This window comes from Triticum aestivum, chromosome 1A (assembly GCF_018294505.1).
Source record: "Triticum aestivum cultivar Chinese Spring chromosome 1A, IWGSC CS RefSeq v2.1, whole genome shotgun sequence".
Classification (NCBI taxonomy): domain Eukaryota; kingdom Viridiplantae; phylum Streptophyta; class Magnoliopsida; order Poales; family Poaceae; genus Triticum; species Triticum aestivum.
The window spans coordinates 30,316,545-30,377,492 of NC_057794.1; the positions used below are offsets into that span (position 1 = coordinate 30,316,545).

At 49.3% G+C, this 60,948-nt stretch overlaps 53 non-coding genes and 6 pseudogenes across 53 annotated transcripts; all 59 read left to right on the plus strand.

Moving 5' to 3' along the window:
* Positions 1-25,080: 25,080 nt before the first annotated feature.
* On the plus strand, positions 25,081-25,199 carry LOC123072380 (5S ribosomal RNA). Its single transcript, XR_006435076.1, has one exon. It is a non-coding gene; the product is annotated as a 5S ribosomal RNA (ribosomal RNA).
* A 210-nt stretch (positions 25,200-25,409) lies between these two features.
* LOC123071587 (5S ribosomal RNA) lies at positions 25,410-25,528 on the plus strand. Its single transcript, XR_006434436.1, has one exon. It is a non-coding gene; the product is annotated as a 5S ribosomal RNA (ribosomal RNA).
* Positions 25,529-25,776: 248 nt separating this feature from the next.
* On the plus strand, positions 25,777-25,895 carry LOC123071532 (5S ribosomal RNA). Its single transcript, XR_006434383.1, has one exon. It is a non-coding gene; the product is annotated as a 5S ribosomal RNA (ribosomal RNA).
* Positions 25,896-26,104: 209 nt separating this feature from the next.
* On the plus strand, positions 26,105-26,215 carry LOC123071681 (uncharacterized; annotated as a pseudogene).
* A 274-nt stretch (positions 26,216-26,489) lies between these two features.
* On the plus strand, positions 26,490-26,608 carry LOC123072668 (5S ribosomal RNA). Its single transcript, XR_006435300.1, has one exon. It is a non-coding gene; the product is annotated as a 5S ribosomal RNA (ribosomal RNA).
* A 209-nt stretch (positions 26,609-26,817) lies between these two features.
* Positions 26,818-26,936, plus strand: LOC123072521 (5S ribosomal RNA). The gene has a single exon (XR_006435205.1). It is a non-coding gene; the product is annotated as a 5S ribosomal RNA (ribosomal RNA).
* A 209-nt stretch (positions 26,937-27,145) lies between these two features.
* On the plus strand, positions 27,146-27,264 carry LOC123072080 (5S ribosomal RNA). The gene has a single exon (XR_006434829.1). It is a non-coding gene; the product is annotated as a 5S ribosomal RNA (ribosomal RNA).
* A 246-nt stretch (positions 27,265-27,510) lies between these two features.
* LOC123074110 (5S ribosomal RNA) lies at positions 27,511-27,629 on the plus strand. Its single transcript, XR_006435862.1, has one exon. It is a non-coding gene; the product is annotated as a 5S ribosomal RNA (ribosomal RNA).
* Positions 27,630-27,941: 312 nt separating this feature from the next.
* On the plus strand, positions 27,942-28,052 carry LOC123071662 (uncharacterized; annotated as a pseudogene).
* Positions 28,053-28,261: 209 nt separating this feature from the next.
* LOC123072315 (5S ribosomal RNA) lies at positions 28,262-28,380 on the plus strand. Its single transcript, XR_006435047.1, has one exon. It is a non-coding gene; the product is annotated as a 5S ribosomal RNA (ribosomal RNA).
* A 209-nt stretch (positions 28,381-28,589) lies between these two features.
* Positions 28,590-28,708, plus strand: LOC123073066 (5S ribosomal RNA). Its single transcript, XR_006435582.1, has one exon. It is a non-coding gene; the product is annotated as a 5S ribosomal RNA (ribosomal RNA).
* A 211-nt stretch (positions 28,709-28,919) lies between these two features.
* LOC123073187 (5S ribosomal RNA) lies at positions 28,920-29,038 on the plus strand. The gene has a single exon (XR_006435642.1). It is a non-coding gene; the product is annotated as a 5S ribosomal RNA (ribosomal RNA).
* Positions 29,039-29,276: 238 nt separating this feature from the next.
* On the plus strand, positions 29,277-29,395 carry LOC123071841 (5S ribosomal RNA). Its single transcript, XR_006434548.1, has one exon. It is a non-coding gene; the product is annotated as a 5S ribosomal RNA (ribosomal RNA).
* A 237-nt stretch (positions 29,396-29,632) lies between these two features.
* LOC123071643 (uncharacterized) lies at positions 29,633-29,737 on the plus strand (annotated as a pseudogene).
* Positions 29,738-29,946: 209 nt separating this feature from the next.
* Positions 29,947-30,065, plus strand: LOC123071804 (5S ribosomal RNA). Its single transcript, XR_006434531.1, has one exon. It is a non-coding gene; the product is annotated as a 5S ribosomal RNA (ribosomal RNA).
* Positions 30,066-30,273: 208 nt separating this feature from the next.
* LOC123071711 (5S ribosomal RNA) lies at positions 30,274-30,392 on the plus strand. Its single transcript, XR_006434510.1, has one exon. It is a non-coding gene; the product is annotated as a 5S ribosomal RNA (ribosomal RNA).
* A 534-nt stretch (positions 30,393-30,926) lies between these two features.
* Positions 30,927-31,045, plus strand: LOC123074013 (5S ribosomal RNA). Its single transcript, XR_006435825.1, has one exon. It is a non-coding gene; the product is annotated as a 5S ribosomal RNA (ribosomal RNA).
* A 246-nt stretch (positions 31,046-31,291) lies between these two features.
* On the plus strand, positions 31,292-31,410 carry LOC123071785 (5S ribosomal RNA). The gene has a single exon (XR_006434523.1). It is a non-coding gene; the product is annotated as a 5S ribosomal RNA (ribosomal RNA).
* Positions 31,411-31,619: 209 nt separating this feature from the next.
* Positions 31,620-31,738, plus strand: LOC123072147 (5S ribosomal RNA). The gene has a single exon (XR_006434855.1). It is a non-coding gene; the product is annotated as a 5S ribosomal RNA (ribosomal RNA).
* A 209-nt stretch (positions 31,739-31,947) lies between these two features.
* Positions 31,948-32,066, plus strand: LOC123072201 (5S ribosomal RNA). The gene has a single exon (XR_006434914.1). It is a non-coding gene; the product is annotated as a 5S ribosomal RNA (ribosomal RNA).
* Positions 32,067-32,275: 209 nt separating this feature from the next.
* Positions 32,276-32,394, plus strand: LOC123071965 (5S ribosomal RNA). The gene has a single exon (XR_006434679.1). It is a non-coding gene; the product is annotated as a 5S ribosomal RNA (ribosomal RNA).
* A 249-nt stretch (positions 32,395-32,643) lies between these two features.
* Positions 32,644-32,761, plus strand: LOC123071500 (5S ribosomal RNA). Its single transcript, XR_006434378.1, has one exon. It is a non-coding gene; the product is annotated as a 5S ribosomal RNA (ribosomal RNA).
* Positions 32,762-32,970: 209 nt separating this feature from the next.
* On the plus strand, positions 32,971-33,089 carry LOC123074196 (5S ribosomal RNA). The gene has a single exon (XR_006435901.1). It is a non-coding gene; the product is annotated as a 5S ribosomal RNA (ribosomal RNA).
* A 208-nt stretch (positions 33,090-33,297) lies between these two features.
* LOC123071490 (5S ribosomal RNA) lies at positions 33,298-33,416 on the plus strand. Its single transcript, XR_006434362.1, has one exon. It is a non-coding gene; the product is annotated as a 5S ribosomal RNA (ribosomal RNA).
* Positions 33,417-33,626: 210 nt separating this feature from the next.
* On the plus strand, positions 33,627-33,745 carry LOC123071520 (5S ribosomal RNA). The gene has a single exon (XR_006434381.1). It is a non-coding gene; the product is annotated as a 5S ribosomal RNA (ribosomal RNA).
* Positions 33,746-33,953: 208 nt separating this feature from the next.
* Positions 33,954-34,072, plus strand: LOC123073254 (5S ribosomal RNA). The gene has a single exon (XR_006435655.1). It is a non-coding gene; the product is annotated as a 5S ribosomal RNA (ribosomal RNA).
* Positions 34,073-34,318: 246 nt separating this feature from the next.
* LOC123071798 (5S ribosomal RNA) lies at positions 34,319-34,437 on the plus strand. Its single transcript, XR_006434529.1, has one exon. It is a non-coding gene; the product is annotated as a 5S ribosomal RNA (ribosomal RNA).
* Positions 34,438-34,683: 246 nt separating this feature from the next.
* On the plus strand, positions 34,684-34,802 carry LOC123071907 (5S ribosomal RNA). The gene has a single exon (XR_006434594.1). It is a non-coding gene; the product is annotated as a 5S ribosomal RNA (ribosomal RNA).
* A 208-nt stretch (positions 34,803-35,010) lies between these two features.
* Positions 35,011-35,129, plus strand: LOC123073320 (5S ribosomal RNA). Its single transcript, XR_006435660.1, has one exon. It is a non-coding gene; the product is annotated as a 5S ribosomal RNA (ribosomal RNA).
* A 209-nt stretch (positions 35,130-35,338) lies between these two features.
* On the plus strand, positions 35,339-35,457 carry LOC123071524 (5S ribosomal RNA). The gene has a single exon (XR_006434382.1). It is a non-coding gene; the product is annotated as a 5S ribosomal RNA (ribosomal RNA).
* Positions 35,458-35,703: 246 nt separating this feature from the next.
* LOC123071930 (5S ribosomal RNA) lies at positions 35,704-35,822 on the plus strand. The gene has a single exon (XR_006434661.1). It is a non-coding gene; the product is annotated as a 5S ribosomal RNA (ribosomal RNA).
* Positions 35,823-36,002: 180 nt separating this feature from the next.
* On the plus strand, positions 36,003-36,121 carry LOC123071566 (5S ribosomal RNA). The gene has a single exon (XR_006434431.1). It is a non-coding gene; the product is annotated as a 5S ribosomal RNA (ribosomal RNA).
* Positions 36,122-36,329: 208 nt separating this feature from the next.
* On the plus strand, positions 36,330-36,448 carry LOC123074035 (5S ribosomal RNA). Its single transcript, XR_006435832.1, has one exon. It is a non-coding gene; the product is annotated as a 5S ribosomal RNA (ribosomal RNA).
* A 208-nt stretch (positions 36,449-36,656) lies between these two features.
* LOC123072496 (5S ribosomal RNA) lies at positions 36,657-36,775 on the plus strand. Its single transcript, XR_006435197.1, has one exon. It is a non-coding gene; the product is annotated as a 5S ribosomal RNA (ribosomal RNA).
* Positions 36,776-36,981: 206 nt separating this feature from the next.
* On the plus strand, positions 36,982-37,100 carry LOC123072558 (5S ribosomal RNA). Its single transcript, XR_006435220.1, has one exon. It is a non-coding gene; the product is annotated as a 5S ribosomal RNA (ribosomal RNA).
* A 206-nt stretch (positions 37,101-37,306) lies between these two features.
* LOC123071719 (uncharacterized) lies at positions 37,307-37,415 on the plus strand (annotated as a pseudogene).
* Positions 37,416-37,595: 180 nt separating this feature from the next.
* LOC123071536 (5S ribosomal RNA) lies at positions 37,596-37,714 on the plus strand. Its single transcript, XR_006434386.1, has one exon. It is a non-coding gene; the product is annotated as a 5S ribosomal RNA (ribosomal RNA).
* Positions 37,715-38,048: 334 nt separating this feature from the next.
* LOC123074005 (5S ribosomal RNA) lies at positions 38,049-38,167 on the plus strand. Its single transcript, XR_006435824.1, has one exon. It is a non-coding gene; the product is annotated as a 5S ribosomal RNA (ribosomal RNA).
* A 207-nt stretch (positions 38,168-38,374) lies between these two features.
* Positions 38,375-38,492, plus strand: LOC123071791 (5S ribosomal RNA). The gene has a single exon (XR_006434528.1). It is a non-coding gene; the product is annotated as a 5S ribosomal RNA (ribosomal RNA).
* A 207-nt stretch (positions 38,493-38,699) lies between these two features.
* Positions 38,700-38,818, plus strand: LOC123073997 (5S ribosomal RNA). The gene has a single exon (XR_006435821.1). It is a non-coding gene; the product is annotated as a 5S ribosomal RNA (ribosomal RNA).
* A 209-nt stretch (positions 38,819-39,027) lies between these two features.
* LOC123071607 (5S ribosomal RNA) lies at positions 39,028-39,146 on the plus strand. Its single transcript, XR_006434461.1, has one exon. It is a non-coding gene; the product is annotated as a 5S ribosomal RNA (ribosomal RNA).
* A 207-nt stretch (positions 39,147-39,353) lies between these two features.
* LOC123073754 (5S ribosomal RNA) lies at positions 39,354-39,472 on the plus strand. The gene has a single exon (XR_006435735.1). It is a non-coding gene; the product is annotated as a 5S ribosomal RNA (ribosomal RNA).
* A 208-nt stretch (positions 39,473-39,680) lies between these two features.
* Positions 39,681-39,799, plus strand: LOC123071549 (5S ribosomal RNA). The gene has a single exon (XR_006434399.1). It is a non-coding gene; the product is annotated as a 5S ribosomal RNA (ribosomal RNA).
* A 206-nt stretch (positions 39,800-40,005) lies between these two features.
* On the plus strand, positions 40,006-40,124 carry LOC123072610 (5S ribosomal RNA). Its single transcript, XR_006435278.1, has one exon. It is a non-coding gene; the product is annotated as a 5S ribosomal RNA (ribosomal RNA).
* A 208-nt stretch (positions 40,125-40,332) lies between these two features.
* Positions 40,333-40,451, plus strand: LOC123073549 (5S ribosomal RNA). The gene has a single exon (XR_006435685.1). It is a non-coding gene; the product is annotated as a 5S ribosomal RNA (ribosomal RNA).
* Positions 40,452-40,649: 198 nt separating this feature from the next.
* On the plus strand, positions 40,650-40,749 carry LOC123071778 (uncharacterized; annotated as a pseudogene).
* A 198-nt stretch (positions 40,750-40,947) lies between these two features.
* On the plus strand, positions 40,948-41,066 carry LOC123072255 (5S ribosomal RNA). The gene has a single exon (XR_006434968.1). It is a non-coding gene; the product is annotated as a 5S ribosomal RNA (ribosomal RNA).
* A 207-nt stretch (positions 41,067-41,273) lies between these two features.
* On the plus strand, positions 41,274-41,394 carry LOC123071689 (5S ribosomal RNA). Its single transcript, XR_006434499.1, has one exon. It is a non-coding gene; the product is annotated as a 5S ribosomal RNA (ribosomal RNA).
* Positions 41,395-41,723: 329 nt separating this feature from the next.
* LOC123071675 (5S ribosomal RNA) lies at positions 41,724-41,842 on the plus strand. Its single transcript, XR_006434495.1, has one exon. It is a non-coding gene; the product is annotated as a 5S ribosomal RNA (ribosomal RNA).
* A 328-nt stretch (positions 41,843-42,170) lies between these two features.
* On the plus strand, positions 42,171-42,288 carry LOC123073442 (5S ribosomal RNA). The gene has a single exon (XR_006435671.1). It is a non-coding gene; the product is annotated as a 5S ribosomal RNA (ribosomal RNA).
* Positions 42,289-42,702: 414 nt separating this feature from the next.
* On the plus strand, positions 42,703-42,806 carry LOC123071739 (uncharacterized; annotated as a pseudogene).
* Positions 42,807-43,126: 320 nt separating this feature from the next.
* On the plus strand, positions 43,127-43,245 carry LOC123073587 (5S ribosomal RNA). The gene has a single exon (XR_006435697.1). It is a non-coding gene; the product is annotated as a 5S ribosomal RNA (ribosomal RNA).
* Positions 43,246-43,573: 328 nt separating this feature from the next.
* On the plus strand, positions 43,574-43,692 carry LOC123073923 (5S ribosomal RNA). The gene has a single exon (XR_006435797.1). It is a non-coding gene; the product is annotated as a 5S ribosomal RNA (ribosomal RNA).
* Positions 43,693-44,085: 393 nt separating this feature from the next.
* Positions 44,086-44,204, plus strand: LOC123072877 (5S ribosomal RNA). The gene has a single exon (XR_006435461.1). It is a non-coding gene; the product is annotated as a 5S ribosomal RNA (ribosomal RNA).
* A 327-nt stretch (positions 44,205-44,531) lies between these two features.
* Positions 44,532-44,650, plus strand: LOC123071513 (5S ribosomal RNA). The gene has a single exon (XR_006434380.1). It is a non-coding gene; the product is annotated as a 5S ribosomal RNA (ribosomal RNA).
* Positions 44,651-45,043: 393 nt separating this feature from the next.
* On the plus strand, positions 45,044-45,162 carry LOC123072722 (5S ribosomal RNA). Its single transcript, XR_006435350.1, has one exon. It is a non-coding gene; the product is annotated as a 5S ribosomal RNA (ribosomal RNA).
* Positions 45,163-45,519: 357 nt separating this feature from the next.
* Positions 45,520-45,638, plus strand: LOC123072014 (5S ribosomal RNA). The gene has a single exon (XR_006434784.1). It is a non-coding gene; the product is annotated as a 5S ribosomal RNA (ribosomal RNA).
* Positions 45,639-54,679: 9,041 nt separating this feature from the next.
* Positions 54,680-54,800, plus strand: LOC123071624 (5S ribosomal RNA). The gene has a single exon (XR_006434470.1). It is a non-coding gene; the product is annotated as a 5S ribosomal RNA (ribosomal RNA).
* Positions 54,801-55,128: 328 nt separating this feature from the next.
* Positions 55,129-55,247, plus strand: LOC123071649 (5S ribosomal RNA). The gene has a single exon (XR_006434481.1). It is a non-coding gene; the product is annotated as a 5S ribosomal RNA (ribosomal RNA).
* Positions 55,248-60,948: the final 5,701 nt, after the last annotated feature.

Consider the following 60,948-nt stretch of genomic DNA (forward strand, 5'->3'; position numbering starts at 1 on the left):
ATGCCCTTCTCGGAGGAAGTAATAGCCCTACATCTCGGAGCCCGGAGGCGGTCGACTGGATTATGTGTGTATGAATTACAGGGGTGCGAACCCTTTACACCGAGGGGAGGGTGGCTTATATAGAGTTCGCCAGACCCCTTCGGCCCTCAGTTATGCAGGGTTTCAAATACATTAAGGTCGGGCGTTACTGGTAACGCCTCTAATAAAGTGCTATGATGACCATAAAAGCTACTTAATGACCGACCGTTAGCGTGCGGAGTGACTTTAGGTCTCCTGGCCGTCGAGTGGTTGGATCTTGGTCGAGTGATTGCTTCTTGGTCGAGTGTCTTCGAGTCTGTCGAGTGGAACACCTCCAAGTCGATTGAAAGGTGATTTCTTCTAGAGATGTCCTTGGGTAGGGCAGTTAGGACAGGTCCATGACCCTACCCTAGGTACATAGCTTCATCATTAGCCCCCGAATGGATCGAGGTTTGAGTGGGGAAGGAGTTGAGAACTTCTCCGACTCATTTTTCATGCCATGAGCATATCTTGTTTCGGATCAATGAACCTGAGTGATGATAGCAACTTCCTTTTCAGTCGCCTTGATCCATTCTTCGTTTTTTTGTCGAGTGAGTTTCTTTACTTGAAAAGCTCTGAGTGACGGTGTGGAGGAGATCTTCCATCTGACAAGTTGCTCTGCTGCCCGCAAATTTTGCGGGATTCGAATTTTGGGAAGCGCGCGGGACGGGGGAGGCCGCAGTAATCGGATGGGATAGGGCGGAGCCGCCTCGATCTCCGCGCCACCTTTTTCGCCACGTATCACGCGCACGATTATTACGGGATTTGACAGGATAGTCCGGGCCTACCAGTCACCCACTCGGAAGCTACCTCATATATGGCGTCGGACCGGGGTTTCTCGAATGGTGTGCTCTCATTTCCTCTTCTCCTCTTCAGACTTCTTCGTCGCGCTCGCTCTCGCCCCAGCGCCGCCGCTCCGTACACGTCTTGCCGGTGACGATGGGGAAGGAGAAGACGGCGGCTCTGGAGCGGGCGAAGAAGGCAACGGCAAAGGCGAAGGGGAAGGCGACCAGTCGGGGTGGATCTTCCTCACGAGCCGGCCTGCCGAAGGGCTGGATCCAGGGCGACTGGATCTGCTCGGCGATCCGCCAAGAATACCTCGACGACCTAGCCGACGGAGGACTGATCCCCCATGGATCGGCGCGGCTTCGGGGGAAGGAATCCGAGCCGCAACCTCGGGAGGGTGAGCGCGTCCTCCTTGCTACCCACGTCGACCGTGGATTTTCCTTGCCTCCTCACCCTTTCTACCGGGGATTTCTGAATTTCTTTGGGGCACAACTCCACCACTTCACTCCCAACACAATCGTGTATATCGCTGCTTTCATGTCTTTGTGCAAGAATTTCTTGGGTTGTCGGCCTCACTGGGGTCTTTTCAAGCACATTTTCACCTGTCGTTCTCAGACGGTGAAAAAGGCCAATCCGAGTGATGAGAGAACACAAGTGATTCAGATGTGTGGGGGTCTTGGTGTTCAGATGAGAGGGAAAAGTTCCTTTCCAGCCATGATTCTTCCCGACTCGGTCCGCGGATGGCAGTCGAGCTGGTTTTACTGCAAAGACCAGCCGACGCTAGGGCAGTCGACTGGCCTCCCTCCTTTTACCATGGACCGAGTGAGGAAACCCTCCTCTTTGAAGGTGCTCCCGGAGGAGAAGGCGCAGGTTAGGGTGCTGGTCGAACGAGTGGTCCAGCTTATCCGTGACGGGGTCACCGGTATGGATCTCTTGGAGGTTTTCCTTCGGCGGCGCATCCAGCCTCTTCAAGCCCGAGACCATCCGATGTGGATGTATTCGGGTCTTGACGACACCACTCGGATTCACCCGGAGGAGGTCGATGACGACACACTGGAGGGTGGCTGTCGGGCATCACCGGAAACAAGGACAACCCCAGGGGAGCCAGGAGAGTTCCTCCATTCGACCAGTCCCACGAACCAGAAAAGGTCCGATTCTGAGCTTTTGATTATAATCTGAATTCACTCGCGCAGCTGTCTATACTGCGTCGACTGACTTTATTCTTCCTGCTTTCTTTCAGGCCCTTATCGAAATGTACTCAGTGCCCAACGGAGAGCAAGAGCAAGATCTGGAAGGAGAGGCGAGCGGCGGCGACAGTGGCGAATGGCATTCTGACGGAGAAGAGGACGAAGAAAGCGACGACTCAAGTGACGAAGAAGAAGTCGAGTCGCCTCCTCGCAGGGAGAGGCGATCCAAGCTTGACCAAGAACGACCGAGCGCCCGTGAGAAGGCGATTGCTCAGACTGGTCAGTCTTCAAAGCGTCCTCGGACATCTTCACCAACCCCAACTGAAAAAGTGTTGAAGCATCTCAAAGTTGCAGAGCAGAAGCCTCGGAAGGCGTTGCCGAAGATTAAGATCGACATCCCCATCGCTTCTGCGTGAGTGTCTCCCTTTGTATTCACTCGACGCTCTGTGTTGTTTATTTTTTCTTTATTTAACCAGACGAACTTTGGAACTGGCAGCGCTGCTACTTCCGGGACCTCAGCTTACAGAGATGAGGATGAGGTAATGGAGGATGCGGTCACTTCCAATCTGGGTATGATTTCTGTCATTCTGTCTTTATTTGGTCGACTCAACTGCAATGTGTACCATTGGGTGATGTGATTTTGGCGATTGATCCTTGAACAACTCCTAACATTATTGACCTCCCTGATGATGATGATGAAGAGCCTGAGAGGCCTTTGACGAGGAAAAATAGGAAAGCTCCTGCAAGCAAGGTGCCACAGTCGACGCCGATGGCGGAACCAGTCGTTCAGGACGATGGTGATGCCAATCGGGGTTCTATTACCTTCGCCATGCCATTGTCGAGTGCCTTGCCTTCTTCGTCGACTGCTCAAGCTCCTGCCGACCCACCTTCAATTTTTGCGATCCATCGTGTCCCAGAGGACGAAGTGAATGCTACCAAGGAAGCCATACGCCAGGCGGGCATTATGATGGAGAAGGTGAAGATGGTGCGGGACGCCAGTCAGGCCGCCTATGACGCCAGCTCGGCTCTCCAAAGCAATGTTTAGGTTAGTTGGTCGCCGCTTGTTTTGTTAGGATATGCTATCTGAAGACTCTCTTTCCGAAAATCTTTCCATCTGTACACCCACTGGGTGCGTCGATTGAATTTTTGGACTAGTGGGGGCACGCTGAGTGCACCCACTGGGTGTAGTCCCCGAGACTACGGTGTACTGCTGGCAGTCGACTGTAGTCTGTGTATTTTGATTATTCGCTCGATCTGGTCTGGCCGTGTCGAGTGTAAACTGGTAGTTTCGCTCTTCCACTCGGTCTGGGCGAGTGGGATCAGAACCGGTGGGGGCACGCCAAGTGCACCCACTAGGTGTAGTCCCCGAGACCGCGGTCGACTGCTGGCAGTTGGCTGGGGTCTGAACGGATTTTTTCTTCCATCTCTCTCTCTATTTTGTTTTACTCCCTGCATTCGACTCCGGTGAGCTGGTCGAGTGGGATCCGAACCGGTGGGGGCACGCAAAGTGCACCCACTGGGTGTAGTCCCTGAGACTATGGTGGACTGCGGGCAGTCTACCGTAGTCTTAGTATTGATTGTCTTTGTCGTTTTTCGCTGTAAAATAACTTCCCCTTCCTGTTTACAGAAATCTTGCGATCTTGGAGCTCGCTTTGCTGACTTGGAGAAATAGCAGATCCATCTAAACCTTGACTTGGAATTGGCCAAGACAGAGCTGCAAAAGGCCAAGGACGACGCCAACGGTAAGACGAGCTTGTCGACTGGTTTGTCTTAGGCTTGAGTACCCTTCTGCTCTTTCTGAATCAAGCACCATTTCTTTGCAGAAAAACTGAACGAAGCTCTGGCGAAGAAGGATCAGGATTTGGCTGCTGCTCAAAAGAAAGCTGGCGACAGAACCGCTCTGGCTGAACAGAAACTAGCTTCAGTCGGCCAATTGGAAGAAGAGAACGCCAAGATGAAATCTGCCCTGAACGAAGCCAACAAGGAGTGCACGCGCTTGAAGAAGGACAATCTTAACCTGTACGAGAAGATGGAGGGCATCGCTCGCAGGAGGGACGATCTGGAGAGCTATCTGAGGAGCCTTGCCAAGAAGTTGTTCATCAAGCTTGAAGGTATACATTTTGTTCTGACTAATGTTGTTTTTTTTGACGACTCAGCATATGGAAATTGACTTATCCTCGGATCGTGAATGCAGAGCTTTGCCAGAACTTCGAGGAGGAGACTGGGCGGATTGAGCCAGGTTTGGACCCCATCAACTCTCCCGTGAAAGATGAAACTGCCATGAATCTGCTCCGACTGGAATCCCGCATCGACGGTGTTGTGGACTACTTGGATCGACTGAAGATCGCCACGTCACGGATCGACACGGCACTTTGGCCAGGGGCCACGCTCCAGAATGATCTCGAGTCCCTGATGACTCGACTTAACGAGATCCCTGGTCGAGTGCAGGAGTGGAAGAAATCTTCTGCCCGGTGTGGTGCTGATGTGGCTCTGTCTTTGGTTCGTGTCCACTGCAAGGAGGTGCGACAAGATAAGCTGGCAGCAATCAAGGTCGCCAACACCCAGAGGCATGACTTCCGATCTTTTATGGAGACTTTTCTTGCTGCAGCCACTCGGATCGCCGACGGCGTCGACCTGGACGAGTTCGTCGAGCCTGCCAGTCCTCCTCCTGTGGAGTGAACAAACTTTAATGCCCCACCTTAAATTTTCCTCGGAATGTCGAGTGTTTTTTGTAACCGTTAAACTCTTTCGGGCTGAATGCCCGAGCACTTCGATCTGCGGTCTGGAACCTTTAGGATTTATCTGAACTTCGTTTATCATTGAATATCTCCATGAATTCTCCGTCGAGTGGAACTCGTTCTTCACTCGAGACAACTTTTATATTTGTGGCACAGCTCCGAAGGAGAAGGTAGCAGTCGACCTGTACCTCGTCGTCCTTGCGGGTCGGGATGGATTGCATGTTATATTTGTGGCGAAGCTCCCAAGGGGAAGGTGGCAGTCGACCTGCACCTCGTCGTCCTTGCGGATTGGGATGGAGCGCATGTTGTATTTGTGGCGAAGCTCCGAAGGAGAAGGTGGCAGTCGACCTGCACCTCGTCGTCCTTGTGGATTGCACGTTGTATTTGTGGCGAAGCTCCGAAGGAGAAGGTGGCAGTCGACCTACACCTCGTCGTCCTTGCGGATTGAGACGGAGCGCACGTTGTATTTGTGGCGAAGCTCCGAAGGAGAAGGTGGCAGTCGACCTGCACCTCGTCGTCCTTGCGGCTTGGGATGTGTTTCGTACTTAGGCGAGTACTGGACTGCAGCTAAGCCCCCGAGTTTGAGGGTCGCTCCCCACTCGGTAGGATTTTTCAAACTTAGGCGAGTACGGGACTGCAGCTAAGCCCCCGAGTGGGAGGGTCACTCTCCACTCGGTAGGATTTTTCAAACTTAGGCGAGTACGGGACTACAGCTAAGCCCCCGAGTGGGTGGGTTGCTCTCCACTCAGTAGGATTTTTCAAACTTAGGCGAGTACTGGACTGTAGCTAAGCCCCCCGAGTGGGAGGGTCGCTCTCCACTCGGTAGGATTTTTCAAATACTTAGGCGAGTACTGGACTGCAGCTAAGCCCCTGAGTGGGAGGGTCGCTCTCCACTCGGTAGGATTTTTTAAACTTAGGCGAGTACTGGACTGCAGCTAAGCCTCCGAGTGGGAGGGTCGCTCTCCACTCGGTAGGATTTTTCAAACTTAGGCGAGTACTGGACTGCAGCTAAGCCCCTAAGTGGGAGGGTCGCTCTCCACTCGGTAGGATTTTCAAATACTTAGGCAAAACGGGTTCGCAGCTAAGCCCCTGAGTGGAGGATGGCTCTCCACTCGGTAGGATTTTCAAATACTTAGGCGAAACGGGTTCGCAGCTAAGCCCCCGAGTGGGAGGTTTGCTCTCCACTAGGTAGGATTTCTTCAAACTTAGGCGAGTACTGGACTGCAGCTAAGCCCCCGAGTGGGAGGTTTGCTCTCCACTTGGTAGGATTTTTCAAATACTTAGGCGAGTACTAGACTGCAGCTAAGCCCCCGAGTGGGAGGGTCGCTCTCCACTCGGTAGGATTTTCAAATACTTAGGCGAGTACTGGACTGCAGCTAAGCCCCCGAGTGGGAGGGTCACTCTCCACTCGGTAGGATTTTCAAATACTTAGGCGAAATGGGTTCACAGCTAAGCCCCCGAGTGGAGGCTGGCTCTCCACTCGGTAGGATTTTCAAATACTTAGGCGAAACGGGTTCGCAGCTAAGCCCCCGAGTGGGAGGCTGGCTCACCACTCGGTAGGAAATTATTTTTACAAACTTAGGCGAAACGGATTCGCAGCTAAGCCACCCACTGGGGGATTTCTCACGCAAACAAAAACAATAACAATCACTGGGAAAATTATAACGCTCTTGTCTTTGATAAATAAACTACAGAAGTTTTTCTTATTACATCTCATCCGAGTGAGAATTCAAGTATAAAAGGGGCGGAGAAGCTCCGCATTCCAGGCTCGTGGCTCATCAATCTGGCGATTGACATTATAAAGGCGGTACGCTCCATTGTGGAGGACTCTGGTGACTATGAAGGGACCTTCCCAAGTAGGGGCGAGTTTGTGTGGTTTCTGTTGATCCACTCGGAGGACCAAGTCTCCTTCTTGGAAGGCTCGACTCTTCACATTTCTGGCATGGAATCGACGCAAGTCTTGCTGATAGATGGTCAATCGGATCATGGCCATTTCTCTTTCTTCTCCAGGAGGTCAGCTGCGTCCTGCCGAGCTTGTTCTGCTTCATCTTCAGAGTAGAGCTCGACTCGGGGTGCGTTGTGAAGCAGGTCACTCGGCAAAACTGCTTCGGCTCCGTAGACCAGAAAGAATGGGGCTCTTCCAGTCGATCGGTTCGGGGTTGTCCTTAATCCCCAAAGAACTGATGGAAGCTCATCGACCCATGCGCCTGCTGCGTGTTTGAGATCGCGCATCAGTCGGGGTTTCAGTCCTTTGAGAATTAAGTTGTTTGCTCTTTCCGCTTGTCCATTCGACTGGGGGTGAGCGACCGAAGCGTAGTCGACTCGTGTGCCCTGAGAGGCGCAAAAGGCTCTGAATTTGTCGGAATCGAAGTTTGACCCATTGTCAGTGATGATGCTATGCGGAACTCCACATCTGAATATCAACTCTCTGATGAAACTGATAGCAGTGCAAGCATCAAGATTCTTGGTAGGCTTAGCTTCAATCCATTTGGTGAAATTGTCGACTGCTACTAGCACATGAGTGAAGCCGCTCCTGCCCGTTCTCAGTGGTCCAACCATGTCCAGTCCCCAAACAGCGAAGGGCCAGACGAGTGGAATGGTTTTTAGGGCTGACGCGGGCTTGTGCGACATATTGGAGTAAAACTGACATCCTTCACATTTGTCGACTATCACTTTCGCCATTTCATTCGCTCTCGGCCAGTAGAATCCCGCTTGGTATGCTTTAGCCACAATGGTCTGAGAGGATGCATGATGACCACAGGTTCCCGAGTGGATATCATCAAGGATTATCTGACCTTCTTCTGGTGTTATACACTTCTGACTGACTCCAGTCGCGCTTTCTCTATACAACTGTCCCTTTATGACTGTAAAGGCCTTGGATCGACGGACGATCTGTCGAGCCTCTTCTTCGTCCTCTGGGAGTTCTTTCCTTAGGATGTACGCGATGTACGGTACCGTCCAGTCGGGAGTGATGACCAAAACTTCCATGATCAGATCGACCACAGCTGGGACTTCAACTTCAATCGGATCCGTGGCACTTTTTGGCTGCGGGGCTTCTTCAGTGAAGGGATCCTCCTGAACTGATGGTGTGTGGATGTGTTCCAAAAACACATTGCTGGGAATGGCTTCTCTTTTGGAACCTATTTTCGCCAAATCATCAGCTGCTTGATTTTTCAGTCGGGGTATGTGATGAAGTTCTAACCCCTCGAATTTCTTCTCCAGCTTTCTCACTGCATTGCAATAACCAGTCATGGCCGGACTTCTGACGTCCCACTCCTTCATCACTTGATTAACCACCAAATCTGAGTCGCCATAGACCATGAGGCGACGGACGCCGAGTGAAATGGCCATGCGCAACCCATATAAAAGTGCTTCATATTCTGCTTCGTTATTGGAGGAATCAAAGTGGATTTGAAGAACATATCTGAGCTTATCTCCTCGGGGGGAGACCAATACTACCCCGGCACCGGAACCATTCAGCATTTTGGAACCGTCGAAGAACATGGTCCAATGCTCCGAGTGAACCTGAGTCCGTAGTTGTTGTTCAATCCACTCGGCGACGAAATCTGCTATTGCTTGGGACTTGATAGCTTTCTTTGCCTCAAACTTGATATCTAGAGGAAGGAGTTCAATCGCCCATTTTGCCACTCGACCAGTTGCATCTCTGTTGTGCAGGATCTCTGACAATGGAGCGTCGCTGACGACTATAATGGAATGATCAGAGAAGTAGTGAGCAACCTTCTTTGTGGTCATATAAATCCCATATACAAGCTTCTGATAATGAGGATATCTTTGCTTCGACGGGGTCAAAACTTCAGAAATATAATATACTGGGCGCTGAACTTTGAAGGCTTTTCCTTCTTCTTCCCTCTCGACCGTAAGTACCATACTGACGACTTGTCCCGTGGCTGCGATGTAAAGCAGCAAAGGCTCTTTGCTGATTGGGGCAGCAAGCACCGGCTGGGTGGAGAGCAGAGCTTTGAGCTCTGCAAACGCTGCATCAGCTTCAGGAGTCCACTCGAACTTGTCTGACTTCTTCATCAATCGGTAAAGAGGCAATGCCTTTTCACCGAGACGAGAGATGAATCGACTTAAAGCGGCCAAGCAACCAGTAAGCTTCTGGACGTCGTGCACTCGCACATGGACTTTTCATTCGGAGTATAGTACCGACTTTTTCTGGATTGGCGTCGATTCCCCGTTCGGAAACGAGAAAACCGAGTAACTTTCCGCCAGGAACTCCGAATGTGCACTTTGATGGATTAAGCTTGATATCATACCTCCTGAGGTTGGCAAAGGTTTCAGCAAGGTCAGTCAGCAGGTCGGAACCCTTCCGTGACTTGACCACAATATCATCCATGTATGCTTCCACATTCCGACTGATTTGAGTGAGCAAACACTTCTGAATCATCCTCATGAATGTGGCTCCGGCATTCTTGAGGCCGAATGGCATGGTAACATAACAGAAGCACCCGAATGGAGTGATGAAAGCTGTTTTGATCTCGTCAGGTCCATACAGATGGATCTAATGGTACCCGGAATAGGCGTCTAAAAAAGACAGTCGCTCACATCCCGCAGTCGAGTCGACTATCTGGTCGATGCGGGGGAGAGGAAAATGATCTTTCGGGCAGGCCCGATTGATATGTTTAAAGTCAATGCACATGCGAAGTGACTTGTCCTTCTTGGGGACCATGACAACGTTGGCGAGCCACTCGGAGCGGTAGATCTCTCGGATGAACTCCGCTGCTAAGAGCCGAGCCACCTCCTCACCAATAGCCTTTCTCTTCTGGACGGCGGACCGTCGGAGATGTTCTTTGACAGGTTTCACTTTTGAGTCGACTTGTAGGCGGTGCTCAGCCAGCCCCCTGGGAACACCTAGCATGTCAGAAGGCTTCCATGCAAAAATGTCCTAGTTCTCATGGAGGAACTGGATGAGCGCTTCTTCCTATTTGGAGTCGAGTGTTGTTGAGATATGAGTCGGAGCAGCACTGGGATCGGTCGGGTGAATGTGAGCCGGCTTCGTTTCGCCAGACGACTGAAAAGCTGATTCTGTAGCGGGCTTCTTGGCTCGCAACAAATCACTCGGGTCTGCAGTCTTCTGGTATTCCTCCAGCTCCACCACTGCCATCTGAACATCAGCAATCTTTGAACCTTTCTGAAAACACTCTTCTGCTTTCTTCCGATTGCCCGTAACAGTGATCACACCTTTGGGACCAGGCATCTTCAATTTGAGATACACATAACATGGTCGAGCCATGAAGCGTGCATAAGCTGGCCTGCCCAAAATAGCGTGATAAGCACTCTGGAAATCCACAACTTCGAACGTCAACTTTTCTTTGCGGTAATTCTTGGAATCACCGAAAACCACATCAAGAGCAATCTGGCCGAGTGACTCAGCCTTCTTCCCAGGAATGACTCCATGGAAACTCATGTTGCTGGTACTGAGTCTGGACATCGGAATGCCCATCCCTTCCGACGTCTCAGCATACAGTATGTTCAAACAACTGCCACCGTCCATCAAGACTTTGGTCAGTCAAGTGCCTTCAACAGCTGGGTCGACCACCAAAGCTTGCCTCCCAGGGATGGCAATGTGCGTTGGGTGATCGGACTGGTCGAATGTGATGGCAGTCTGAGACCACTTCAGATAACTGGGTGTCGCCGGAGCAACCATATTCACCTCACAGTTGATAACTTTCAGTCGACTTTTGCTTTCAACATCAGCAAAAATCATCAGGGTGGAATTGACCTGGGGGTATCCATCATCACTGTCTTCCTTGTCCTCAACTTTGTCCGACTCCTTTTCCTTATCTTTGGGCTGTTTGCCCTGGAACTGCTGGATCAAGAGCGGACACTGTCGAGTGGTATGTTTCGGGTAAATGAACTTACCCTCTTCATCTTTCTTGGTGTGGATGTGACATGGCAAATCCAACACATCATTTCCGTCTTGGTCTTTAACTTTCTTGGGGTTCCAAAGCCCTTTGGGTTTCCCCTTAAACTTTCCTTGAGTTACGGCCAAGGCTTCCCCAAGAGCAGCTGGCTCGGCTTTCTTCTTCTGTTTCCGATTGGAATTTCCTCCTCCGGTTTCTTGGGCGACTAACTTGTGCTTGCCACTCCGGAGTCGATCCTCATCTTCACCATTAGCGTACTTGGTGGCAATCTCCATCATCCGATTCAGAGACATGTCTCCGGTTCGACCAAATTTTAGATTCAGTTCTCTGTACTTGACGCCTTCTTTGAAGGCACAGACTGCTTGGTGGTCAGGCACATTCTCTACAGTGTGATGTAACATGATCCATCTCTGGATGTAATCCCTCAAAGTTTCATTCGGCTTCTGCACGCAAGACCGCAGTTCCGTCAGCCCTGCCGGTCGCTTGCATGTTCCTTCAAATGTGGTGACAAACACTCGGGCGAGATCTTCCCAAGTGTAAATGCTGCTGGGTGCTAACTGATTCAGCCACGCCCTGGCCGAGCCCTCCAACATGAGAGGCAGGTGCTTCATGGCCACTTCATCATTGCCACCGCCAATCTGGACGGCCACTCGGTAGTCTTCAAGCCAAGTATCGGGCTTGGACTCACCAGTGAACTTACTGACTCCAGTCGCCAACCTGAAGTTGGGAGGAATCACAGCGGCCCTGATGGCTCTACTAAAGCACTCTGGCCCCGAAACATGTACTCTGCTGCTGGTAGGTGCATCTCTGTCGTGACCTTCTCGGTGAGCTCTGTTCCTGTCGACCAAACCTTGAACGAGAATGGATGTCGCATCAAAGCCTGGTTCCCTGGGGTCGACTGAAATCCTTCGCCCAACACTACGAGGGCGCATGTCATCCTGGTGTCGAGGCACATACGATCCACTCCTCGGGGGAGGGGTGGGCACTCGACGTCGATCGTCACGATCGAATCGGTGATCATACTGCTCACGGTTCCCGTACTGATCACGCCGGTCCCCACGTCCCTCGTGCCTCGGGGGCGATCTTGTGCTATGAGCCGACTGGACTGTGTCTGCAGCAATGGATCTGCTATGAATCCCATTCCACGACTGAGAAACAGCAGAATTATGGTCTCCTGCTGCCCGGAGTAACGCCCTGATCTGCAGCAAGCCTCTGCCAGCCTCCGACTGGGAAGGCTGAATCGACTCTGCTATACGGGCTGCAGCTGCTAAATTCTGAATCGGAGTTCGATATACCTGCGGGGGCGGAAAGAGCTGACGTCGACTGGATTCTGGAACCCGTTGTCGCGCACGTTCGTCGAGTGCTCGCTGGAGGTTCTCCAGTCGAGTGCCTCAGCCAAGTTTGCCAGGCGCGCGTCCTCCAAAGCACGAGCCTCGGGAGTTTCTCCAACGATAGGAGTGTGCAGTGCATCCATGTTCCGGTGACGAAGTTCTTCTCTCTGCAGCGACGTGAGAGGCTCGGGGAGATATTCCTCATGGGGACGCGACAGGTCGCCTCCACCTGCGCCTCCGTCGATGCGGGGAAAACCGGGAGGACTGGGCGGTCCATCAACCATCAAAACCTCCTCCACCGGATCACTGCTGTCGCACTCGGATGCGGCCTCTGGAGAGCCAGTCGACAGATCGAACAGGCCATAGAGGGATTCGTCGGCCTCGATCGCCACGACTTGAGGGGTGGCCGACTGGCGTGCCGCCGTGTGTCTCACCCACCGCTGAAGTCTCGACCGACCGGAGCGCTTGCGCCGGTTGGAAACAGGGAGGGAGGACAACATAGGGGCCGACCGATAATGGGTCGACAGTTGCCGCAAGAGGACTCCGCGGACACACGCGCGAAAGTGCATTGCTCCGCAGACAGGGAGTGCGTCCACATCGAGCGGAGCCTCCTGGAGCCAAGCGGAGTCGTCGGCGATGAACGTGAGCGCGCCGAGACGGATCTGGCGGCCCTCCACCAAAACTCCGCCAGAAACCATGATGATTTGGATCGGAAAAGATCGCAACTCCTCCAACAAATCGCTAAAACACCGGCCCCATGGTGGGCGCCAACTGTCGTGGTTCTAAGTCTGACAGTAATTTAGGGGGTGAGTATGGAGAGGCAAGATCTTAGCTATGAAGTAGTTGTAAGCACACAAGGTTTACGAGTTCAGGCCCTTCTCGGAGGAAGTAATAGCCCTACGTCTCGGAGCCCAGAGGCGGTCAACTGGATTATGTTTGTATGAATTATAGGGGTGCGAACCCTTTACACCGAGGGGGAGGGTGGCTTATATAGAGTTCGCCAGACCCCTCCGGCCCTCAGTTATGCAGGGTTTCAAATACATTAAGGTCGGGTGTTACTGGTAATGCCTCTAATAAAGTGCTATGATGACCATAAAAGCTACTTAATGACCGACCGTTAGCGTGCGAAGTGACTTTAGGTCTCCTAGCCGTCGAGTGGTTGGATCTTGGTCGAGTGATTGCTTCTTGGTCAAGTGTCTTTGAGTCTGTCGAGTGGAACACCTCCAAGTCGATTGAAAGGTGGTTTCTTCTAGAGATGTCCTTGGGTAGGGCAGTTAGGACAGGTCCATGACCCTACCCTATGTACATAGCTTCATCACGCGCCCCTTGCCTCGTGGGCCCCTCGAAGCTCCACCGACGTACTTCTTCCTCCTATATATATCCACGTACCCCCAAACGATCGGGGACAGAGCCAAAAACCTAATTCCACCACCGCAACTTTCTGTATCCACGAGATCCCATCTTGGGGCCTGTTCTGGAGCTCCACCGGAGGAGGCATCGATCACGGAGGGCTTCTACATCATCATCCAAGCCCCTTCGATGAAGTGTGAGTAGTTTACTTCAGACCTACGGGTCCATAGCTAGTAGCTAGATGGCTTCTTCTCTCTTTTTGGATATCAATACAATGTTCTCCCCCTCTCTTGTGGAGATCTATTCGATGTAATCTTCTTTTTGCGGTGTGTTTGTTGAGATCAATGAATTGTGGGTTTATGATCAAGTCCATCTATGAATAATATTTGAATCTTCTCTGAATTCTTTTATGTATGATTGGTTATCTTTGCAAGTCTCTTCGAATTATCAGTTTGGTTTGGCCTACTAGGTTGGTTGTTCTTGCCATGGGAGAAGTGCTTAGCTTTGGGTTCAATCTTGCGGTGTCCTTTCCCAGTGACAGAAGAGGAAGCAAGGCACGTATTGTATCGTTGCCATCGAGGATAACAAGATGGGGTTTTTATCATATTGCATGAAACTATCCCTCTACATCATGTCATCTTGCTTAAGGCGTTACTCTGTTTTTAACTTAATACTCTAGTTGCATGATGGATAGCGGTCAATGAGTGGAGTAATAGTAGTAGATGCAGAATCGTTTCAGTCTACTTGTCTTGGACGTGATGCCTATATACATGATCTTGCCTATATATTCTCATAACTATGCTAAATTCTGTCAATTGCTCAACAGTAATTTGTTCACCCACCGTAGAATACTTATGCTCTTGAGAGAAGCCACCAGTGAAACCTATGGCCCCGGGGTCTCTTTCTCATCATATCAATCTCCATCACTTTATTATTGCTTTGCTTTTACTTTATTTGTTTTGCATCTCTATACCAAAAATACCAAAAATATTATTTATCATCTCTATCAGATCTCACTTTCGTAAGTGACCGTGAAGGGATTGACAACCCCTAAGCGCGTTGGTTGCGTGGAGCTATTGTTTTTGTGTAGGTACGAGGGACTCGAGCGTAGCCTCCTACTGCATTGATACCTTGGTTCTCAAAAACTGAGGGAAATACTTACGCTACTTTGCTGCATCATCCCTTCCTCTTCGGGGAAATTCAACACAGTGCTCAAGAGGTAGCAATCTCCACCGTCGACTGCCTCCACGGGCTACTGTTCATCCACCGTTGACCTCCTCCAGCCTCCACCTACGACTGTTCATCCACGGGCTCCTGTTCATCCAGCCTCCACCGCGTGCTCCTCCACTGGCTACTGTTCAACCATCCCTCTCCACGGGGGTCCTGTTCAACCACCCCTCCACGGGCTACTATTCATCCAGCCCTCCACTGGCTACTGTTCAACCAGCCCTCCACCGGCTACTATTCAACCAGCCCCCATGGGGTCCTATCCAACCAGCCCTCCACGGGGTCCTGTTCATACACCGGCTCGATCGATCGGGGTCTGTTCATCCAACGGCAACGGCCTCCACTACCATGGTTTCCTGTTCATCCAACCCCCACCGAGAACTGTTCATCCAAGCCCCGATCGATAACTAGACCGGTAATCATTATTCAATTTTATATGAGGGAGAGGCATAAGCTAACATCATTATTTATGAGCTTAGAAAGGATAGAGTGGCTATCCAAAGCATTAAAACTCTGGAGAAAACCCTTAGCCCTTTTAGAGTCGTCCATAGCGATAGAAAGGTGAACTTAAGTAAACACGAGGACAGCGAGAGGAAAGGAAAATCTTTTCAAAAATCGTTTTAGAAGTGGCGGAGAGGCAAATGAGAGGCGAATGGCGAATAATGTAATGAAAGAGATGAGAGTTTATGATGGGTACTTGGTATGTCTTGACTTGGCGTAGATCTCCCGACAATGGCGCCAGAAATTCTTCCTACTAGTTCTTGAGCTTGTGTTGGTTTTTCCCTTGAAGAGGAAAGGGTGATGCAGCAAAGTAGAGATAAGTATTTCCCTTAGTTTGAGAACGAAGGTATCAATCCAGTAGGAGACAACGCACAAATCACTGATTAGCTACACAAACAATCAAGAGCGTGCGAGACACAACATTCTTTGGTTAAGGAATATGCAGTTATCCTGAAAAAAGAAAAAGCCATTCTTCATGCTTCCGCATGCACGAGAATTTGGTTCTGCTCGCAATATGGATGATAGCTGGAGGATGAAGTTGAACCTAGAGGCATGCTAGCACGGGAGACGTATTTCCGCTATGCAGTACTACTCCATATGTTCCTACTACTAGTAGTACAACTGTGGTACACTTGATGGTCAAAATATTATTCATCCGGTCCTATTAGTGAAGTGACAAGACCCTGCGCCCAAGGTGACACTGGTCCAGGTGGCGTGTTCGGGTTACCAAAGTCAGCCTCACCTTGTGCACTGTGCAGTCACCGCCGCTATATAGCATGGCTCGCCTCGTCTCCCTCTTCCCTAGCACCACTCCATCTTGAGGTCACTCTTCATCATCTCAGTGTGCCCCCGCGTACCCTCGCCTCGCTTGCCTCCCCCAGTACCATATTCCCTTGCTAGCCGCTCCAGCACCGAGAGCCTTGTCCCCCGTAAATCAAGCCCCAAAAACCCCACCATCCAAACTCCACCATGGCCGAATGCGAACCGTGCAGCATCCACATGAGTTATGATTGGAGCAATCTCCCCAGTGACATCCTCGACCTTTGTTGTTCGTGTATGGATATGTTGAGCGTTGTACGACTGGTTGCATGCTCGAGGGACATGCACACAGCCATCATTGAAGCAAGGCCTAAGCTTTTCAATACACCCTGTTTGCTGCTGAGGGAGTCCTGGATTAGGGGGTCTCCGGACAGCCGGACTATATCCTTTGGCCGGACTATTGGACTATGAAGATACAAGATTGAAGACTTCGTCCCGTGTCCGGATGGGACTTTCCTTGGTGTGGAAGGCAAGCTTGGCAATACGGATATGTAGATCTCCTCCCTTGTAACCGACTTTGTGTAACCCTAGCCCCCTCCGGTGTCTATATAAATCGGAGGGTTTAGTCCGTAGGACAATAACAATCATACCATAGGCTAGCTTCTAGGGTTTTAGCCTCTATGATCTCGTGGTAGATCAACTCTTGTAATACTCATATCATCAAGAACAATCAAGCAGGACGTAGGGTATTACCTCCATCAAGAGGGCCCGAACCTGAGTAAACACCGTGTCCCCTGCCTCTTGTTACCATCCACCTTAGATGCATAGTTCGGGACCCCCTACCCGAGATCCGCCGGTTTTGACACTGACATTGGTGCTTTCATTGAGAGTTCCATTGTGCCGTCACCGTAAGGCTCGATGGCCCCTTCGATCATCGGTAATGATATGGTCCAGGGTGAGGTTTTCCTCCCTGGACAGATCTTCGTATTCGGTGGCTTCGCACTGCGGGCCAATTCGCTTGGCCATCTGGAGCAGATCGAGAGCTACGCCCCTGGCCATCAGGTCAGGTTCGGAAACCTAAACTACAATGCCGACATCCGCGGAGACTTGATCTTCGACGGATTCGAGCCCACGTCAGGTGCACCGCACAATCACGGCGAGCATGACGTAACTCTGACGCCGGACAGTGTTCGGGAGATCGCATCTGCAACTACTCCGGCCTTCAATCCGGAGAAAATTGTGCCATCCGAGGACGGAGGGATAGACCCCGCCATGGTGGCCGCACTCTCAGTGGCGATGGAGCCGGATACTGACTTCACCCCTCACGAGAGTCGTGTAGTCAAACTACGGGATCGTCTCCGTCCACGGACTCCGAGCCACCTGCATCCGTGCCTATCGAATCCGATTGGGCACCGACCATGGAATTCACCTCCACGGATATCTTTCAGCGCTCGCCTTTTGGCGATGTGCTAAATTCATTAAGGTCTCTCTCCTTGTCAAGAGAACCTTGGCCGAACTATGTCCGGCTAGAATGGGATGCGGACAACGAAGAAATTCGCTGCCCACCCACCACCCACTTAGTAGCCTATGTCGACGATTTAACCGACATGCTCAATTTTGACTCCGCAGACATCAACGGCATGGATGACGATGCAGGAGAGGAACAGGAACTAGTGCCCACAGGGCACTGGACAGCCACTTCATCACATGACATATACATGGTGGACACACCCAAAGAAAACGATGACAAGGAACGGGAGGAGACAGCGGAGGATGACCCCTCCAAGAAGCAAACAAAGCGTTGGCGTAGGCACCGCTCCAAATCCCGCCTCGGCAAAAACAGAGATAACAGCGCAAGAGAAAATAACACTCCAGTCGACTCCAGAGGAAACGGCGACCACATTGCCCCGGCGGCAGAGCACGATGAAGCTGCAAATGGCGAACATAGTACGGATCCGACGTCCGAACACGGCGACGCTGAGGATAAACCTAATCGAACCCCCTCTGGGGAGGAAAACAGTCCGGACGAAGATGCACACATCATCCCGGAAAAGCACTTGGAGCAAGAGAGCCTCTGCAGAAGGCTCATTGCCACAGCGAGGAGTCTGAAGAAGCAGAAGCAAAGGCTTAAGGCCGCACAAAACACGCTCAATAGCAGGTGGAACAAAGTGCTCGACAACGAATAAAAGTATGGTGGAAGTTACCACACAAAGAGCTATCCAGAGCACAAGCTATTAACCGAATTCGACGACAAGGCCTTAGAGCCCATACAGCCGAAAAATAACACGACCAATAGGCCGGATCAACCACCTTGTGACCGCGATAAAGCGGCTACCAAAGTTGGACATAAGTCAACACACGATCTACGTGAGGACTTGCACCAAAAATCCAGTATGACCAGATCCATCTATGGATGTAGGAAGCGTGCTCCGTCACAAAATCAAAACCAAATACTACAACCGTCCGAACACCATGATACACCCAAATACAGGGGTTCCGCACACCCCCTATGTTTCACCGATGAGGTGCTTGACCATACATTCCCAGAAGGATTCAAAGCAGTGAACATAGAGGCGTACGACGGGACCACAGACCCTGGGGTCTGGATTGAGGATTTTATCCTCCATATCCATATGGCTCGTGGAGACGATCTCCATGCCATTAAGTACTTGCCCCTCAGGCTTAAAGGACCAACGCGGCACTGGATGAAAAGCCTCCCCGAAAACTCAATTGCAAGTTGGGAGGAGCTCGAGGACGCTTTTTGGGCTAATTTTCAAGGGACCTATGTCTGACCTCCGGATGCAGACGATTTAAGTCATATAATTCAACAGCCCGCAGAGTCAGCCTGAAAGCTTTGGAACAGGTTTCTCACTAAGAAGAACCAAATCGTCGATTGTCCGGACGCCGAAGCCTTAGCAGCTTTCAAACACAGCGTCCAAGACGAATGGCTCGCCAGACACCTCGGCCAAGAAAAACTGAGAACAATGGCAGCCCTGACAAGCCTCATGACCCGCTTTTGTGTGGGCGAAGATAGATGGTTATCCCGCAGTAGCACCAGCGACCCAAGCACATCCGAAGTCAGGGATGGCAATGGAAAACCATGACGCAATAAAAACAAGCGTCGAAATAAAGAAGATAGCCCGGATAATATGGCGGTAAACGCCGGATTCAGGGGCTCTCGACGAGGTTAGCGGAAAAAGCCTTCCAAAGACAGCAGAGATGGACCGTCTGGCCTAAACAGGATTCTCGACAAACTATGTCAGATTCATGGCACCCCCGATAAACCTGCAAATTACACCCACAGAGAATGCTGGGTCTTCAAGCATGCCGGTAAGCTAAACGCCGAACACAAGGGGGGAGACACCAAGCGAAGACGAGGACGAACCTCGCCAGCAAAGCACTGGAGGACAGAAAAAATTCCCACCATAGGTTAAAACGGTAAACATGATCCATGTGACGAAGAGGAGAAGCAAACATGCACTCCGAAACACACGCACCATAGAGCCCGTCACCCCTAAATTTGAACCCTGGTTGGCCTGCCCGATCACCTTTGATCACAGGGATCATGCGACAAGCCTCCGGCATGAAGGATTGGCCGCCTTGGTGTTAGACCCAATAATAAATGGATACCACCTCGCACGAGTCCTTATGGACGGCGACAGTGGTCTAAATCTGATATATCAGGACACAGTCCGCAAAATGGGGATATACCCGACAAAAATCAGCCGCAGCAATACTACCTTCAAGGGAGTAATACTAGGCAAGTGCCATCCGCGCACCCTCTATACACGCCGACCTCTTCATAGCGTCGATGTGAGGCACAACACCAAGGAATTGTTGCACCAAACTAAAGTAACTATTCGGCCTAGGCCCTTCCGGCCACAGATGATCCACAACAAACCTCATGGCAAGTCCGGACAACCTATGGAGCTCGGCCCACTCGGCCATTCGCTCATTCAGCAGCAGCGGACACACTGGAGCATGGAATTGTGACCAGAACAGCTTTCCCACTTCACGATATTTTTGATCCTTGAAGAACTCGGCCGCATCAGTAGCACTTGCTGCCAAATCCACGTATGCATCTAGAGAACTCCATAGTTGATCAAGAGGAGCATACTTCGGATATCCGAACTTAGTCCGCAACAAAAAGGGCTTCCCAGCCGCGATATCTGCAGCTTGACGCAGCTCCTCCTTCGTCGCTCTGATTTTGGAGCGGACTTCCTTGGCTGCTACCATGGCCTTCTCCAGGTCCGTCGCCTTCGCTCGGCTTTCTTTTTCAAGAAGCTGGTAATGGTCAGCGGCTTCTTTCAACTCAAAGGCCATCTTGGCTATTCTTTCCTTACTCTGGCAATGCACGGCCTGTTCGGCCCTCAGCTCTTCGACCGCCTTTAGAGCGGCTGCATCTCTATTCCTTGCTTGTCCCTTGGCTCTTGCAAGTTCCGCCCGAAGGGTCTCCACGGTGGCAGCTCCATCTGCAGTCACAACATATTAAAGATACTGGCATAATGCTCCTCTTACTATTTGTTTATCACCGAAGAAATCACTTACCATGTGCCTCGTCAAGCGGCTTGTTGACAAGAACGATGTTGGCATGTGCCACATCAAGCTGCCGATTTAGCTCGGCAAACTCATCAGTCCGGCTAGCCACCGGACCTTCAGCCACCTGCACATAAAGGCAGTCTGGTTATTACCTGGGAATATGATCCTCTGTTTGCTGCTGTTTACGACGGCAACCAGAGTCTCAAGGGCTACTATCTGCATAGGGCACACCCAACGTGTGCGGTACTATCAAAAACATACACTATTTCACATACCTCAAAGCCTTTCAGTAGACTCATAAAAGCTTCATGCAACCCGCTTTCGGCGGATGAAATCCTTTCAATCACCATACCCATTAACGTACGATGCGCTTCTGAGATGGCCGCTTGCTCCAGAAGATCCTTTAGTGCGTACGACCACACACTGTATGGTTCCGGACTCTTTCTGTTGCTCTCTTTAGGAGCCGAATAGTGAGGACTTCGGGTGGCCAAAGGATTACCCTCTGGCCTTGGCGGATCAGGAGAAACCCTCTGCGACGACACTTCAAGGTCGCCCGCCTCATGAGGCGGAGTGACAGGGGGAGGTTTTTCGCTCTCCATCATCTCTGGAAGAAGATCCCCCGAAGACAAACTCTATCGAGAAGGGCTACGATCCGAACTGCAAGATATATGCTTCGGTTATTATCTTCAGAAGTAATGTAAGATATTTTTACTATTAAGTACCTTCTCACTTACAGCTCGGTAGAGGGCTAACCCCCTTGCGGACACTGTGCGGCAAGGATACCCTCTGAGGTAGGACCCTCTGGCGAAGATTTCTTCCCCTGCTTGGAAACCTTCATTTTCGGGTCTTCAGAGGTGGTCCTCTTCCTTCCTTGGGGAGAGGGGATTTCAGATTCTTCTCCCTGGTTGTCCTCCTTCGTGGAGGCGCTAATTCCCCCGGTTCGGATGAATGATGAGTGAGGCCTACTTTCAGCCTCTTTATCCCCCCTCCCCTTCATCTTCCCCTGAGGGCGCCTGACAAGGCGCCGGCTCAAGCATTCTGTCTAGTACTGGATTGGCCAAGCCTTCGGGAAGGGGGGCCGAACACCTGATCATCTTCGCCTTTGTTATCTAGTCCTGGTCAAAGAGCGACTTTTCATAATGATTTTATGATAAATAGAAAGACAGCGTGTTCGGCCATGGGATTACTTACTTGGGTATCGGGGCGATTACACCTCAGACCCGCATCCTCGGTGGTGTCCAGACACTCTATTTGGGGTTCGAAGAACAATTTGTACATCTCTTCGAGCGTCATGCCGAGGAAGTGTTGAATAGTTTGCGGTCCTTCCGGGTTGACTTCCCACATACGGAGGGTCGACGTTTGCAAGGCTGGATTCGACGAACTAGCATGACTTGCATTACCTTGACCAAGCTGACATCTCTCTCAAGGAGATCTCGGATGCGACTCTGCAATATCGGCACATCATTTACTGGCCCCCAGTTCAGCCCCTTGTTGATCCATGATGTCAGTTGTGGTGGAGGGCCCCAGCGAAAGGCAGGGGCGGCTACCCACTTGGCACTTCGGGGAGTTGTGATATAAAACCACTCTCGTTGCCATAAACTGGACGCCTCTAGGAAGGAGCCCTCTAACCACGGAACATCAGCACTTTTGCTTATTGCGGCACCTCCGCACTCTGCGTGACGCCCCTTGATCATCTTCGGCTTCACATTGAAAGTCTTGAGCCACAAGCCGAAGTGTGGGGTAATGTGAAGGAAGACCTCACACACAACGAAGAACGACGAGATGTGAAGGAGGGAATCCGGGGCCAGATCATGGAAATCCAATCCATAATAGAACATGAGCCCCCTAACAAAGGGATCCAGAGCAAGGCCTAGCCCTCGGAGGAAGTGAGAGATGAACAGAACACTCTCGTTGGGTTCGGGAGTGGGGATGACCTGCCCTCGGGCAGGCAGCCTGTGCGAGATTTCAGCGGTCAGGTATCTGGCCTCTCTCAGCTTCTTGATGTCCTCCTCTGTGATAGAGGAAGGCATCCACCGACCTTGGAGGTTGGATCCGGACATGGTTGAAGGTCCGAAGCGCGTGACCTGAGCCTTGGGTGTTGGAACTCGAGGCAGTGGAAGGATTCGATTGAGCACGAGGGGAAAAAGGATAGACCTAGGACTCTTTATAAAGAAGGTGAATATGAACTGTCCTCCTCGTGGCCGTTTGGGACTTGCCTAAAATCGAGGAGTCATACCAACAGGCACGATTGGGTTACCCACGTCTGTATTGATGAGAATCCCATAATAAGGGGGACACGATCTCTGCTTTGGCGAGACGTGTCAGGAAAACCGCCTCGCGATATGTGCAGCGCTGGTTGGGAAAAACGGTTCGAATAATGACCGAGCCATGACATGGTGTCATGCTGTCAAAACGTGTCAACAATTTAGATTTGTGGAAATATTATTCTCTCTATGGTGGTATGTGGAACTTATTTTGCAGAGTCGGACACTATCCTTGTGTTCAAAATCTTCCATGGAGTATTCGGAAGAGGAACCCGCCTTGCAATGCCGAAGACAAAACTGCGTGCTAGACTCATCGTCATTGAAGCCTGGTTCAGGGGCTACTGAGGGAGTCCTGGATTAGGGGGTCTCCGGGCAGGCGGACTATATCCTTTGTCCGGACTGTTGGACTATGAAGATACAAGATTGAAGACTTCATCCCGTGTTCGGATGGGACTTTCCTTGGCGTGGAAGGCAAGCTTGGCAATACGGATATGTACATCTCCTCCCTTGTAACCGACTTTGTGTAACCCTAGCCCCCTCCGGTGTCTATATAAACCGGAGGGTTTAGTCCATAGGACAACAACAATCATACCATAGGCTAGCTTCTAGGGTTTTAGCCTCTACGATCTTGTGGTAGATCAACTCTTGTAATACTCAATATCATCAAGAACAATCAAGCAGGACATAGGGTATTACCTCCATCAAGAGGGCCCGAACCTGGGTAAACACCGTGTCCCCTGCCTCCTGTTACCATCCGCCTTAGACGCACAGTTCGGGACCCCCTACCCGAGATCCGCCGGTTTTGACACCGACAGCTGCTATCTGGTCTTGCGAGATTTTCTCACCATGATACGGAGGCGTACATGATGCCCCTCGACTTCAATCTGACCTCCATTAGTCGAAACTTCTTTGCATGTATGTAGTGGGTCGCCATACATCATTTCACTGGACTTCGATCTGATCACCATCGCCGGAAACTTCGTGGCAGGTATGTACTGGGTCGGCATGAAGTCCCACTGGATGGTTGCCGTTAGAGAAAACGGGAAAAAGTTGGTGCTCATGAACTTCCAGACCTCCCATGAGATTATCCTTCCTCCGTCGGATTATATAGGGTTATACCATCGCGGTCCAAGTTATCTAGATTACCACGTCAGTTGGACGGACCTTATTTTGTAGAAGATTGTAATCTGCCAAGTGCCCACACGACATGAGGATTACGCAGAGTTCAAGCTAATTGCCTTGTTCAACCGCGGACTCGCATATCTTTACGTCGGTGCCTTTTTTAGCTGGAGACAACTCAGCTCGCAGTGGATCGTCAAAGCTGATACACACTTCTGTGATGCTATTGAACACAATGGCATCATCTACGTGATCGACAAAGCAGATGGCACCACGTATTGCTGGAACAGCGCGTGTAAGTTGTTTTCATTATGGGCCAGTTTCACCTCGGGCCATTAAATGGCCCAGAGTTAGAAAGGGATACATATGGGACGAAAGACATCAAGGGTCATACATGGGCCAAAACTTACAATGGGCTAGAATTATATTAGACGGCCCAAATGACATTGTTGGGGCGATTTCGGAAATGTCATAAGAGGCCGTGATTTAGCATGTTGTAAATGGGTTATATGCAAACATGCCATTAACAGGCAGGTAATATATTGTGCTAGTAAGCATGGGAGAGTGGTAAGCATAGTAACCATGGGAAAGTGGTAAGCATGGTGAAGTGGCAAAGTAACTAGGGGTAAATTGGCAAGTGTGGGAAAGTAGTAAGCGCGAAGAAGTGTCAGAGTAAGTAGTATAGTGTCATAGATAGTATGTGCCACCAGGGGTAAAATGGTAAGTGTGCTAAGAGGGGTAGAGTTGCAGAGTAAGAATGCCTTGGTATAGTGGGAAGCGTGCTAAAAGGGAGAAATAAGTTGAGTACGTAGTAGCCAACGTTTGCCAATGGTGGAAAATTGGGATATGCGGGAAAGTGGGAATGGTTGTAATAGTGATAAGAGGTGGAATATACATGAACTAGCAAGGGTGGGAAAGTGGTAAGCATAGAGAATTGGCAGATTAAGTCATAGTTGGTATTAGCCAGTGATGGAAAAGTGGCAATGGCCGGAATAGTAAAAAGGTGGTGGAGTAAGTACTATATTTCAATATGTGGCAATGGTGTAAAAGTGGCAAAGACAGTAATACTGCAAAAGAATTATGTGTGGCAAACTCGTAGAGTAAGTAATATATTTTCATGTGCCCTTTTTATATTTTATATATACTAAGTGGCAAGGATTGTAACGGTGGAATAGTGGCAAAGATGGTAGGAGTTAAGGTTCGGTCCATGTATATAATAAGTTTTAGCTCGTTGGTCATTATTCACGCGTGTAGCGGCGGGCAAATTAAAGTACAATCGTCTTTGTAGTGGAGCTGGGAGGGGCAAGCATAAGGGACGAAGACGGGGGTAACATGTCAGATGCGATCATACCAGCACTAAAGCACCGGATCCCATCAGAACTCCGAAGTTAAGCGTGCTTGGGCGAGAGTAGTACTAGGATGGATGACCTCCTGGGAAGTCCTCATGTTGCATTCCCTTTTTAATTATTTTTTTGCGCGGCGTGCAAAACAAAACTCACGGCCGCGACATATATTTACCACGTTTTATTATTTTGCACGTTTGCGGTAAGTTTTAGCTCGTTGGTCATTATTCACGCGTGTAGCGGTGGGCAAATCAAAGTACAATTGTCTTTGTAGTGGAGCTGGGAGGGGCAAGCATAAGGGACGAAGACGGGGGTAACATGTCGGATGCGATCATACCAGCACTAAAGCACCGGATCCCATCAGAACTCCGAAGTTAAGCGTGCTTGGGCGAGAGTAGTACTAGGATGGGTGACCTCCTGGGAAGTCCTCATGTTGCATTCCATTTTTAATTTTTTCTTTGCGCGGCGTGCAAAAGATTCCATTTTTAAATTTTTTTTGCGCAGCGTGCAAAAGATAACTCACGGCCGCGACATATATTTACCATGTTTTATTATTTTGAACGTTTGCGGTAAGGTTTAGCTCGTTGGTCATTATTCACGCGTGTAGCGCCGGGCAAAGCAAAGTACAATCGTCTTTGTAGTGGAGCTGGGAGGGGCAAGCATAAGGGACGAAGACGGGGGTAACATGTCGGATACGATCATACCAGCACTAAAGCACCGGATCCCATCAAAACTCCGAAGTTAAGCGTGCTTGGGAGAGAGTAGTACTAGGATGGGTGACCTCCTGGGAAGTCCTTGTGTTGCATTCCGTTTTTAATTTTTTTTTGCGCGGTGTGCAAAAGAAAACTCACGGCCGCGACATATATTTACCACGTTTTATTATTTTGCACGTTTGCGGTAAGTTTTAGCTCGTTGGTCATTATTCACGCGTGTAGCGGCGGGCAAAGCAAAGTACAATCGTCTTTGTAGTGGAGCTGGGAGGGGCAAGCATAAGGGACGAAGACGGGGGTAACATGTCGGATGCGATCATACCAGCACTGGATCCCATCAGAACTCCGAAGTTAAGCGTACTTGGGCGAGCGTAGTACTAGGATGGGTGACCTCCTGGGAAGTCCTCGTGTTGCATTCCATTTTTAATTTTTCTTGCGCGGCGTGCAAAAGAAAACTCACGGCCGCGACATATATTTACCATGTTTTATTATTTTGCACGTTTACGGTAAGTTTTAGCTCGTTGGTCATTATTCACGCGTGTAGCGGTGGGCAAAGCAAAGTACAATCGTCTTTAAGTTTTAGCTCGTTGGTCATTATTCATGCGTGTAGCGGTGGGCAAAGCAAAGTACAATCGTCTTTGTAGTGGAGCTGGGAGGGGCAAGCATAAGGGACGAAGACGGGGGTAACATGTCGGATGCGATCATACCGGCACTAAAGCACCGGATCCCATCAGAACTTTGAAGTTAAACTTGCTTGGGCGAGAGTAGTACTAGGATGGGTGACCTCCTGGGAAGTCCTCGTGTTGCATTCCCTTTTTAATTATTTTTTGCGCGGCGTGCAAAAGAAAACTCACGGCCACTACATATATTTACCACGTTTTATTATTTTGCACGTTTGCGGTAAGTTTTAGCTCGTTGGTCATTATTCACGCGTGTAGCGGCGGGCAAAGCAATGTACAATCGTCTTTGTAGTGGAGCTGGGAGGGCCAAGCATACGGGACGAAGACGGGGGTAACATGTTGGATGCGATCATACCAGCACTAAAGCACCGGATCCCATCAGAACTCCGAAGTTAAGCGTGCTTGGGCGAGAGTAGTACTAGGATGGGTGACCTCCTCGGAAGTCCTCGTGTTGCATTCCATTTTTAATTTTTTTTTGCGCGGCGTGCAAAAGAAAACTCACGGTCGTGACATATATTTATCACGTTTTATTATTTTGCACGTTTGCGGTAAGTTTTAGCTCGTTGGTCATTATTCACGCGTGTAGCGGCGGGCAAAGCAAAGTACAATCGTCTTTGTAGTGGAGCTGGGAGGTGCAAGCATAAGGGACGAAGACGGGGGTAACATGTCGGATGCGATCATACCAGCACTAAAGCACCGGATCCCATGAGAACTCCGAAGTTAAGCGTGCTTGGGCGAGAGTAGTACTAGGATCGGTGACCTCCTGGGAAGTCCTCGTGTTGCATTCCATTTTTAATTTTATTTTGCGCGGCGTGCAAAAGATTCCATTTTTAAATTTTTTTGCGTGGCGTGCAAAAGAAAACTCACGGCCGCGACATATATTTACCATGTTTTATTATTTTGAACGTTTGCGGTAAGGTTTAGCTCGTTGGTCATTATTCACGCGTGTAGCGGCGGGCAAAGCAAAGTACAATCGTCTTTGTAGTGGAGCTGGGAGGGGCAAGCATAAGGGACGAATATGGGGGTAACATGTCGGATGGGATCATACCAGCACTAAAGCACCGGATCCAATCAGAACTCTGAATTTAAGCGTGCTTGGGCGAGAGTAGTACTAGGATGGGTGACCTCCTGGGAAGTCCTCGTGTTGCATTCCCTTTTTAATTTTTTTTTGCGCGGTGTGCAAAAGAAAACTCGTGTTGCATTCCCTTTTTAATTTTTTTTTGCGCGGTGTGCAAAAAAAACTCGTGTTGCATTCCCTTTTTAAATTTTTTTTGCGCGGTGTGCAAAAGACAACTCACGGCCGCGACATATATTTACCGCGTTTTATTATTTTGCACGTTTGCGGTAAGTTTTAGCTCGTTGGTCATTATTCACGCGTGTAGCGGCGGGCAAAGCAAAGTACAATCGTCTTTGTAGTGGAGCTGGGAGGGGCAAGGATAAGGGACGAAGACGGGGATAACATGTCGGATGCGATCATACCAGCACTGGATCCCATCAGAACTCCGAAGTTAAGCGTGCTTGGGCGAGAGTAGTACTAGGATGGGTGACCTCCTGGGAAGTCCTCGTGTTGCATTCCATTTCTAATTTTTTTTTGCGCGGCGTGCAAAAGAAAACTCACGGCCGCGACATATATTTACCACGTTTTATTATTTTGCACGTTTCCGGTAAGTTTTAGCTCGTTGGTCATTATTCACGCGTGTAGCGACGGGCAAAGCAAAGTACAATCGTCTTTGTAGTGGAGCTGGGAGGGGCAAGCATAAGGGACGAAGACGGGGGTAACATGTCGGATGCGATCATACCAGCACTAAAGCACCGGATCCCATCAGAACTTCGAAGTTAAGTTTGCTTGGGCGAGAGTAGTACTTGGATGGGTGACCTCCTGGGAAGTCCTCGTGTTGCATTCCCTTTTTAATTTTTTTTTTGCGCGGCGTGCAAAAGAAAACTCACGGCCGCGACATATATTTACCACGTTTATTATTTTGCACGTTTGCGGTAAGTTTCAGCTCGTTGGTCATTATTCACGCGTGTAGCGGCGGGCAAAGCAAAGTACAATCGTCTTTGTAGTGGAGCTGAGAGGGGCAAGCATAAGGGACGAAGACGGGGGTAACATGTCGGATGCGATCATAACAGCACTAAAGCACCGGATCCCATCAGAACTTCGAAGTTAAGCGTGCTTGGGTGAGAGCAGTACTAGGATGGGTGACCTCCTGGGAAGTCCTCGTGTTGCATTCCATTTTTAATTATTTTTTTTGCGCGGCGTGCAAAAGAAAACTCACGGCCGCGACATATATTTACCACGTTTTATTATTTTGCACGTTTGCGGTAAGTTTTAGCTCGTTGGTCATTATTCACGCGTGTAGCGGCGGGCAAAGCAAAATACAATCGTCTTTGTAGTGGAGCTGGGAGGGACAAGCATAAGGGACGAAGACAGGGGTAACATGTCGGATGCATTCATACCAGAACTAAAGCACCGGATCCTATCAGAACTTCGAAGTTAAGCGTGCTTGGGCGAGAGTAGTACTAGGATGGGTGACCTCCTGGGAAGTCCTCGTGTTGCATTCCATTTTTATTTTTATTTTGCGCGGCGTGCAAAAGAATTTTTATTTTGTGCGGCGTGCAAAAGAAAACTCACGGCCGCGACATATATTTACCACGTTTTATTATTTTGCACGTTTGCGGTAAGTTTTAGCTCGTTGGTCATTATTCACGCGTGTAGCGGCGGGGCAAAGCAATGTACAATCGTCTTTGTAGTGGAGCTGGGAGGGGCAAGCATAAGGGACGAAGACGGGGGTAACATGTCGGATGCGATCATACCAGCACTAAAGCACCGGATCCTATCAGAACTTCGAAGTTAAGTGTGCTTGGGCGAGAGTAGTACTAGGATGGGTGACCTCCTGGGAAGTCCTCGTGTTGCATTCCATTTTTATTTTTATTTTGCGCGGCGTGCAAAAGAATTTTTATTTTGCGCGGCGTGCAAAAGAAAACTCACGGCCACGACATATATTTACCACGTTTTATTATTTTGCACGTTTGCGGTAAGTTTTAGCTCGTTGGTCATTATTCACGCGTGTAGCGGCGGGCAAAGCAAAGTACAATCGTCTTTGTAGTGGAGCTGGGAGGGGCAAGAATAAGGGACGAAGACGGGGGTAACATGTCGGATGCGATCATACCAGCACTAAAGCACCGGATCCCATCAGAACTCCGAAGTTAAGCGTGCTTGGGCGAGAGTAGTACTAGTGGGAAGTCCTCGTGTTGCATTCCCTTTTTAATTTTTTTTTGCGCGGCGTGCAAAAGAAAACTCACGGCCGCGACATATATTTACCATCTTTTATTATTTTGCACGTTTGCGGTAAGTTTTAGCTCGTTGGTCATTATTCACGCGTGTAGCGGCGGGCAAAGCAAAGTACAATCGTCTTTGTAGTGGAGCTGAGAGGGGCAAGCATAAGGGACGAAGACGGGGGTAACATGTCGGATGCGAGCATACCAGCACTAAAGCACCGGATCCCATCAGAACTCCGAAGTTAAGTGTGCTTGGGTGAGAGTAGTACTAGGATGGGTGACCTCCTGGGAAGTCCTCGTGTTGCATTCCATTTTTAATTTTTTTTGCGCGGCGTGCAAAAGAAAACTCACGGCCGTGACATATATTTACCATGTTTTATTATTTTGCACGTTTGCGGTAAGTTTTAGCTCGTTGGTCATTATTCACGCGTGTAGCGGCGGGCAAAGTAAAGTACAATCGTCTTTGTAGTGGAGCTGGGAGGGGCAAGCATAAGGGACGAAGACGGGGGTAACATGTCGGATGCGATCATACCAGCACTAAAGCACCGGATCCCATGAGCACTCCGAAGTTAAGCGTGCTTGGGCGAGAGTAGTACTAGGATGGGTGACCTCCTGGGAAGTCCTCGTGTTGCATTCCATTTTTAATTTTTTTTTTGCGCGGCGTGCAAAAGATTCCATTTTTAATTTTTTTTTGCGCGGCGTGCAAAAGAAAACTCACGGCCGCGACATATATCTACCACGTTTTATTATTTTGCACGTTTGCGGTAAGTTTTAGCTCGTTGGTCATTATTCACGCGTGTAGCGGCGGGCAAAGCAAAGTATAATCGTTTTTGTAGTGGAGCTGAGAGGGGCAAGCATAAGGGACGAGGACGGGGGTAACATGTCGGATGCGATCATAGCAGCACTAAAGCACTGGATCCCATTAGAACTCCGAAGTTAAGCGGAAGTCCTCATGTTGCACTCCATTTTTAATTTTTTTGCGCGGCGTGCAAAAGAAAACTCACGGCCGCGACATATATTTACCATGTTTTATTATTTTGCACGTTTGCGGTAAGTTTTAGCTCGTTGGTCATTATTCACGCGTGTAGCGGCGGGCAAAGCAAAGTACAATCGTCTTTGTAGTGGAGCTGGAAGGGGCAAGCATAAGGGATGAAGACGGGGGTAACATGTCGGATGTGATCATACCAGCACTAAAGCACCGGATCCCATGAGAACTCCGAAGTTAAGCGTGCTTGGGCGAGAGTAGTACTAGGATGGGTGACCTCCTGGGAAGTCCTCGTGTTGCATTCCATTTTTAATTTTTTTTTGCGCGGCGTGCAAAAGATTCCATTTTTAATTTTTTTTGCGCAGCATGCAAAAGAAAACTCACGGCCACGATATATATTTACGACGTTTTATTATTTTGCACGTTTGCGGTAAGGTTTAGCTAGTTGGTCATTATTCACGCGTGTAGCGGCGGGCAAAGCAAAGTACAATCGTCTTTGTAGTGGAGCTGGGAGGGGCAAGCATAAGGGACGAAGACGGGGGTAACATGTCGGATGCGATCATACCAGCACTAAAGCACCGGATCCCATCAGAACTCCGAAGTTAAGCGTGCTTGGGCGACAGTAGTACTAGGATGGGTGACCTCCTGGGAAGTCCTCGTGTTGCATTCCCTTTTTAATTTTTTTTTGCGCGGTGTGCAAAAGAAAACTCACGGACGCGACATATATTTACCACGTTTTATTATTTTGCACGTTTGCGGTAAGTTTTAGCTCGTTGGTCATTATTCACGCGTGTAGCGGCGGGCAAAGCAAAGTACAATCGTCTTTGTAGTGGAGCTGGGAGGGGCAAGCATAAGGGACGAAGACGGGGGTAACATGCCGGATGCGGTCATACCAGCACTAAAGCACCGGATCCCATCAGAACTCCGTAGTTAAGCGTGCTTGGGCGAGAGTAGTACTAGGATGGGTGACCTCCTGGGAAGTCCTCGTGTTCCATTCCATTTTTAATTTTTTTTTGCGCGGCGTGCAAAAGAAAACTCACGGCCGTGACATATATTTATCACGTTTTATTATTTTGCACGTTTGCGGTAAGTTTTAGCTCGTTGGTCATTATTCACGCGTGTAGCGACGGGCAAAGCAAAGTACAATCGTCTTTGTAGTGGAGCCGGGAGGGGCAAGCATAAGGGACGAAGACGGGGGTAACATGCCGGATGCGGTCATACCAGCACTAAAGCACCGGATCCCATCAGAACTCCGTAGTTAAGCGTGCTTGGGCGAGAGTAGTACTAGGATGGGTGACCTCCTGGGAAGTCCTCGTGTTCCATTCCATTTTTAATTTTTTTTTGCGCGGCGTGCAAAAGAAAACTCACGGCCGTGACATATATTTATCACGTTTTATTATTTTGCACGTTTGCGGTAAGTTTTAGCTTGTTGGTCATTATTCACGCGTGTAGCGACGGGCAAAGCAAAGTACAATCGTCTTTGTAGTGGAGCTGGGAGGGCCAAGCATAAGGGACGAAGACGGGGGTAACATATCGGATGCGATCATACCAGCACTAAAGCACCGGATCCCAGCAGAACTCCGAAGTTAAGCGTGCTTGGGCGAGAGTAGTACTATGATGGGTGACCTCCTGGAAAGTCCTCGTGTTGCATTCCATTTTTAATTTTTTTTTGCGCGGCGTGCAAAAGATTCCATTTTTAATTTTTTTTTGTGCAGCGTGCAAAAGAAAACTCACGGCCGCGACATATATTTACCATGTTTTATTATTTTGCACGTTTGCGGTAAGGTTTAGCTCGTTGGTCATTATTCACGCGTGTGTAGCGGTGGGCAAAGCAAAGTACAATCGTCTTTGTAGTGGAGCTGGGAGGGGCAAGCATAAGGGACGAAGACGGGGGTAACATGTCGGATGCGATCATACCAGCACTGAAGCACCAGATCCAATCAGAACTCTGAAGTTAAGCATGCTTGGGCGAGAGTAGTACTAGGATGGTGACCTCCTGGGAAGTCCTCGTGTTGCATTCCCTTTTTAAAAATTTTTTGCGCGGTGTGCAAAAGAAAACTCACGGCCGCGACATATATTTACCACGTTTTATTATTTTGCACGTTTGCGGTAAGTTTTAGCTCGTTGGTCATTATTCACGCGTTGTAGCGGCGGGCAAAGCAAAGTACAATCGTCTTTGTAGTGGAGCTGGGAGGGGCAAGAATAAGGGACGAAGACGGGGTAACATGTCGGATGCGATCATACCAGCACTAAAGCACCGGATCCCATCAGAACTCCGAAGTTAAGCATGCTTGGGCAAGAGTAGTACTAGGATGGTTGACCTCCTGGGAAGTCCTCGTGTTCCATTCCATTTTTAATTTTTTTTGCGCGGCGTGCAAAAGAAAACTCACAGCCGTGACATATATTTATCACGTTTTATTATTTTGCACGTTTGCGGTAAGTTTTAGCTCGTTGGTCATTATTCACGCGTGTAGCGACGGGCAAAGCAAAGTACAATCGTCTTTGTAGTGGAGATGGGAGGGGCAAGCATAAGGGACGAAGACGGGGGTAACATGTCGGATGCGATCATACCAGCACTAAAGCACCGGATCCCATAAGAACTCCGAAGTTAAGCGTGCTTGGGCGAGAGTAGTACTATGATGGGTGACCTCCTGGGAAGTCCTCGTGTTGCATTCCATTTTTAATTTTTTTTTGCGCGGCGTGCAAAAGAAAACTCACGGCCGCGACATATATTTACCATGTTTTATTATTTTGAACGTTTGCGGTAAGGTTTAGCTCGTTGGTCATTATTCACGCGTTGTAGCGGCGGGCAAAGCAAAGTACAATCGTCTTTGTAGTGGAGCTGGGAGGGGCAAGCATAAGGGACGAAGACGGGGGTAACATGTCAGATGCGATCATACCAGCACTAAAGCATCGGATCCCATCAGAACTCCGAAGTTAAGCGTGCTTGGGAGAGAGTATTACTAGGATGGGTGACCTCCTGGGAACTCCTCGTGTTGCATTCCATTTTTAAATTTTTTTTGCGCGACGTTTAAAAGAAACTCACGGCCGTGACATATATTTACCACGTTTTATTATTTTGCACGTTTGCGGTAAGTTTTAGCTCGTTGGTCATTATTCACGCGTGTAGCGGCAGGCAAAGCAAAGTACAATCGTCTTTGTAGTGGAGCTGGGAGGGGCAAGCATAAGGGATGAAGACGGGGGTAACATGTCGGATGCGATCATACCAGCACTAAAGCACCGGATCCCATGAGAACTCCGAAGTTAAGCGTGCTTGGGCGAGAGTAGTACTAGGATGGGTGACCTCCTGGGAAGTCCGCGTGTTGCATTCCATTTTTAATTTTTTTTGCGCGGCGTGCAAAAGATTCCATTTTTAATTTTTTTTTGCGCGGCGTGCAAAAGAAAACTCACGGCCGCGACATATATTTACCACGTTTTATTATTTTGCACGTTTGCGGTAAGGTTTAGCTCGTTGGTCATTATTCACGCGTGTAGCGGCGGGCAAATCAAAGTATCATCGTCTTTGTAATGGAGCTGGGAGGGGCAAGCATAAGGGACGAAGACGGGGGTAACATGTCGGATGCGATCATACCAGCACTAAAGCACCGGATCCCATCAGAACTCCGAAGTTAAGCATGCTTGGGTGAGAGTAGTACTAGGATGGGTGACCTCCTGGGAAGTCCTCGTGTTGCATTCCCTTTTTAATTTTTTTTGCGCGGCGTGCAAAAGATTCCATTTTTAATCTTTTTTTGCGCGGCGTGCAAAAGAAAACTCACGGCCGCGACATATATTTACCACGTTTTATTATTTTGCACGTTTGCGGTAAGGTTTAGCTCGTTGGTCATTATTCACGCGTGTAGCGGCGGGCAAAGCAAAGTACAATCGTCTTTGTAGTGGAGCTGGGTGGGCCAAGCATAAGGGACGAAGACGGGGGTAACATGTCGGATGCGATCATACCAGCACTAAAGCCCCGGATCCCATCAGAACTCCGAAGTTAAGCGTGCTTGGGAGAGAGTAGTACTAGGATGGGTGACCTCCTGGGAAGTCCTCGTGTTGCATTCCCTTTTTAATTTTTTTTGCGCGGTGTGCAAAAGAAAACTCACGGCCGCGACATATATTTACCACGTTTTATTATTTTGCACGTTTGCGGTAAGTTTTAGCTCATTGGTCATTATTCACGCGTGTAGAGGCGGGCAAAACAAAGTACAATCGTCTTTGTAGTGGAGCTGGGAGGGGCAAGCATAAGGGACGAAGACGGGGGTAACATGTCGTTTGCGATCATACCAGCACTAAAGCACCGGATCCCATCAGAACTCCGAAGTTAAGCGTGCTTGGGTGAGAGTAGTACTAGGATGGGTCACCTCCTGGGAAGTCCTGGTGTTGCATTCCCTTTTTAAATTTTTTTTGCGCGGCGTGCAAAAGAAAACTCACGGTCGCGACATATATTTACCACGTTTTATTATTTTGCACGTTTGCGGTAAGTTTTAGCTCGTTGGTCATTATTCACGCGTGTAGCGGCGGGCAAAGCAAAGTACAATCGTCTTTGCAGTGGAGCTGGGAGGGGCAAGCATAAGGGACGAAGACGGGGGTAACATGTCGGATGCGATAATACCAGCACTAAAGCACCGGATCCCATGAGAACTCCGAAGTTAAGCGTGCTTGGGCGAGAGTAGTACTAGGATGGGTGACCTCCTGGGAAGTCCTCGTGTTGCATTCCATTTTTAATTTTTTTCTGCGCGGCGTGCAAAAGATTCCATTTTTAATTTTTTTTGCGCGGCGTGCAAAAGAAAACTCACGACCGCGACATATATTTACCACGTTTTATTATTTTGCACGTTTGTGATAAGTTTTAGCTTGTTGGTCATTATTCACGCGTGGAGCGGCGGGCAAAGCAAAGTACAATCGTCTTTGTAGTGGAGCTGGGAGGGGCAAGCATAAGGGACGAAGACGGGAGGAACATGTCGGATGCAATCATACCAGCACTAAAGCACCGGATCCCATCAGAACTCCGAAGCTAAGCGTGCTTGGGCGAGAGCAGTACTAGGATGGGTGACCTCCTGGGAAGTCCTCGTGTTGCATTCCCTTTTTAATTTTTTTATGCGACATATATTTACCATGTTTTATTATTTTACAGGTTTGCGATAAGTTTTAGCTCGTTGGTTATTATTCACACGTGTAGCGTCGGGCAAAGCAAAGTCCAATCGTCTTTGTAGTGGAGCTGGGAGGGGCAAGCATAACAGACGAAGACGGGGGTAACATGTCCAATGCGATCCTACCAGCACTAAAGCACCGGATCCCATCAGAACTCTGAAGTTAAGCGTGCTTGGGCGAGAGTATTATTAGAATGGGTGACCTCCTAGGAAGTCCTCGTGTTGCATTCCCTTTTTAATTTTTCTTGCGCGACGTGCAAAAGAAAACGCATGGCGGCGACATATATTTACTACGTTTTATTATTTTGCACGTTTGCGGTAAGTTTTAGCTCGTTGGTCATTATTCACGCGTGTAGCGGCGGGCAAAGCAAAGTACAATCGTCTTTGTAGTGGAGCTGTGAGGGGCAAGCATAAGGGACGAAGACTCAGGTAACATATCGGATGCGATCATACCAGCACTAAAGCACCGGATCCTCTCAGAACTCCGAAGTTAAGCGTGCTTGGGCGAGAGTATTACTAGGATGGGTGACCTCCTGGGAAGTCCTTGTGTTGCATTTCTTTTTTAATTTTTTTGTCGCGACGTGCAAAAGAAAACGCACGGGCGCGGCATATATTTACCATGTTTTATTATTTTGCACGTTTACGGTAAGTTTTACCTCATTGGTCATTATTCACGCGTGTAGCGGCGGGCAAAGCAAAGTATAATCGTCTTTGTAGTGGAGCTGGGAGGGGCAAGCACAAAGGACGAAGACGGGGGTAACATGTCAGATGCGATCATACCAGCACTAAAGCATCGGATCCCATCAGAACTCCGAAGTTAAGCGTGCTTGGGCGAGAGTAGTACTAGGATGGGTGACGTCCTGGGAAGTCCTCGTGTTGCATTCCCTTTTTAATTTTTTTGTGCGACGTGCAAAAGAAAACGCACGGGCGCGCATATATTTACCATGTTTAATTATTTTGCACGTTTGCGGTAAGTTTTACCTCATTGGTCATTATTCACGCGTGTAGCGGCGGGCAAAGCAAAGTATAATCGTCTTTGTAGTGGAGCTGGGAGGGGCAAGCACAAAGGACGAAGACGGGGGTAACATGTCAGATGCGATCATACCAGCACTAAAGCATCGGATCCCATCAGAACTCCGAAGTTAAGCGTGCTTGGGCGAGAGTAGTACTAGGATGGGTGACGTCCTGGGAAGTCCTCGTGTTGCATTCCCTTTTTAATTTTTTTGTGCGACGTGCAAAAGAAAACGCACGGGCGCGCATATATTTACCATGTTTAATTATTTTGCACGTTTGCGGTAAGTTTTAGCTTGTTGGTCATTATTCACGCGTGTAGCGGCGGGCAAAGCAAAGTACATTCGTCTTTGTAGTGGAGCTGGGAGGGGCAAGCATAAGGGACGAAGACGGGGGTAACATGTCGGATGCGATCATTCCAGCACTAAAGCATTGGATCCCATCAGAACTCCGAAGTTAAGCGTGCTTGGGCGAGAGTAGTACTAGGATGGGAGATGTCCTCGTGTTGCATTCCCTTTTTAATTTTTTTTGCGCGACATATATTTACCACGTTTTATTATTTTGCACGTTTGCAATAAGTTTTAGCTCGTTGGTCATTATTCACGCGTGTAGCGGCCGGCAAAGCAAAGTACAATCGTTATTGTAGTGGAGCTGGAAGGGTAAGTATAAGGGACGAAGACGGGGGTAACATGTCGGATGCGATCATACCAGCACTAAAGAGCCGGATCCCATCAGAACTTCGAAGTTATGCGTGCTTGGGCGAGAGTAGTACTACGATGGGTGACCTCCTGGGAAGTCCTCGTGTTGTATTCCCTTTTTAATATTTTATTGCGCGACGTGCAAATGAAAACGCATGGGCGCGGCATATATTTACCACGTTTTATCATTTTGCACGTTTGCGGTAAGTTTTAGCTCGTTGGTCATTATTCACGTTTGTAGCGGTGGGCAAAGCAAAGTACAATCGTCTTTGTAGTGAAGCTGGGCGCGGCATATATTTACCACGTTTTATCATTTTGCACGTTTGCGGTAAGTTTTAGCTCATTGGTCATTATTCACGTGTGTAGCGGCAGGCAAAGCAAAGTACAATCGTCTTTGTAGTGAAGCTTTGAGGGGCAAGCATAAGGGACGAAGATGGGGGTAACATGTCGCATGCGATCATACCAGCACTAAAGCACCGGATCCCATCAGAACGCCGAAGTTAAGCATGCTTGGGCGAGAGTAGTACTAGGATGGGTGACCTCCTGGCAAGTCCTCGTGTCGCATTCCCTTTTTAATTTTTTTGCGCGACGTGCAAAAGAAAATGCACGGGCACGACATATATTTACCATGTTTTATTATTTTGCAAGTTTGCGGTAAGTTTTAGCTCGTTGGTCATTATTCACGCTTCTAGCGGCGGGCAAAGCAAAGTACAATTGTCTTTGTAGTGGAGCTGGGAGGGGCAAGCATAAGGGACGAAGACGGGGGTAACATGTTGGATGCGATCATACCAGCACTAAAGCACCGGATCCCATCAGAACTCCGAAGTTAAGCGTGCTTGGGCGAGAGTAGTACTAGGATGGTGACCTCCTGGGAAGTCCTCGTGTTGCATTCCCTTTTTAATTTTTTTTGCGCGACGTGCAAATGAAAACGCACGGGTGCGACATATATTTACCACGTTTTATTATTTTGCACGTTTGCGGTAAGTTTTACCTCGTTGGTCATTATTCACGCGTGTAGCGGCCGGGAAAGCAAAGTACAATCATCTTTGTAGTGGAGCTGGGAGGGGCAAGCATAAGTGACAAGACGGGGGTAACATGTCGGATGTGATCATACCAGTACTAAACCACTGGATCCCATCAGAACTCCGAAGTTAAGCGTGCTTGGGTGAGACTAGTACTAGGATGGGTGACCTCCTGCGAAGTCCTCGTGTTGCATTCCTTTTTTAATATTTTTTTGCGCGATGTGCAAAAGAAAACGCACAGGCGCGACATATATTTACCACGATTTATTATTTTGCACGTTTGCGGTAAGTTTTAGCTTGTTGGTCATTGTTCACGTGTGTAGCGGTGGTCAAAGCAAAGTGCAATCGTCTTTGTAGTGGAGCTGGGAGTGGCAAGCATAAGGAACGAAGACGGGGGTAACATGTCGAATGCGATCATACCAGCACTAAAGCGGCGGATCCCATCAGAACTCCGAAGTTAAGCATGCTTGGGAGAGAGTAGTACTAGGATCGGTGACCTCCTGGGAAGTCCTCGTGTTGCATTTCCTTTTTAAATTTTTTTCGCGACGTGCAAAATAAAACGCACGGGCGCGACATATATTTACCACGTTTTATCATTTTGCACGTTTGCGGTAAGTTTTAGCTTGTTGGTCATTATTCACGCGTCTAGCGGCGGGCAAAGCAAAGTACAATCGTCTTTGTAGTGGAGCTGGGAGGGGCAAGCATAAGGGATGAAGACGGGGGTAACATGTCGGATGCGACCATACCAGGACTAAAGCACCAGATCCCATCAGAACTCCGAAGTTAAGCGTGCTTGGGTGAGAATAGTATTAGGATGGGTGACCTCTTGAGAAGTCCTCGTGTTGCATTCCCTTTTTACTTTTTTTTTGCGCGACGTGCAAAAGAAAACGCATGTTCGCGGCATATATTTACCACGTTTTATAATTTTGCACGTTTGCGGTAAGTTTTAGCTCGTTGGTCATTATTCAAGCGCGTAGCGGCAGGCAAAGCAAAGTACAATCGTCTTTGTAGTGGAGCTGTGAGGGCAAGCATGAGGGACGAAGACGGAGGTAACGTGTCGGATGTGATCATACCAGCGCTAAAGTAGCGGATCCCATCAGAACTCCGAACTTAAGCATGCTTGGGCGAGAGTAGTACTAGGATGGGCGACCTCTTGGGAAGTCCTCGTGTTGCATTCCCTTTTTAATTTTTTTGCGCGTCATGCAAAACAAAACACACATGCGCACATATATTTACCACATTTTATTATTTTGCACGTTTGCGGTAAGTTTTAGCTCGTTGGTCATTATTCACGCGTCTAGCGGCGGGCAAAGCAAAGTAGAATCGTCTTTGTAGTGGAGCTGGAAGGGGCAAGCATAAGGGACGAAGACGGGGGTAACATGTCGGATGCGATCATAGCAGCACTAAAGCACCGGATCCCATCAGAACTCTGAAGTTAAGTGTGCTTGGGCGGGAGTAGTACTAAGATGGGTGACCTCTTGAGAAGTCCTCGTGTCGCATTCCCTTTTTAATTTTTTTTGCACGACGTGCAAAACAAAATGCACGTGCGCGGCATATATTTACCACGTTTTATTATTTTGCACGTTTGCGGTAAGTTTTATCTCATTGGTCATTATTCACGCGTCTAGCGGCGGGCAAAGCAAAGTACAACCGTGTTTGTAGTGGAGCTGGGAGGGGCAAGCATAAGGCACGAAGACGGGGGTAAGATGTCGGATGCGATCATACCAGCACTAAAGCAGCGGATCCCATGAAAACTCCGAAGTTAAGCGTGCTAGGGCGAGAGTAGTACTAGGATGGGTGACCTCCTGGGAAGTCCTTGTGTTGCATTCCCTTTTTAATTTTTTATTCCGCGACGTGCAAAACAAAACGCACGGGCGTGACACGTTTTATTATTTTGCATGTTCGCGCTAAGTTTTAGCTCGTCGGCCATTATTCACGCGTGTAGCGGCGGGCAAAGCAAAGTATAATCGTCTTTGTAGTGGAGGTGGGAGGGGCAAGCATAAGGGACGAAGACGGGGGTAATATGTCGGATGTGATCATACCAGCACTAAAGCACTGGATCCCATCAGAACTCCGAAGTTAAGCGGGCTTGGGCGAGAGTAGTACTAGGATGGGTGTGTTGCATTCCCTTTTTAATTTTTTATTCCGCGACGTGCAAAACAAAACGCACGGGCGCGACACATTTTATTATTTTGCACGTTCGCGCTAAGTTTTAGCTTGTCGGTCATTATTCACGCGTGTAGCGGCGGGCAAAGCAAAGTATAATCGTCTTTGTAGTGGAGGTGGGAGGGGCAACCATAAGGGACGAAGATGGGGGTAATATGTCGGATGTGATCATACCAGCACTAAAGCACCGGATCCCATCAGAACTCCAAAGTTAAGCGGGCTTGGGCGAGAGTAGTACTAGGATGGGTGACCTTCTGGGAAGTCCTCGTGTTGCATTCCCTTTTTACATTTTTTTGCGCGACGTGCAAAACAAAACACACGTGCGTGCATATATTTTCCACGTTTTATTATTTTGCACGTTTGCGGTAAGTTTTAGCTCGTTGGTCATTATTCACGCGTCCAGCGGCGGGCAAAACAAAGTACAATCGTCTTTGTAGTGGAGCTGGGAGGGGCAAGCATAAGGGACGCAGACGGGGGTAACATGTCGGATGCGATCATACCAGCACTAAAGTAGTGAATCCCATCAGAACTCCGAAGTTAAGCGTCCTTGGGCGAGAGTAGTACTAGGATGGGTGACCCCTCCTAGGAAGTCCTCGTGTTGCGTTCCCTTTTTAATTTTTTCTGCGCGACGTGCAAAACAAAACGCACATGCGCGACATATATTTACCATGTTTTATTATTTTCCACGTTTGCGGTAAGTCTTAGCTCGTTGCTCATTATTCACGCGTCTAGCGGCGGCGTTGTGGCGTGGGAAGCGCGTTTAGGAAGGGGTCGGAACCTTGGTAAATAGGCGCTGGTGCGGCTGAGATGGAGGGGTGAAAACTGTGGTAAACTTGTCTTCATGGTTGAGTGGCAGCGGCCAAAGTAAAGTACAATCGTCTTTGTAGTGGAGCTGGGAGGGGCAAGCATAAGGGACGAAGATGGGGATAACATATTGGATGTAATCATTCCAGTAGTAAACCAACGGAGCCCATCAGAACTCCAAAGTTAAGTGTGCTTGGGCGAGAGTAGTACTAGGATGGGTGACCTCCTGGGAAGTCCTTGTGTTGCATTCCCTTTTTAATTTTTTTTGCGCGACGTGCAAAACAAAACGCACGTGCGCGACATATATTTACCACGTTTAATATTTTACATGTTTGCGATAAGTTTTAGCTCGTTGCTCATTATTCACGCGTCTAGCAGCGGCGTTGTAGCACGGGAAGCGCGTTCGAGAAGGGGTCGGAACCTTGGTAAATAGGCGTTGGCGCGTTTGAGATGCAGGGGTGGAAACCGTGGTAAACTTTTCTCCGTGGTTGAGCGGCAGCGGCCAAAGCAAAGTACGATCGTCTTTGTAGTGGAGTTGGGAGGGGCAAGCATAAGGGATGAAGACAGGGGTGACATGTCGGATGCGATCATACCAGCACTAAAGCACCGGATCCCATCAGAACTCTGAAGTTAAGCATGCTTGGGCGAGAGTAGTACTAGGATGGTGACCTCTTGGGAAGTCCTCGTGTTGCATTCCCTTTTTAAATTTTTTTGCGCGACGTGTAAAAGAAAGCACATGCGCGGCATATATTTACCACGTTTTAAGTCCTCATGTTGCATTCCCTTTTTAACTTTTTTGCGCGACATGCAAAAAAAAACTCACGTGCGTGGCATATATTTTCCACGTTTTATAATTTTGCACATTTGCGGTAAGTCTTAGCTCGTTGCTCATTATTCACGGGTCTAGCGGCGGTGTTGTGGCGGAGGAAGCGCGTTCGGAAAGGGGTCGGAACCTTGGTAAATAGGCGCTGGTGCTGTTGAGATGGAGGTGTGGAAACCATGGTAAAGTTGTCTCCGTGCTTGAGCGGCAGCGGCCAAAGTAAAGTACAATCGTCTTTCTAGTGTAGCTGGGAGGGGCAAGCATAAGGGACGAAGACGGGGGTAATATGTCGGAAGCGATCATACCAGCACTAAAGCACCAGATCCCATTAGAACTCCGAAGTTAAGTGTGCTTGGGCGAGAGTAGTACTAGGATGGGTCCTCGTGTTGCATTCCTTTTTTTGTGTGACGTGCAAAACAAAATGCATGTGCGCGGCATATATTTACTACATTTTATTATTTTGCATGTTTGCGGTAAGTTTTAGCTTGTTGCTCATTATTCATCCGTCTAGCGGCGGCGTTGTGACGCGGGAAGTGCGTTCGGAAAGGGGTCGGAACCTTGGTAAATAGGCGCTGGTGTGGTTGAGATGTAGGGGTGGAAACCGTGGTAAACTTGTCTCCGTGGTTGAGCGGCAGCGGCCAAAGCAAAGTACAATTGTCTTTGTAGTGGAGCAGGGAGGGGCAAACATAAGGGATGAAGATGGGGGTAACATGTTGGATGCGATCATACCAGCACTAAAGCACCGGATCCCATCAGAACACCGATGTTAAGCGTGCTTGGGTGAGAGTAGTACTATGATGGGTGACCTCCTGGGAAGTCCTCTTGTTGCATTCCCTTTTTAATTTGTTTTGCGCGACGTGCAAAACAAAACGCACGTGCGCGGCATAGAGTTACCACGTTTTATTATTTTGCACATTTGCGGTAAGTTTTAGCCCGTTGCTCATTATTCACGCGTCTAGTGGCGCCGTTGTGGCGCGGGAAGCGCGTTCGGGAAGGGGTCGGAACCTTGGTAAATAGGCGCTGGTGCGGTTGAGATGGAGGGGTGGAAACCGTGGTAAACTTGTCTCCGTGGTTGAGCGGCAACGGCCAAAGCAAAGTACAATTGTCTTTGTAGTGGAGCTGGGAGGGACATCCATAAGGGGCGAAGACGGGGGAACATGTTGGATGCGATCATACCAGCACTAAAGTACCGGATCCCATCAGAACTCTGAAGTTAAGCGTGCTTGGGTGAGAGTAGTACTAGGATTGGTGACCTCTTGGGAAGTCCTCGTGTTGCATTCCCTTTTTAATTTTTTTGCGTGACATGCAAAACAAAACGCACACGCACGACATATATTTACCATGTTTTATTATTTTGCACGTTTGCGGTATGTTTTAGCTCGTACGTGCGCGGGGGTATATTTACCACATTTTATTATTTTGCACGTTTGCGGTAAGTTTTAGCTCGTTGCTCATTATTCACGCGTCTAGGGGCGGCGTTCTGGCGCGGGAAGCGCGTTCGGGAAGGGGTCAGAACCTTGGTAAATAGGCGCTAGTGCGGTTGAGATGGAGGGATGGAAACCGTGGCAAACTTGTCTCCGTGGTTGAGCGGCAGCGGCCAAAGCAAAGTACACTCGTCTTTGTAGTGGAGCTGGGAGGGGCAAGCATAAGGGACAAAGACGGGGGTAACATGTTGGATGCGATCATACCAGCACTAAAGCATCGGATCCCATCAGAACTCCAAAGTTAAGCGTGCTTGGGCGAGAGTAGTACTAGGATGGGTGACCTCCTGGTAAGTCCTTGTGTTGCATTCCCTTTTTAAATTTTTTGCGCGACGTGCAAAACAAAACGCACGTGTGTGGCATATATTTACCATGTTTAATATTTTGCACGTTTGCGGTAAGTTTTAGCTCGTTGCTCATTATTCACGCGTCTAGCGGCGGCGTTGTGGCACGGGAAGCGTGTTCGAGAAGGGATCGGAACCTTGGTAAATAGGCACTGGTGCAGTTGAGATGGAGGGGTGGAAACTGTGGTAAACTTATCTCCTTGGTTGAGCGGCAGCAGCCAAAGCAAAGTACAATTGTCTTTGTAGTGGAGCTGGGAGGGGCATCCATAAGGAGCGAAGACGGGGGTAACATGTGGGATGCGATCATACCAGCACTAAAGTATCGGATCCCATCAGAACTCTGAAGTTAATCATGCTTGGGCGAGAGTAGTACTAGGATGGGTGACCTCTTGGGAAGTCCTTGTGTTGCATTCCCTTTTTAATTTTTTTTGCGCGACGTGCAAAACAAAACGCACGTGCACGGCATATATTTACCATGTTTTCTTATTTTGCACGTTTGTGGTAAGTTTTAGCTCGTATGTGCGCGTCATATATGTACCACATTTTATTATTTTGCACGTTTGCGGTAAGTTTTAGCTCGTTGCTCATTATTCACGCGTCTAGCAGCGGCGTTGTGGTGTGGGAAGCGCGTTCGAGAAGAGGTCGGAACCTTGGTAAATAGGCGCTGGTGCGGTTGAGATGGAGGGGTGGAAACCGTGGTAAACTTGTCTCCGTGGTTGAGCGGTAGCGGACAAAGCAAAGTACAATCGTCTTTGTAGTGGAGCTGGGAGGGGCAAGCATAAGGGACGAAGACGGGGGTAACATGTCGGATGCGATCAAACCAGCACTAAAGCAGTGGATCCCACCAGAACTCCAAAGTTAAGCGTGCTTGGGCGAGGGTAGTACTAGGATGGGTGACCTCCTGGGAAGTCCTTGTGTTGCATCCCCTTTTTAATTTTTTTTGCGCGTCATCCCCTTTTTAATTTTTTTTGCGCAATGTGCAAAACAAAACGCACGTGCGCGACATATATTTACCACATTTTATTATTTTTCACGTTTGCGGTAAGTTTTAGCTCGTTGCTCATTATTCACGCGTCTAGCGGCGGCGTTGTGGCGCGGGAAGCGCGGTTCGGAAGGGGTCGGAACCATGGTAAATAGGCGCTGGTGTGGTTGAGATGGAGGGGTGGAAACCGTGGTAAATTTGTCTTAGTGGTTGAGCGGCAGCGGCCAAAGCAAAGTACAATCGTCTTTGTAGTGGAGCTGGGAGGGGCAAGCATAAGGGACGAAGACGGGGGTAACATGTCTGATGCGATCATACCAGCACTAAAGCACCGGATCCCATCAGAACTCTGAAGTTAAGCGTGCTTGGGTGAGATTAGTACTAGGATGGGTGACCTCCTGGGAAGTCCTCGTGTTGCATTCCCCTTTTAATTTTTTTTGCGCGACGTGCAAAACAAAACGCACGTGCGCGGTATATAGTTACCACGTTTTATTATGTTGCACGTTTACGGTGAGTTTTAGCTCGTTGCTCATTATTCACGCGTCTAGCGGCGGCGTTGTGGCGCGGGAAGCGTGTTCGGGAAAGGGTCAGAACCTTGGTAAATAGGCGCTGGTGCGGTTGAGATGGAGGGGTGGAAACGATGGTAAACTTGTCTCCGCGGTTGAGCGGCAGCGGCCAAAGCAAAGTACAATCGTCTTTGTAGTGGATCTAGGACAGGCAAGCATAAGGGACGAAGACGGGTGTGGGAGTCCTGGATTAGGGGGTCTCCGGATAGCCGGACTATCTCCATTGGCCGGACTGTTAGACTACGAAGATACAAGATTGAAGACTTCGTCTCGTGTCCGGATGGGACTCTACTTGGCGTGGAAGGCAAGCTAGGAAATACGTATATGGATATCTCCTCCTTTGTAACCGACCTTGTGTAACCCTAACCCTCTCCGGTGTCTATATAAACCGAAGGGTTTTAATCCGTAGAACAACAATCACAACATACAATCATACCATAGGCTAGCTTCTAGGGTTTAGCCTCTCTGATCTCGTGGTAGATCTACTCTTGTAACACCCATATCATCAATATTAATCAAGCAGGATGTAGGGTTTTACCTCCATCAAGAGGGCCCGAACCTAGGTAAAACTTCGTGTCCCCTGCCTCATGTTACCATCCGGCCTAGACGCACAGTTCGGGACCCCCTACCCGAGAGCCGCCAGTTTTGACACCGACATTGGTGCTTTCATTGAGAGTTCCTCTGTGTCGTCGCCGTTAGGCTTGATGGCTCCTACTATCATCGATAGCGATGTGGTCCAGGGCGAGACTTTTCTCCCCGGACAGATCTTCGTATTCGGCGGCTTTGCACTGCGGGCTAATTCGCTTGGCCATCTGGAGCAGACAGAAATCTACGCACCTGGCAAGCAGGTCAGATTTGGAAGTTTGAACTACACGGCCAGCATCCGCGGAGACTTGATCTTTGACGGATTCGAGCCACAGACGGGCGCGCTGCACTGTCGCGATGGGTATGACCTAGCTCTGCCGCCGAACAGTACCCTAGAAGCCGCGCCCGCATCAGCTCCGACCCTTAGTTCGGGGCCAACTGCGCCAATCGAGGACGGGTGGTTAGACACCGCCTCAGGGGTTGCAGTTTCAACGACGATCGAGCTGAACACTAGCATAATCCTCTGCGTAGCCCATGACTCCAAGGTGCCGGACTCTTTTTCTGACTCCAAACCGCCCGCGCCCCTGCCAATCGAATCTGATTGGGCGCCGATCATGGAATTCATTGCCGCGGATATCTTTCAGCACTCACCCTTCGACGACATTCTGAATTCACTAAGGTCTCTCTCTTTGTCAGGAGAGCCCTGGCCGGATTATGGCCAACATGATTGGGATTCGGACGACGAAGAAATTCGACGCCCACCCACCACCCACTTAATAGCCACTGTCGATAACTCAACCGACATGCTCGATTTCGGCTCCGAAGACATCGACGGTATGGACGACGATGCGGGAGCCGAAGAGGAACCACCGCCCACAAGGCGCTGGATGTCCACTTCATCATATGACGTATGCATGGTGGACACACCAAACGAAGACGATGACGAGGAACGGAAGGACGCACCGAAGGCTTGTTCTCTCGAGAAGCAGTCAAAGCGGCGGCGCAAGCGCCACCCCAAATCCCGCCTCGGCAGAAATAACGATCACACAGACCTAGCGTTGGAGCAGGGCGAACCACTGCCGGACCACGGCAATCCGGGGAATCAAACCGAACAAACCAATTCTGTAAAAGATAATAGTCCGGACGACATAACACCGGACAGGCACCCGGAGCAGCAGAATGCCCGTCAAAGGCTTGTGGCCACCACGAGGAGTCTGAAAAAGCAGCAGCAAAGGCTCAAGGCTGCGCAAGACACACTCCAAATCAGATGGAGTAATGTACTCAATACAACAGCGAGGTACGGCGACAATCGGCCCACCAAGAGCTACCCAAAGCAGAAGTTGCTACCTAAATTCGATGAGGAGGCCTCAGACCCCCCACAACCAAATATCAACGCAGCCACCTGGCCGGATAGATGACCTCACGGCCAGCATCAAGCGACAAACAAACCAATACGCGATCCACGCGAGGGCTCGCACCAAAAGGACGGCGCAACCAGATCCATCTATGGACCACGTAAGCGCGCCCCTGCATACAATGCAACACAACAAACATCCGAACAACGCGGTACACCCAGATACAGGGGTGCCGCACACCCCCTATGTTTCACCGATGAGGTGCTGGACCATGAATTTCCAGAGGGATTAAAACCCGTAAACATAGAGGCATACGACGGAACAACAGACCCTGGGGTCTGGATTGAGGATTATATCCTCCATATACATATGGCTCGAGGAGATGATCTCCACGCCATCAAGTATTTGCCCTTCAAGCTCAAAGGGCCAGCTTGTCATTGGCTTAAAGGCCTCCCCGAAAACTCCATTGGAAGCTGGGAAGAGCTCGAAGACACTTTTCGGGCAAATTTTCAAGTGACTTATGTCCGACCTCCGGACGCGGATGATTTGAGTCATATAACTCAACAACCCGGAGAGTCAGCCCGAAAAATTTGGAACAGGTTTCTCACTAAAAAGAACCAAATCGTCGACTGTCCAGACGCCGAAGCCTTGGCAGCTTTTAAGCATAGCGTCCGTGACGAATAGCTCGCCAGACACCTCGGCCAAGAAAAGCCGAGAACGATGGCAGCATTAACAAGCCTCATGACCCACTTTTGCGCGGGTGAGGACAGCTGGCTAGCCAGATGCAGCACCAGCGACCCCAGTACATCTGAAGCTAGAGATGGAAATGGGAAATCACGGCACAATAGCAGTAACAAATGCCAGAACAAAGAAGACAACACGAAGAGCATGGCAGTAAACGCCAGATTCAAAAGCTCTCGGCCAGGTCAGCAAAAGCTGCCCTCTAAAGGCGCCAGAGATGAACTATCCAGCCTAAACACAATTCTGGACCAAATATGTCAGATCCATAGCACCCCTGGTAAACCTGCTAATCATACCCACGAAGAATGTTGGGTCTTCAAGTAGTCCGGTAAGCTCAACGCCGCATACAAGGGGGAGGATACACCAAGCGAAGACGAGGATGAGACTCTCAAGAAAGACACTGGGGAACAAAAGAAATTTCCACCAGAAGTCAAAACAGTAAACGTGTTACACGTGATCAAGGGAAGAAACAAAACGGCACTCCCAGAACAATATGCCCAAGGGCCTATCACCGCGGAGTCCTGCCACTGGTCGTCTCAACCGATTACTTTCGACCATCATGATTACTCAGCAAGTATCCGGCGTGCAGGATGGGCTGCCCTGGTATTAGACCCAATAATTGACGGATATCACTTCACACGAGTCCTGATGGATGGTGGCAGCAGTCTAAACCTGATATATCAGGATACAATCCGCGAAATGGGGATAGACCCAACAAAAATTTGCCATAGCAATACTACCTTTAAAGGAGTAACGTCAGAGTAACATCGGGCGCAGGGGCTCATTGTATGGGCTCCCTGCTACTACAAGTTATATTTGGCTCCCCCGATAACTTCCGTAGCAAACATTTAACCTTCCACATCGCTCCGTTCCAAAGCGGCTATCAAGCACTACTCGGACACGAAGCTTTCGCTCGCTTTAATGCAATACTGCACTACGCTTCCCTCACACTCAAGATTCCCGGACCACATGGCATCATTACAGTAAATGGAAGTATTAAGCGATCTTTGCGCGCCGAAGAGAGTGCGGCTGCCTTGGCAGCCGCACACCAAAAAAGGCCTCACCAACTAAAGAATTTAACAGGTCGTCAAGACCTCGGACACGGTTAGACAAGTCCAGTACAGGTATATGTAATTCATACCGGATCAATGGTCACACCCCTATACAAGGGGCTCAACGCGCGCACACAAGCGGCAATTTTTACTCATCCTGAATTATACTTGGTTCCTTTAAAAACTATCCTTTTGCACAACAACTTTTTCATCTAAGTTCCTCTCTTTTACAGATGATCATCGTGCTACACCCGCCCAGGATATGGCACAACGGAGACACAGGCGCAGACGTGCAGTAGGGACCCGTCCCAAGGATTCTTTTTAGATTAAGACCCTGCGTAAACCTTTTTTACTGTCTCTTGTTGATATATATCCACTGAATTCTCAGCGCAGTTGAGAAGGATGGTGGCGTCTTGGCATGTGGCCACGTCAGAATAATGCACGTACCTGGACACAAGGGGCTTCTTACGAAGGGCACTATTTAGGCCCGGTTTATACCATAAAGACCGAATACCTTAGGGAGTGTTCGGCGTCGCGAGTTTGGCCTTATATGCATCAGCTCCGAATCATTGTCTTTGGTCAAATGTTGGGTTTGCTCGGCTCCTATGTTTTGGTGCCTTACGTTCCGCTTTACCGGCTAAGGTAGCACCAGGAGAACTACTGCGATTGTGCCCTGGTTCATCCGGACGAGCACCTCAGTAGAGAAAGCCGAAAACTGACTGTCATGATATAGCGTGAGACTGGTCAACCACTCGGTGACCTATCAGAATGTTAGAATTCCTCCGCCTTAACGAAGGGCCATTTTCCGGCCAGGCATATACGCACCCCGCGATCGGGAGAGTGCGGAGCCACCAGGGGCTATCTAGTAGCCCCACTGTCAAACTCCTATGGCTAAGTGAAAGTGTTAAAGCATTATAGTCCGTTGCCTCGCTCGCTACGCTATCACCTCCTTCATAGGACCAAGACGTTGGGTTAAGTGTGAACACACGTTTTTTGCGAGCACCCCCGCATTTTATGCGTGGGGGTTGAAGCCGACGGCTGCAATCTTTCAGGTTATACACAGGTATACATAAACGGCCGCACAGGAGGCATCATACTACTTTCAGGCAAAAGTATAAAAATAACCTTATAAAAAATTCATAAAAGCATTGTGCTTACAATGCAAATACATATCACTCAAACCTAATATTTTTCGAGCAGTGGGCCTCTATCAAACGAGCACCCTCAAGAACCTCCTCGAAATAGTGCTCGGCAGCCACCCGGCCTATAGCTGAACCCTGCGCCGTAACAGTGGTAGCGTCCATCTCCGCCCAGTATGCTTTAACACGGGCAAGGGCCATTCGCGAGCCTTCTATGCACGCCGACCTCTTCATCGCATTTATGCGCGGCACCGCATCAAGGAACTGCTGCACTAAGCTGACATAGCTGTTCGGTTTTGGCCTTTCTGACCATAGCTGATCCACAACAGACCTCATAGCGAGTCCGAACAACCTATTCAGTTCGGCCCATTCGGCTAGCTGGTCAGTCAATGAAAGCGGACGCTCTGGAACGTGGAATTACGTCTAGAATAGCTTGTCCACTTCACGATCTGTCTGACCTTGGAAGTACTTGGCAGCATCGGCAGCGCTCGCCGCCAAATCCATATACGCATCTGCCGAACTCCACAGCCGATCCAGAGGGGCATACCATGGGTCTCCGAACTTCATGCGTAACATGAAGGATTTCCCAGCCGCAATATCACCGGCTTCCCGCAGCTCCTCCTTCTTCGCTCTCATAGCAGAACGGGTGTCTTTGTCCGCCGCCGCGGCCTTCTCAAGGTCCGCGGCCTTCGCTCAGTTTTCTTTCTCAAGGACCCGGCAATGGTCGGTAGTGTCTTTTCATTCTACGGCCATCTTGGCCATCTTCTCCTGGCTCTCGTAATGTGCGGCCTTCTCGGCTTTCAACTCTTTGGCCGCCTTCAAAGCAGCCGCATTACTAATCCTCGCTTGTTCCTTGGCTCGGGCAAGTTCCGCCCGCAAGGCTTCCATGGTGGCAGCTCCATCTGCAGTCACAACATATTACAGATACTGGCATTACGCTGCTCTTACTATGTGGCGTTCACCGGATAATAACACTTACCCTGTGCCTCGTCAAGCCTCTTGTTAACAAGCTCGATGTCGGCGTCTGCTGCATCCAGTTGTCGTTTTAATTTGGCAAACTCACTAGTCCGGCTAGCCACCGGAGCTTCCACCACCTGCACATAGGGGCAGTCTGGCTATTGCCTGGGAATATGATCCTTTGTTCGCCGCCGTTCTCACGACAACCAAAGTCTCAGGGGCTACTATCTACACAGGGCACACTTAATATGTGCAGTACTATCACATATTATCTCACGTACCTCAAAGCCCGTCAGTAGACTTGTAAAGGCTTCATGTAATCCGCTTTCGGTGGACGACATCCTCTCCATCACCGTACCCATCAGCATACGGTGTTCTTCTGAGATGGCCACTCGCCCCACCAACTCCCTCAGAACGTCTGACCGCACACCAGACGGTGCCGGACTCTTTTGTATGCTCTCTTCGGGAGCCGGACACTGTGGACTTCGGGGGCCTACGGGATTATGTTCTGGCCCCACTGGATCCGGAGAGGCCCTCCGTGACGACACTTCGGGGTCGCCCGCTTCTGGAGCGAAGGAGTCCGGGGGGGTGCGTTTTGCTCTCCATCATCTCTGGAAGAAGATCCCCCGAAGACGAGCTCATTTGAGAGGGGCTAAGGCCCGAACTGCAAGATACATGCGGTGGTTATTTTCTCAGAGAAAAAAGATAGCATACCTTTACTATTAAAATATTTTGGATCACTTACGACTTGTTGGAGGGCTGATCCCCCCGCGGACTTTGTGCGGCAAAAGCACCCCCCGAGGCAAGACCCTCTTTGGGAGACTTCTTCTCCTATTTGGAGGCTTCGGCTTCCGGATCCTCGGAAGCAGTCCTTTTTATCCCCCGGTCGTCCTCCTTCGTGGAGACGCTCGTTCCCTCGGTTGGAACATGCAGCGATGGGGGCCCACGTCCGCCCGTATTATCCCCCCCCCGGTATCTTCCTTCAAGGGCTCCGGGCAAGGTGCGACCTCGAGCATCTTTTCCAATACCGGATTTTCCAAACCCTTAGGGAGGGGGCCAAACACCGAATCATCTTCGCCTTTGTTAGCCAGTCCTGGTCAAAAAGCGAACTCTCAGAAATAACTTCGAATAAAAGACAGTGTGTTCGGCTAGAGGATTTCTTACTTGTTCGGCGGCGCGGTTACTGCTCAGGCCCACGTCCTTGGTAATATCTGGACATTCTACTTGAGGTCCGAAGAATGACTTGTACATCTCCTCGTGCGTCAGGCCGAGGACACTTTGAATGGCACGTGGTCCCTCTGGGTTGAACTCCCATAAGCGAAGGGGCCGGCGTTTGCAAGGCTGGACTTGACGAACCAGCATAACTTGTATTACCGCAACCAAACTAAAATCTCCCTCGAAGAGATCTTGGATGCGGCTTTGCAGTATAGGCACGTCCTTGGCTGGAACCCAGCTCAGACCCCTGCTAATCCATGACATCAGTTGTCGTGGGGGGCCCGAGCGGAAAGCGGGGGCAGCCGCCCACTTGGCACTTCTGGGAGTCGTAACGTAAAACCACTCCCGTTGCCATAATTCGGACACCTCTGGAAAGGAACCTTTCGGCCACGGAGCTCCTGCCATCTTGCATATTGATGCACCTCCGCACGCTGCATGTTAACCCTCGATCATCTTCGGCTTTACTTCAAAAGTCTTGAGCCACAGGCCGAAGTGAGGGGTAATGCGGAGGAAGGCCTCACACACAACAATAAATGTCGTGATGTGGAGAAAGGAGTCCGAAGCTAGATCATGGAAATCTAGCCCGTAATAAAATATCAAGCCCCTGACGAAAGGATCCAGAGTGAGGCCTAGACCTCGGAGGAAGTGTGAGACGAACACAATGTTCTCGTTGGGTTCGGGAGTAGGGACGATCTGCCCTCGAGCAGGCAGCCGATGTGAAACCTCGGCGGTCAGGTATCTGGCGTCCCTCAACTTCTTAATGTCCTCTTCCGTAACGGAGGAGGGCGTCCATCAGACTTGAAGGCTGGATCCGGACATGGTTGAAGATCCGGAGCACCTAACCTGGGCTTTGGGTGTTAGAACTCGAGGAGGGGGAAGGGTTCGATTGAGCACGAGAGGGAAAAAGCGAAAACCTTGTCCCCTTATAAAGAGGGTGAATATCAAGCGTCCTCTCCATAGCCGTTTGGGACTTGCCTATAATCTAGGAGTCCTAGACACGGTTGGGTTACCCACGACCGCATTAATGAGAATCCCGTAATTAGGGGAACACACTCCGCTTCGGCGAGACGTGTCAAGAAACCGCCTCGCGTTATGTGTGAAGCTGGTTAAGAGAAACGGTTCGAATAATCACCGGGCCATGACATGACGTCATGCCGCCAGAACAAGCCAACAAATTAGATCCGCGAAAATGTTATTCTCTCTGTGGTGGAATGTGGAATTTATTTTGCATGGTCGGACACTATCCTCGTATTCAAATTCTTCTGTCATATATTCGGAGAAGGAACCCGCCTTGCAATGCCGAAGACAATATTGCGTGCCGGGCTCGTCGTCATTGAAGCCTGGTTCAGGGTCTACTGTGGGAGTCCTGGATTAGGGGGTCTCCGGACAGCCGGACTATCTCCATTGGCCGGACTGTTAGACTACGAAGATACAAGATTGAAGACTTCGTCTCGTGTCCGGATGAGACTCTACTTGGCGTGGAAGGCAAGCTAGGCAATACGTATATGGATATCTCCTCCTTTGTAACCGACCTTGTGTAACCCTAACCCTCTCTGGTGTCTATATAAACCGAAGGGTTTTAATCCGTAGAACAACAATCACAACATACAATCATACCATAGGCTAGCTTCTAGGGTTTAGCCTCTCTGATCTCATGGTAGATCTACTCTTGTAACACTCATATCATGAATATTAATCAAGCAGGACGTAGGGTTTTACCTCCATCAAGAGGGGCCGAACCTGGGTAAAACTTCGTGTCCCCTGCCTCCTGTTACCATCCGGCCTAGACGCACAGTTCGGGACCCCCTACCCGAGATCCGCCGGTTTTGACACCTACAACAGGGGTAACATGTTGGATGCGATCATGCCAGCACTAAAGCACTGGATCCCATCAGAACTCCGAAGTTAAGCGTCCTTGGGTGAGAGTAGTACTAGGATGGGTGACCCCCCCTACGAAGTCCTCGTGTTGCATTCCCTTTTAATTTTTTCTGTGTGACGTGCAAAACAAAATGCAGGTGCGCGGCATATATTTACCACGTTTTATTATTTTGCACGTTTGCAGTAAGTTTTAGCTCGTTGCTCATTATTCACGCGTCTAGCGACGGCGTTGTGGCGTGGGAAGCGCGTTCAGGAAGAGGTCGGAACCTTGGTAAATAAGCGCTGGTGCGGTTGAGATGGAGGGGTGGAACCCGTGGTAAACTTGTCTCCATGGTTGAGCGGCAGCGGCCAAAGCAAAGTACAATCGTCTTTGTAGTGGAGCTGGGAGGGGCAAGCATAAGGGACGAAGACGGGGGTAACATGTTGGATGCGATCATACCGGTACTAAAGCACTAGATCCCATCAGAACTCCAAAGTTAAGCGTGCTTGGGCGAGAGTAGTACTAGGATGGGTGACCTCCTGGGAAGTCCTCGTGTTGCATCCCCTTTTTAATTTTTTTGCGCGACGTGCAAAACAAAACGCACGTGTGTGGCACATAATTACCACGTTTTATTATTTTGCATGTTTGCGGTAAGTTTTAGCTCGTTGCTCATTATTCACGCATCTAGCGGCGGCGTTGCGGCGCGGGAAGCGCGTTCGGAAAGGGGTCGGAACCATGGTAAATAGGCGCTGGTGTGGTTGAGATGGAGCGGTGGAAACCGTGGTAAACTTGTCTCCGTGGTTGAGCGATGTCACAGCCCTAGAATTTGATTGCAAATAGTTGCACAAGCATCCATGCATCATGTCTAAATTTCTTTGAAAGTTGAAACGGGGATTGTTGAAACCCTAGCACCAGATCAAGTCGAATAGGTTCAACCTAAAATAATCTTCAATGAATCCAAAATGCCTTTGAAAATGCTCGTTATTTTTGTTAAAGGTGAAAACCTCTGCCAAAAATGGTGCAAATATTTTTAAGCCATTCTGGATATTTGACTTAATTCATAAGTGGTTGAATTTGGGCATTTAATTGCTATAAATATTATTAAATGCTCCAGCAATTCTGGAAATAGATAAGGGCCTCTGAGAAAATTCAGTTATTGCCCATAATTAATTTCAGGATTTATAGAAATGATCTGGTGTTTTTACTAAATCAAAAACAAATTGCAAAAGTAGAAAACAGAAACAAATGGAAAGGCAGAAGACTTACCTGGGTCAACTTACCTGGCACGCAACAGGCCGAGTACTGTAGCTGGCGGCCCAGCCCACCACCGCTACCCCCTGTCGTCGTCCTCCTTGGACAGAAGGACAGGGGCGCGTGCTCGCCGTCTGCTGGCCACGCGCAGGCCACCTCCACCCTGCCTGCTTCACTCCCTCGACGCCCTGAACACGCCACGCACTCCCCTCAACCCCTTGCATCTCTCCCCTCTCTCCCAAGACTCCCTCTCCCTCCTCTGCTCGCTTCCGCAGCGACACCGACTGCTGCCGTCGACGCCGCTCGCCACCACCGGCCACCCCATGCCTTGTCGTCGCCCTAAGAAGCTCCGCCTCGTCCCCCTCTTCATCCTCACCGAGCCACATGGCGCCAGAAGCCCCTGGACATTGCCTGCACCGCCGTTCCCCTCATCGGTCGTCGTGGACCCTCGCCATCGATTCAGGAGCTACAGGGCATCCCCGACCTCGCCCTCGCGCTCGTTAGCCACGCTGTGAGCCTCCGCACCTAACCTCTCTCTCCCCGATGTCAATTTCTTTCTCTAACCGCGGGCTCCGTCGAGCCCGAGAGTTCCTCGCCGCCTGCCACGAGGTCGCCGTGGCTACAGCTCACGGACGCCACGTCTGAGCGTACCACCATGTTCTGCGCATCCCCAGGAGACGAACGCGACCACCCAACCGCCCTTCCATGCGCCGTAGGCCTTTTCCCCGTCGAGGCGAAGCTAGCACCGCCGCCCCGAGCTCGTTTCCGGCGACCCCGCACCTAGTTACCTACTTCCCTGGATGCGGGCGGGCACGAGCTGCGCTCCAGTGGCCTCGACCACCACTCTCCTGCCCTTTCGAGGGGTCATCGCCGCGTTTCCAGGTCGCCGGCGTTGAGCTCCGGTGATGCTGACATCGATCTAGCTTAATTAGGCCTAACCACTAATTAGCACTAACCTAATTGACCCTATGGGTCAATGACATGTGGGTCTCGGCCCCTGATTAACTTATTAGTTTACGTTTAATTAAACTGGTTTAGTCACTGTGAGACCGACATGCAGGACCCACGCGTCAGGTTTGACCTGACCGGGTCTGTTGACCTGCTGACATCATGCTGACACAGTAAAGAATTTTCTGGATTTAAACTTATTCAGAAAATTCTAGAAATTGTTACAAACTTGAAAAAATCATAGAAATTAAATCGTAACTCCAAATGAAATAATTTATATATGAAAAATTGTTAGACAAATCCAATCTATCCATCTGTACCATTTTCATGCATGCTAGAATAACTTATGGCTGCTGTTTAGGACAAATCATATAAATGGCATTTGAATTCTCACATATGGAGTTTGAATTTGAACCTTGGGTTCAAACCAACTTCATTTAAATCATAGCTAGACGCATTAGCTCAAATCACAGCATATTGCCATGTCATGATCATGCATCATATTGTGGCATTGCATTGATTGTGTTCTTTCTCAGTTGCCAGTGTTTGTCCCCTCTCGATAGACGTGGTTTCGACGATGTGATCGATGACACCAATGAAGAACTGTACTATCTTCAGAAGTGCTAGGCAAGCAAAAACCCCTTGTTCATTCCGATACAATCCCACTCTCTCGCTCCTGCTCTCTTTTACTGCATTAGGACAACAACGTCTCAACTGTTACATGCTGCGGTAGCTGAACCCCTTTCCTCTGCATGACCTGTCATTGCCACAGTAAATAGATGAAACCCACTAGCATGAGTAGGAGTTGTTTGAGCCCTGATGTTCCTACTCATTCATGCTTGTTTGTCATGCCTGCTACTGCTTAGAGTTGAGTCAGGTCTGATTCATCGGGGATGAATTGGAATGGTGATGAACATGTCCTACTGTGTGAGAGCTAAGTGTGTGAACACGATTTCGTAAAGATAGTGGTGAGAGGCCATGTAGGAGTACATGGTGGGTTGTCTCATTGCAGCCGTACTCGGGAACTGAGTTCTGTGTTTGTGATCCATGAACAATTACTACCACGCATTGGAATGCTTAAGTGCCCCTCTCGACTTATTAATCTACCTGATCTCTGTCCAGGAGTTGCAACTAGTTTCTGGTGTTTGTAGGTAGTGTTAGTAGTCTACCAAGTGGCACCCGGTACAGGTGGGCTTGGGACAGACTAGGCACAATGGCACGGTGTACCAAGTGGCACCCGGATGGTGGGCTTGGGAACCCTGCTCACATCGTTTGGGGCCGTGAGCGACACCCCGGCCGAATCTCCTTCCGGATGGAACCCGAATAGGCGATAAACCTAGACGAGAGACTTGTGTGATTAGTCAGGTTGTGGCCGACTCCCTCACCAGGCTTTCGCTTGAAGGTTGTCGAGATACACGACGTGTACATGGTGGTAAGTGGTGAGAGCGTGTGTGAAGAAGTACACCCGTGCAGGGTTATCATTATCTATTCGAATAGCCGGATTCCTCGGATATGGAAACTTGGACCCCTTGCATAGTTCATAGACAAGTGAAAGTGGATACTCTAAAATGCACAAGATAAGCGTGAGTGCTATGGATGGCGTTCTCGTAGGGAGACGGGAGCGGATCCATAGTGGTGTATTGATATGGTGAATATGTGGACTCGTGTGCGCCATCGCAAAAGAGTTACTTGCAGTCGTAGTTCAGGATAGCCACCAAGTCAAAGCTGGCTTGCTGCAGTTAAATCCCACCATCCCTTTGTTGATAATGATACATATGTAGTTAGTTCTGATGTAAGTCTTGCTGAGTACATTTGTACTCACGTTTGCTTAATTTCTGTTTTGCAGAGAGAGACTTCAATCTCGCCAGTAGTTTCGTGTGTACTTCGACGTTTAGCTTGTTACCTCAGCTACGATCTTGTACCCTTGGGAGGCTCTTGTAGATAGTCGGGCTTCTCAGCCTTTTTCATTTATAGTTGTCTGTACTCAGACATGTTTATGCTTCCGCTTGTTGCTTGTATGCTCTGTATGTTGGGTCATCAGACCTATGCATGTAATACCTGGCTCCTCGGAGCCTAATGAATAAATACTCTGAGTCGTAGAGTCTTGTTGTGATGCCATGTTGTATTTGCACACATCGAGCATATTGTGTGTATGATTGAAATGCTTGGTATGTGTGGGATCCGACAACCTAGTTGTTTATCCTTGGTAGCCTCTCTTATGGGGAAATGTAGTCTTGTGCTTCCATGATCATAGTAGTCCGCTACAGCCCGGTTCACCGGAGTCCTGCTAGCCCAGCACTACTGCTCCGAAATACTTTGACTGGCTGACATGTGATTCACTTCATTCCTGTGTCTGTCCCTTCGGGGAAATGTCACGCTGTGACATTCGGAGTCCTGTTAGCCCAGTTGCTACAGCCCGGATTCACACGCTGCTGACCGACATACTCGATGTTGATTCATGTATGCATGTCCCCGTAAGTTAGTGCCACTTTGGGTTCACGACTAGTCATGTCGGCCCGAGTTCTCTGTCATATGGATGCTAGCGACACTATCATATACGTGAGCCAAAAGGCGCAAACGGTACCGGGCCATGGTAAGGCGACACCCGTGGGGATACCGTGCGTGAGGCCGCAAAGTGATATGAGGTGTTATAGGCTAGATCGGTGTGACTTAGAATTGGGGTCCTGACAGCTTTGGTATCAGAGCCTGACTGCATGTAGGATTACCAAGCCAAGCTGGTCGAAGTCCTGTCTAGAAATGCTTTAGTTATATAAGGGAATTGATTGTGGATGGGGACGTAAGGCTCTTTTTACTCCTTATCCTCATGACCTTTTGATCTGAGTCATCTTATCTTTTCTATGGGGTTAAGAACTAGGCTTCTCTTCTATCTCTCAGGATGACGTGTTACTAAACCGTAGTTGCCTAGGATTGTTGGGTTCAAGCCTCAGTTCAGTTCCTACTACTTCCATATGTTCATAGCTGGCCTCAGAACCTTGATATTGTGATGTTGAGTGGTTATGCCACCATTTTGCAGGATGTCTCAAATCATTTTGAGCCTTTACAACCGTTATGTTGTCCGAGTCATCCCACGTTTCTACATAGTCTGATGCATTTGCAAATCCATTCTTTCCATTCCCGCTGCCCCTTTGGGCCAGATTAACCACACTAACTGGTGTGTTGAGGTACCACTGCCTCAGTATTTATGTTGGAGCTATTATTATGACCCTAGTTGTCTTAGAGAACCTCTCAGTAATCTAGCAATGCTTTGGATCCCAGTGTGATGATTCTGGCCATCCTTCTCAAAAGCATCCCGTGATGCCATTTAGTTAGTAGGTATTCTATTCCTGGGTACTTGATCCAAGATTCACTCTACTTACCTCGTGTTGATAGTGTTGCTCGTACCTTTAGGTTATTAGTAACCTTTGCGATAGTCCTCGAGGTCCGTGGTATTTCCTTCCTCCAAATACCATGAACTGCTTATGGCAGAAGTTATTTGAACCAAAGGATCACAATTAGAGTACTCTTGAGAAGTTCTCCATTCATAATTGTGACTCTGCCAGTCCTACCTCTCTGCATGGGTTATTCGGAAGAAACATGTTGAACTTGGTTCGACATACTAATCTATGCATCCACAACTCAGAAAGTTATATGTTCCTTGAGTTGATCCTCCTGGTTGTATTCCGACCCTAGTCTATCAATTGATAGTCAGGAATAGTTGTGCATTCATGTTCATGGATGCCTATTATTCTTGTGGTCCGTTAAGCCATTCTACTTCAGAATGACTGGGAGAAACAAACTCCAGTACCTCATCCATTTCTAGGATTGGGTCAAAGTAGTTGTATCCCCCAGATCAAAATGCCAATTCAACTTTTGTTCTGTTCTATTCTGAAGTATTACCATCTTATGCCAAGATTGTCATGAGAATTGCACCACCTCTTATGAATTCTTGACGTAGTGATACTTCCCGTCATCATTATTCATTCCTCGGTGTCGTGTTGTCACAATCGGAATGCCGACTAATGAATCGTGATGTGTGAAATCTATACTCCTAGCAACCGTGTTGCCT